The sequence below is a fragment of the Mustela nigripes genome, chromosome 7 (assembly GCF_022355385.1).
Source record: "Mustela nigripes isolate SB6536 chromosome 7, MUSNIG.SB6536, whole genome shotgun sequence".
Classification (NCBI taxonomy): Eukaryota; Metazoa; Chordata; class Mammalia; order Carnivora; family Mustelidae; genus Mustela; species Mustela nigripes.
The window spans coordinates 11,070,712-11,141,935 of record NC_081563.1 but is presented as its reverse complement, the minus strand read 5'-3'; the positions used below and the strand labels follow the sequence as shown (position 1 = coordinate 11,141,935).

At 52.8% G+C, this 71,224-nt stretch overlaps 1 long non-coding RNA gene across 1 annotated transcript; it reads right to left on the bottom strand.

Annotated features, from left to right (window-relative positions):
- Positions 1-18,681: 18,681 nt before the first annotated feature.
- On the bottom strand, positions 18,682-53,286 carry LOC132022211 (uncharacterized). The gene is made up of 3 exons (XR_009405544.1): positions 53,235-53,286; positions 52,698-52,909; positions 18,682-18,809 (listed from the first exon to the last, which is right to left on the bottom strand). It is a non-coding gene; the product is annotated as an uncharacterized LOC132022211 (long non-coding RNA).
- Between the last annotated feature and the right edge of the window lie 17,938 nt (positions 53,287-71,224).

The window sequence follows — 71,224 nt, the reverse complement described above, 5'->3', positions numbered from 1 at the left end:
ACTTCCTCTGCTCCAGTGGGGACCCTCAGTCAACCACTGACTTCCCAGTGGCACCTACCACTCTTCTCTGGTGCTTCTGATGGTACCCAGGGCAGAGTCAAACCTCTGAACAGCCCTGGACCACACAGTGTCAGAATCACAGGTCAGCTTGTGTCCACACCACAGCATGACAGAGAACCAAGACAACGGACCACATGTGTATGCACACCCTCCCTGGAACACGTCTGTGCTCAGTACAGGCACCCCGGGTAGAGAGGAAAATACGGTGGGCTCCTGACCTCACCTGGTCCCAACTGGATAGTTATGGTGGAAACAGAAACAGATCATTTGACCCCTCTAGGACAGGGGTGAGCAAGCTTTCTCTATAAAGGAACAGGTAAAATATGTTTCAGCTTTGTGGGCCATAATGTCCCCGCAGGACCTACTTACCTCTGCCACCGTAGTATGAAAACAGCCATAGGTAATACAGGTAAAGAAGTGAGCATGGCTATGTACCAATAAAACTTTATTTATAAAAACAGGCCATGGGCCACATTTGGCCCTGGGGCAGTAGTTTGCAGCCTCCTGACCCAGGGCATGGGTTATAGAAGAAGTAATTTGGAGACCCCAGGAAGGAGGGATTGGTTACCCCTCGGGGGGTGATGAGGTGCTGGACAGCCTTCCAGGAGGGAACGACAGGCTGTTCAATAGGCAGAAACTGAGGAAAGAAGGAGGGAGAGGAAGGGCTCCCAAGCCCAGGAAATAACCCGAGGAAGGGATGGTCAGCATGAAATCACAGGTGTGTTCAGAGCACATGGAACAATCTAGTTCATGCGGTGCCTTGGTGCTGCGTACCGGGAAGGAGAACTCGGGCTGGCAACTCCAGGGCCTCTGATTGGAAAGACCTCAGGGGCCAGGAGAAGGAGTTTGCGGTTTACTCAACAGCAACGGGGAGCCACGGTGGGTGCGCAGGAAAGTGTCTGCAAAGAGGTGTTGACATGATTACGGCTCCGCCTCTGATCGGCTGAACACATCTGGCGACAGTGCCATCCAGCAGTCCCCTCTCCGCAGGCAGCGTGGCAGAGTGCCTTCCGGATTGGTGAAGTCATTGTCATCGTCATCGTCATCGTCATCGTCATAGTCCCTCTCTGGCTCTCTGTCATGCAGATGTCCCCACCGTGTGGCCCAGGTGGGAGGGTAGTGGAGGGAAGAGTCAGGCGCGCCTTGTGAGTGCTCCATGGGGACACAAATCCCTGTGACCCGCAAGTCCTTGCACCCCTCCTGATGAGTCTTTTCTGTGTCGGGATGGATTGAGCACCTACTGTTTGCTAACGGAGCACCACAAGAAGAAAGCCTTACGCCGGGCTCTGACGCCAACAGTCCCATCAGACATTATTGTCCTCTGCATTTTTAGACAAGGACTTTGATAGAGGGGACATTCTGGTTTAGTAGGTGCCTGCTGGGCTCAAGCTTCTCTGTCCTAGACACGGAGGTCTGGTGTTGTGGGACAAGGCCCTGTTTTTCCGACCTACATATTTATCCTGGTTTCTCACTCACTCTTCAGGTTGGAGAAGACCTGAACTCTGGAGCTGAGCTTCCCCACCTGTAAACTGGGACTACTGGGCCCACCTCGCAGGATCTCCCCGAGAACCAGAGGATGGGTGCCGATGCCTGGCATGGCGCCTGGCGTGTAGCGGGTGTGCCGTAAACGGACCCTGGAGAAAGAAATGCAGGGCGACCTCAGATCGCAGACTCCGCGGTAGCAACTATGCAAACTTCTCGCACTTCCTTCCCGGAAGCCTCTGCTCGGGGGGAGATCTTTGGCTGACCCCGGGACCAGGGCAGAAGGCCTCACTTCCATGTGGTTACAATTGGCCCTTTGAGGGGCCAACCCCCCGGGGGGACGGAGCCGGCCTCCCCCCCACCTCCACATCAAGTGGTCCGATTAGAGCCAGCCACCGGAGTGAGGCATCCGGGGGCAGAGGCCGGGCAGTGATGGATAACCCCATCCAGGGACGCGCACACAGGGCTATTTTGGGGCCTCCTGCCTGGGAGGCGGCCTCCTCGGGGCATGGGGGCCGCTGACCCGGAAACAAATTAAAGGCACATCTGTTGGGAGGCCATTTCCAGCAGTGGCTCCAAGGAGCTGCCTGCATTCCGGGAACAAGGGGGCTGTGTGTTTGGTGAGCCAGGCGCGTACCGTCCATGCCGAGAAGCGGGGGCCGGAGCCTCTGGCCAGGAAGGAGCAGCCGTGGGGGATGTGAGGCCTGAACAGAAAGGAAGGGCCATTTCTGGGCCAAGTAAGACTTGCTCCTCTAAAAAGGGAGTTGTTTCATTCTTGAGTGACTAAGGACACAAGATATCAGGATATTCGGTGTTGAGGGTATCCTAATACTCCGACAAGTACCACATGAGCACTTTCTGCTTGAAGGAGCCTGAGGAAGAGCTCTCTCCTTCAGCCCTCAACTGACAGTCGAAGCCCTTCCTAGGATCCCGTGTGGACCACCTTGGCTCATGGCCAGGAATTCATTGACCTCCAAACTGGGCTACCGAGCACCTCAACATGCTTGCTTGTTAATAGTAAGATAATATTTTTTCTCTGGGACCCCCATCCATGGCCTCAGTCTGCCTCTGAGGTATGTGCTTAGTAAGTGTTCTATGGATGGAGGGATGCAGGACACTGGATAGATGAAGGATGGACGGACGGACGGGTGGACGGACAGGTGGTTGGAGGAAGAAGGTTGTATAGAGAAAGGTTGGGTAGATGGATGGATGGATAATAGAGACTAGATTGAATGAACAGCCTGTGCCAGACACAAAAAATAAGAAAGAGACGATAAAAAGAGGCCTCGGGCACAGCCCCTGGTTTCAAGACTCAGCATTCTGTCCACATGAAAAGAAATCTAACAGGAGCATCCCTCTGCCAAATCATCCCCGTGCATTCTTGAAGGCTCAGTACAAATACTTGCTCTGCAGAAGCTTCCGTAACCGACCTGTTTCCGCCCTCTTCCTGGGGGAAACGAAATGGCAGACGTAATCAGAGAGAGAAGAGTCACAAGTTCTGGGACCTTGGGTCCAATCACTGCATTTGGGAGAAACAGGGCAGCCAGCTAGAATTTCTCCAAAAAGGAATTCAAGGAAAATGTTTTCCTGTTTTGTTGTCTGCCTATGGAATTTGAAAACCTCGCGGAGTGTGAAGGTCTCCATTGACTATGTGCATCGGTCCATTCCTTGAACAAATACATTCTACACGCACTCTGGGCCAGGCTTTGTGTGAGGAGCTGGGAAATCAGCGTAAATCACCAGACTCCTGCCTTCAAGGACCCACAGTCCGCGGGTAGGGGCAAGGCCGTGTGATGGTGGCCACACTCCACACTGCCCCGAAACCACGGTATTTGAATGCGAATCCTGGCTCTCCCGCCACCTAGCTGTGTGGTCTTCTACAACGGTACAGCCGGAAAGGCAGAGATTTCCTGGGGCTGCCCATTCTTGAGCAGACGTACGTGGCGCAGACTCAGGGACAACAACCTTACGACGGAGGTGGCATCTCAGACGGACCGCACTGACTCAGCCGTTCCTCTCACGTATGGGCACCATGTTAGGCCTGCGTGCACCCGAACTCATCATCCCCTAGGAGACAGGTGTGGTGCTATGCTCACTTCACACACGAAACAGACTCAGCAAGGCCCAGTAACCTGCCCGAAGTCACACAGCAGGGCCGGGCTGCATGTCTCCGCCACCATGCTGCCGGGGATCTGAAATAGGTTACTCCCCATTTCTGTGCTCGGCTCTGCTCTGTGGGGGATCAGGACAGTCCCTGTCTCCGGGGAGGATATCATGAGTGAGCGCACACCATGAGCTCAGAACAGCGCCAGGCTCGCTGGAAGGGCGGGGAGAGCCGGCCGGTGGCTTTCGGCTGAGGCTCCAAGGCCCTACTCTGACCATGCTGCTTGGTGGCCTCAGAGCGCTGTGGCCTCCCGCAGCGTCCCCTCCGAGGAACCGGTTCTGTGCTTGGGGACTGATGAGCCTTCCACTTCGGTGGTAGCGGCCGGGGAGGGGGGCGGTGTCTGTGCTTTGAGGGCGGCATGTGGTTTGAGTTTGAAACTTTACTTCCTCGAAGTCTAATGAGCCTCTGAAAGTGATTAAGCAGAAGACAGAAAGGTTAAGCCAACGCCTTTTTATCGGAAGAAGTAATATCGAGGCTAATGTCCCCAAATCCGTTTCCCACAGCTCCTGCCATCTCTCCCAAGAAGGGGCTGTTTCCTGGTGGGGTGGAAATTCGAGCCCAAGTCCCCACACAACCAGGCCAGATGAGGGGCTGGCTGACAGCCCCCGGACCACCACGTACAGTGGGCTCCTTCTTTTCCATTCTCAGGGAGCCGGGCTGGGAGCTGAGAGCCCTGGGTCAGGCATTGAGCAGGCCCCTTCTCCCCCCGGCTGTCCTCAAGGACCAAGGCTCCCCCGCTGCCCATGTTCTGCCTCTTGGCTGGGGGGACCCTTGTCCACATGGACTTCGGACTTCAACATTTATCCCTTAGAGGGGCCCCCTCCCGCTTTTGGTACAGAGATCCCCCATTCCTGGAATCCCAAAATAAAAGTTTCCTGGCACCAGGCAGGGATTGCTGAAGGAAGCTTCTGCTCAGACACCAGAAAGTGGGTTCCCACCCTGCCCAGACAGGAGCCCCAGGGTAGGCGGACAGGGCAGAGAGACGCCTCGGCTGCCGCCAGGGGGTGTGACGGCTGGGGGATTTGTCGATCACAGGGCAGCAGAACTGTCCCTGCAGGCAGGTGAACAGCACTCCATGCCTGGGCGGGACAGAAAGGGTCAGCCACCTCCACTTTTCCCCTGGACCCCGCCACTTCCCCAATCTGGGGGTGCTATGTGAGGTCTCCCTCCAAAATGCTTCCTTCTTCCGAAGCTTCCCTGTAACTTCACAGTCTCTGCTCCCCTTGGCCTATGTTCCCACGGTGGTGCCCTCGGCCCGTCGTGAGTCTGTCTTCCGGGGAGGCTGAGAAAGCGTTCCCCAAATTTCCTGAGGGGCAGGACTCCGAGAGCGCTCCTTTTTTCACTTGTTCTTCGAATCTTATTGTCTTAGATCTGACCGGAGCCTTCCAGATCATAGAACCATCCCTTCAGTGTGCAGATAAAGCCCAGAGGTCCCTCAGGGGACCGGCCCGAGGTCACACAGTGAGTCAGTCACAGTAAGCCCCGAAAGCCTGCCTGAGAGCTGGTGACTGTGCTCACGACCTGAGTTGGCAAAAAAGGCCGCAGATATGTTGGAACTTGAAGTGGGGAGTGCTTATGAGCAACAGGTGCCTTGTGTGTTGTGTGTTGTCTCGTGGGTGTTGTGTCTGTCGTAGCTGGGTTTGGTGTGTATGTGTGTCCGTGGTGTGTAGGGACACTCGCTTGCTACTGAGTAGGGCAAGATTTCACATGGGGGATTTCACATGGACCAACGAAGCTGTTGGGACCATCAAGCAGTTACCTTTTCTGAGCAGAACATGCTTTCTTAGGGGGGCTCCAGACCCCTCCCCCCACCCAGGAAGCGTGTTCACGGACAGACTATGTGATGGGAACACACCGGGGGGTGGGTGTACACGATACAGCGGAGATGCAAGGTAGGGGGGACATGGTTAAGTCCCCGACAGGGAGGCCAGTGGTCAAGATGTTGTCCCTACAGAACGTGGTTTGAGCGGAGTCTTGAAGGATTAGAATAGACAAGGTTCTCAGAGGAATAGAACCATGTGAGATATAGATGCAGAGAGAGAGAGAGAAATTTATTATAGGAATTAACTCATGCAGTTATGGAGGCCAGAAGGTCCCATGATCGGCCCCCCATAGCCTGGAGAACAGAAAGGTTGCTGATGTGATTCACTCTGGGTTGGAAGGTCTGAGAACCAGGAGCCCCAGCATCTGAGGGCAGGAAAAGATGATGTTCCGCGTCAAACAGAGCAAATGCTGTTGAGGGTGGGGCCTGGAAGGCAAGTTTTCCTGCAGCTGAAGCTCAAAAGGAACTTCTCGTAGCTCCAGCACCCAGGCAGCCCTCAGATGTCCTGGAACACAGCTATGCCAAGTCCTTCATCAACTCACATGCACCCAATGCCAGGCACGGGGACCTCACTACTCTTTAGAACAAACATTCCCAGCTTTTAAGTTCAGATGTATTTCTGAATACTGCATTGGGAATCTTGGGACAATGCCTGTGCATTTTGTGGGAAATAGCACCACCATCATCTTCAGGGCAGAGGGCTTCTTTCTGAGCATGGGACACGAAGTTAGCCCTTGTGATTGTCTAGAGATGGTGAGAGCTAGTCACAGATGACGAGGGAGGAAACTGGGGGTCTGGCCCCACCCCTTCCTTACCGGCCTGGTGCCTGTGACTTCATCGCCGCAGGCTTCAATCTGCTTATCTGAAAAAAATGAGGTTAATCTATGCCCATTTTATACGACTGTGGGGAAGAGCAAATCGACTCTGCGGTGCACTGTGAGAAGTCAGTGGCACTCTTTCAGCGCAAGGAATTATCGCTAATAACGTGATGATTATCATTATTAGTTTGGGTGGTAGTGAGAGTCATAATAATTCATCTGTAGAAAGTTTCTAAAGCCTAGGAGCAACTTAGAGCACAAAGCGGAGGTAAACAAACATTCAGCCTGCTGTAGGGGGGTGGGGGAGATGATAACCTAGGCTTGGGGAGACTGTTCTGCCAAGCTGCCTTCCTCAAGGGATAAACCTCTCTTCCTTGGAGGAGTGAGCTCCCCATCCACAGGTGGCATCCAAGCTGCCCTGGTTAGCCCTGTGTCTCGGAAAACGTAGAGGGCATTCCTGTCCCAGGGAGAGGCTGTTTGGCTGGGTGAAGTAGGAACCAGGGATCTCTCAGAATACGTCCCCCAGAGGGTGACTCAGACCGTAATCCCCTTGCTCCCGTTCCTACTCGCCACTCTCCCCACCCTGAGCAGACCTTAGCAGGAGTGGATGAGCTGTCACAAGATCCATAAAATCCTGTTCCGGGTCTCCGTGGGGTTCCCTGCCCCCACAGCTCAGCCCCGCTCTCCCGCAGGGTGTGAAGACAGGGGGTCCCGAGCTCTGCTTGCATTCCTCTGCGGAGCTTGAGAAAGCCGCCCCCTGCCCACCCCCCCCCCGCCCGCGGGGGGGGCGGGGGGGGCCAGCCCCCCCCCCCCCAGACCAGGAGATGGGAAAGAGGACTGGGCGACCTCCCGCGGCCGTTATCTGCCCCATCTGTAAACAGCGCCCGGCCCTCCCCAGGCTGCCTCTGCCTCACACTCGGGGTGACAGGGTGTTTGGACATTCGGAGACCCTCACCCAGCCGCCTTTGTTCTCCAGGCTTAATGAAGGGACTGCTAAAACCTCACTGGCTAGATAAGATGACAGGGCAGTCTTTTAGGGTTATGGATGGTACACAGAGGTGAGAGGACGAATTCCTGTGGGCAGAGGGGTCCCAGGGCACTGCCTTTTGTCCAGAGGGGAGCCCATCCGAGCTGGTACGAGTTTGGTCCTCAGCCTCGAAACAAACACTTGCAGAAAGCTCGGAGGGGGATCCAGGAGACAGGCCTTTGAGGGGAGCGAAAAGCCTTGTGCCCCTGGGCAGAGCTCAACCCACCCGGGGGGCGGCTGTGTCCACCTCCGGCCCCCCTGCAGACGGGCTCCCCCCGACCCCTCCCTACTCCTGAGAAGAACCCCATCGCCTTCCGTGCACGGGAGCTTGCAAAGCGTTCCTACTTATTTTTACTTGCTCGTCACAAACCCTTGGGAGTTAGGAGGTGCAGGGGGGCCTCTGGGTGACGTTATCTGGTTTGAACTTGGGCTCCACCCTACACCTTCCCAAAGACGGAGAGTCTCACGTGGTTGTGGCGCCACGCATTAGTCTATTGGGAAATGCTTGTGAGCGGCTGCCTCCGGTGCGAGCTCTCATTTATTTCTCTGTGGGAGGGCCGCTCAGGAGGGACCGTGTGCCCTGCTGCCCCCAGCCCCGGCGAGCGCGCGGAGCCTGAGACAGGCCATCCGCGTGTTTGTTAGCAGGACACACAGTTCGGGGGGGCGGACTCCAGGGCTCTTGGGCTCCGCCAGGGAGGTAAGGGGGAGCTGGTTCGGTGCCCACACATCGGTTCAAGGGTCCCTTGCTCTGGCTTTGAGGGGTCTGCCTCTCACACTCCCTGGGGGGCATCTCTGGCTGTGGATGGAAAGCCCGTTCTCACTCAGCCGCCGGGCGCTGGGCCCACCCTCGGCTTCCACGTGCCAGGCAGACCAGGCCCCACCGGGGGGGGTCCGAACTGGCACCAGCTCAAAACACAGCCTCCTCCCTGCCCCACCCCCGATACACTCACACTCACACACACACACACGCACGTTCCCAGAGGGCTCTGCTGTGGCTGGTCTAGAGAACAGGGACAGCTTCCTGGGACCCGCACAGTCCCGACACCACACAGGCATCTCCTCGCTTAGGAGGTTTCCAGAGCAGCCTCGGAAGACCAAAGGGGAAGGAGAACCCATCACAACATCAGTGCTGGAGGTGATGGCCCACTGAGGGACAGACGGTACCGTTGCTATTTTATTTTCTTCAACACTGAGTGATCTCTTTCTGGCACTTTCCATTTCGACAGAAATGGGAAAGTTCTCTTGCAGTAAAGTGAGTGGACAGTCGGTCATTGCAAGACAAACAATTGCTTGTGGAAACTGCTTTCCCCCCCTTTTGAGACCCCTCGAATGGCTTGCCTTTGGGCCTCGGCCAGCACCGGCCTTGCTGAACGTGCCCACCCCCGGGGGACCCAGGAGGGGAGGGGCGGGGGACCGTCCGCCTGGCTGCCCAACCCCAGGCCCACGGGCGGAGGCCGACAAAGGCCTCTGGGGCAGAGTCTGCGGGTAGGGTCAGCCTGATGCATTATGTAACGAAATAGACTGTGACAGAGAACAATAAACACTGCGCCTGGCAGAGCGGCGTGCTCTCTGGCCACGGCCCTGTTGGCGGAGAAATGCGGCTTCACCCACTTTCTTCCTCCCACTGACGCAGCTGCGGGAGGTGACACTCCTACTCAGGGAAGGTCCCCTCCTGACCTCCATCCACTTGGCTTTATTTAGGAAGAGCCTCTGCCTTGCTGTCCTTGCGCTCCTCACGGCCGCCCCAAATCCACAGGCACACTGAGACCACAGCCACCCTTTCTCCACCACCCTCAATGGCTCCGTGTTGCCCTAGGATGAACACCGATGGTCTCCTGGTTGGGAACCCAAGGCTTGGCCCAGTTCCCGCATCACTTTCTTCCCCTCAGCAGCCAATGTGACGCCCACCCTCCTGGATTCTTCCTCCTCCACAGATCTAGCTCATCTTTCAATTTCTTTTTTTTTTTTTAATATTTTATTTATTCATTTGATAGAGAGAGATCACAAGCAGACAGAGAGGCAGGCAGAGAGAGAGGAAGGGAAGCAGGCCCCCTGCTGAGCAGAGAGCCCGATGTGGGACTCGATCCCAGGACCCTGAGATCATGACCTGAGCCAAAGGCAGTGGCTTAACCCACTGAGCCACCCAGGTGCCCCTCATCTTTCAATTTCCAACAAAAACTCCCCACGGCACTCACCCCCTCTGTACACTTATTTCTTCCTCCAAAGCATACTCCTTACGCCTTCACTTTGTAGTTGGCTTTGATGTGTTTGTCTTCCCTTGTCATTGTTGGCGGCTTGAGCCAGAGGAGTGTGACTTGCTCATCGTCGTGCACCCGTCCCTGCTCTGGGAGAGCTCAGATCAAGACGGGAGAGGGGTGGAGGGCAGACATTTAAACAGATGCAGGCAGCCAAGTTTTCAAGGTGCCGTGGCAGAAGAGCGAGCGCATAGTGTATTTGTTCAAACGTCAAGGTCATGGCAGCTGTTGGGCAAAAGCGAAGAGGGGGAAACGTGTATGTAAGGGACCACAGTGGTTAGTTGAGTATCGCTGGCATATTCCTGGGGGACAGGACCAGCTTTGTGGGCCATGTTCACGATCGGTCCTTGTCCTCTAGGTGATGAGAGTCCTGAAAGACTTTTCTCGTTATAAATCATAATAAACTACCTTCATATCCGTGAATACCACAAACCCTCACTTATCGGAGTTTAACTTTCCATTCATCTAAGAGAGCCAAAAGAGCACCAGTCGAAAGAATAATGAACAACAAAGGAAAAAGAAAAGCCTGGGGAACTCGGGGCACACTCTAATTGGCCACTTTGCTGACCAGAAGATGCACCCCCAGCAGATGTCCAGCCCTTGGCTCTAAAGGAAACAAGCCAACAGGACAAGGGGCAGGAGAGAGGAGAGACGGCCGCCGAGAGAGATGACAGAGGGCAGAAGGTGGGGGAAGTGCTGGGGGAGACTGATCAATAACTTCAAACAAAAGGAAATCAAGTTGACAGACTGATAACAGGCAAGGTGTATTTCTTATCCTTTGCTTCATTCCAAAAGACACTTGTCAAGGTAGGGAGAAAAAAAATTTAAAGAGCAGATGTTAAGAGAAAGAGTTAATGAAGTTGAGGTATCCCAACTTGGCATGAAATAGGTGTGGCGACACCAGAGCTGTTGACAAACACCGGGGAAGCCGACATGTCACAGGTAACTCATTCTGCTTTCTGCCTGCCCAAACGCAAATATAGAGAAGAACGACTTAGGTGGGGGAATCAATGGTGAAGTCAGTTCAGCGTCTGAATCTTGGTGAAGGCTCAGGTCATGATCTCAAGGTCGTGGGATCGAGCCCCACGTCGGGCTCCACACTCATCGATGAGTCTGCTTGAGATTCTTTCTCCCTCTCCCTCTGCCCTCCCCTCACTCTCTCTCTCTCTGTCTCTGTCTCTTTCTCTCTGAAATAAACAAATAAAATCATTAAAAAAGAGAAAGAGAGAGAGAATCAATAGGTAGGAAGAAAACTGTATATTTCAGGTCACTTCCCAAATCGCAGACTAGACCAATCTTTGGAAGATGTCTCCATCCCCTAACCAAAAAGCCACCATCATTTGGTAACACACTGATTTACTTGCCAATTATTTCAAAAATGTCTAGCCATCCTGCCTGAAGGAAAATGCTATGTCCATGTCCCAAGTCTTCCAACCCATACACACAAGTGCCTGGAATAGAGCCAGACAGATAGTGGACGACAGTAAGAATAGGCTGGTAATAAAACATAGTACATACATACAATTGGATACTCTTTGGCCCTAAAAAGGACCGAAATTCTGACACAGACTAACATGGGTAAACTATAATTTATATATTGATAATCCCTATAAGAGTCAAAGTCATAGAGACAGAAAGTTAGTGTTGCTGTTACTATGGACGGGGAATGGGTAGTAACATCCTGTTGCTGGGGAGGGAGTTTCAGTCCAGGGCAATGAACTAGGTCTGCAGCGGATGATGGTGACAGCCAGATAACCGTGCGAATGTTGTACTTCACACCGCTGCATTGTACGCTTAGAAATAGTTGAAATTGAGGCACCTGGGTGGCTTAGTCTGTTGGGCGTCTGCCCTCGGCACAGATCGTGGTCCCAGAGTCCCGGGATCGAGTCCCACATCGGGCTCCACACTTGTCAGGGAGTCTGCTTCTTCCTCCGACCTGCCCCAATCTTGTGCTTTCTCTCTCTCAAGGAAATAAATAAAATCTTTTTAAAAATCATTGAAACGGTACGTTTTATGTTATATAAATTTTACCAGGGGGGAAAGAGGTGCCGGGAGATCAACAGGGTTCAGTGAGAGGAGCCTGCACACACACAGCTTTGTCCTCCTGTTCCGCGCGGCTGACCCAGTTTTCTGGCTGGAGAGTCGACCCAAGGGTAACCGGGCCGTCCCCTTCCCCTCGACCATTTACGTGGGTCAGAACTTAAATAGCCGGCCAGCAGGTCGGGCGGTACCATGGGCTGACAGGAGCACCCGGGCCCTCACCGTGTCCCAAGGGGAGAGGGCCGGGTGCCTCGGGCTGGCCAACAGAACGGGACAAATGACACGGTCTGCAATGTCAGCACATGCCCAGGGAGTGTGGACATGCTCCCCTCTGAAGCTGCACGGGGAAGCCGCCCCATCTCCTCAGCGGGACAGACTGTCGTGTGAGCCCGGGGGGGGGGGGGGGTCCCAGTTTCTAGCGTTCGTGCCAGGCTTTCACTTCCTCGGAGAGTGGACTGTGCCCGTGGAAGGGACACGGTGCACGCGTAGGAACCCCCCCGGCGCCTACCACCCGGGTGTCGCTGCCGGAGCAGAGCCGGCCACACGCTGACCCCCTCCTCTCCCCGTGCAGTAGAGACTCGCACCCTCCTCGCCCGACATTCCGTCTTCCCCCTCCTTTCTTGCTGGTAGCGCGGCCCGTCCCCCTCCACCGTGTCTGCGGTCGGGCCCTGCCCCACCATGGCTTGTCTGGCGGGGACAGTCACTCTGTGACTCAGAGTCCCGGAGCCTTCTTCATCACTTCCTTCCTGGAACCCCCACAGCGGTCCCCGAGGTCGGCGGTGTGGGGTCACGTTTCCTTCGACGGCTGAGGACCCTCAGGCTGGCGAGGACTTGCCCTGACACGCAGCACGAGCCAGTCAGGCCTTCTCTCCAGTCTTCCCCAGCACCCCTCCCAGGTTTGTATGCAGCTGCCTCAGTTTCCCCTCTGGACCCTTGCTTGATTAGCCAGTCCGTTCAGACTCTTAGGCCCGTGAGAGGCAGAGCACTTCCTTTCAGCCCCCAGAGTCTTCCTGCAGAGAAGTGTCGTCCCCTTGGAAGCTCTCGGGCCTCCCGCCCCCGGGCTGCTTCTCTTCACGTTGCCGATCCGTGCGCCCCCTCCTCACACTCAGGCAGTGCGCCCGAGGCCCTGGACTCGGCCGCCGGGGAGGGCCACGGAAGCCAGCTTACGAGGCCTTGTGACCAGCACTTGCCTGTGGAAGCCCACAGGAGCCGCGGGGGTGCTGGAGCCCAGCCAGCCTCGCTCTCAAGGAGAGGGATCCCTCTCCCTTCGTGGGGGGATCCAAGGCCACCAGAGGGACGGGGTCTTCCCGGCCTGCGGTTAGAAGCCAGCCCTGACTCACTCCTGTCAGTGGCCCACCTGACTGGGACAAACAGGCCGGGGAGGGGTTGGGGGGAGAGGCCATGAGACAAAAATGCCTTCGCAGGGACTGGCAAGGGGAAGGGTGTGCAGTCCTGGCCCTGAGGAGAGTCTGCTGGGCCAGTGGGAGATCCAGGTCCCAGCCCTGATGCCGTCACTGTCGTGCGAGGTGACTCAGAGACACCGCTGTACTTCGTGAGCTTCGAGCTCCCGGCCATCCTGTCCTCCTACTGAAGAAAGTAAGGCAGGGGGAGCTCTTCAGGGACAGAGGAAGTGCTCACCACTCAGACCTGAAGGATGGCTGTCACAACCACATTCTTCGTCCAGCCCAGGTGTCCTTCCTCACCTGAACTGCCACCATTTGAGGTACAGAAGGGACCCAGAAGGAACCGACTCTACTGGGGTGACTAGAGGGGCCCATCGTGAGCAGGGCCCCCACAGGACGTTCCTGAATGAGGAGGACGTGCTGGGGGCTGGGGGCGCCCAGAGACTGGACACCTAGCCCTGTCCCGGGCTTCAGTGGGGCCTGTCAGGGCCCAAAGGTGGATGAGGAGGGAGCATCTTGGGGCAAGAACCAGGCCCAAGGACCGGGCAGGATTTGTCCCTGTGAGGGAAGTTGGGGAAAGCTTCCGGGTCCTCCTCAGGAATGCTTTGCTCAGTTGGCCCTGGAGGAATCACATCCTCACTAGCACTGCCCTGATTTCTCTCCTTTACCTCTGGAAAGGCAAAGGCCAGCGCAGTGGCCCGGGGTGCTCCGGAAGGAGTGGGGCTTGGCCTTCTCGGCATTTCTGCAAAGCAAAGATCTTGCTGCTCTGAGTGTTTAGCTCTGAGGCCGTGTCTTCCCTTGCGAGGTCGGGCGCCCACGAGGGACATGAGGGTTTCAGGCATGGATGGACCCAGGCACGTCGAGGAAAACCACATTCAGAATCACATTTCCAAAGCCAGAGGAAATTGGTCCAGAAGAATCGGTGTGGGGATCTGAGAGAGGAAAATAGAAGGGCTCAGAAGTGAGCAGGAGGGGCGCCTGGGTGGCTCAGTGGGTTAAGCCGCTGCCTTCGGCTCAGGTCATGATCTCAGGGTCCTGGGATCGAGTCCCGCGTTGGGCTCTCTGCTCAGCAGGGAGCCTGCTTCCCTCTCTCTCTCTCTCTCTGCCTGCCTCTCCATCTACTTGTGATTTCTCTCTGTCAAATAAATGAACAAAATCTTTAAAAAAAAAAAAAAAAGAAGAAGAAGAAGTGAGCAGGAGGCAGGGTGGCCGGCGAGGACGTCCTCGCAGAAAACTCTGTAGCAGAACCAAACCACCCCCTTGGTGACTCCCACCGGAGGGCAGCTACGGCCAGCAAGGAGGGACCTCAGGCAGGGGCCAGGCTGAGCACAGAGAGGCCCGAGTGGGGCTGGCGCTGGGCAGAGGCACGTGCACCTTATTTCCACCCTCCTGGCTAGAGTTGTCTTGTGTGCAAAGCAAGAGGTTGAATTCCACCGTCTCACAAGACTTTCCCGGTCCTGGTTTCTTTGTTTCTGTGATTGCAGAATTCTGAAAGGCCTGGAGTGGACAGCTCATCCGGTCCCTGAGTCCGGCCCCAGCTCACCGCTCCCTGCCTGTCTCACGTCACACGCGCCCTTTAAACCCCTGAGCCTCAGTCTTCTGGGCTGTAAAATGGGATCGTCACAGTAGCCACCCTAGCAGGAGTGGCGTGAGGATTCAGTGGGAAAGTGCTTTTCAAGGCCCTGCACAGTCACTACCTGACCCACAGGAGGGCCTGGAGAGAGGGGAGCTCCCTCTCTGTCCCGCTTCTCTGTTTCTCCTAGCTCAGTCATTCCCCCAGGAGGGCGAGCTCTGTTAAGGGGGAATCGGGGTCAGGGGGCGGACGGGGGCGAAGCAACTCAACTTCTCCAAGTCCTCCAGCTGCCCTTGGCACAACGGAGGAGACGAGACAGGCCTGGAGGGAAGGTGGTGGGAGGCCCTGGCTCCAGGCTGATGGGGACGGACGGGGACGCGGCCCGCCACCTCGCAGCGAACGCTTTGCTGAGTCCCGCGGCCAGGGTTCCAGGCCGTGGTTGCTGTGCCCGCCACTGAGTCCCCGACGGCGGCCTGCTGAAGAAGATCCTTGCAGACCACGAGTCCCAAGGAGTGACCCGAACCTTTCCTGCTGCCTGGGGCCCCTTGAATGCCAAAGAGCGAAATGGACGAGAGAGACCGTTTCCGGACAATATCCTATTAACACTCATTACCCATAAAACGGGTAGGTTTCAAATAGCCAGATAATTGAGGCCATTGGGTGGAAGGGGGCTGAAATTACCTGATTAATTGCCTCACTTCTGGGCCTTACGTGTTTAGACACGGCCTAGGAGAAGCTGTTGGCGCTTTGAAGTCTCGCTCCACTTTCCCTGTCCCTCTGTTTCCAGTCTCGGCATCCCAGCCTTGCTTCCTGCTTTGTCCGTGAGCTTGCACACCTCATCAGTCAGCCCGGGGCAGACATAAACTTTTATTTTCCATTCTCATTTTAAAAAGCAACCCCATCTGGCCCTTTCCCGGCTTTTATCTACACCCGCGGACCACAGGTTCATTCACGTATTTGTTCATTCAGGAAAAAAAAATGGATTGAATGTCTCCTCCCCGCCAAGTTCTGATCTAGGCCCCAGGGGCTACAGCAGCAAAAAAATAAAGTTAAAAAGAAAGAAAGAGAGAGAGAGAGAAAAAACAAAAGCAAAACCAGGAATAGAATGGGGCCACCCAGTTCAAATCCAGGCTCATCTCCGGAGGGTGTGGGCAAGTGATTGAACCCCTTCCAGCCTCTGTTTTCTTCCTTGTAAAACCAGGGCGATGACAGTACCTGCCCCTGGGGCTTATTTAGAGAATAAAAGGGCACATTATCTAAAATTAAAAACAAAATGAAATTCCCTGCTCATATGGAGCTTACACTCTAGAGGAGCGAGGGGGACAAACAAACAGGCGTGCGTGCGCTGTTCCAGATGCTGATAAAAGCTCTGGACCCAGAGGAAGGCCAGGTGAGAGGGGCGCTGGGTCCCATCTGGCGGTCAGAGGAGGCCCGAGCTCAGGGGCGGCTGCAGCCTGCGTGGGCTCCCGAGGTGGGGGGGGGGGGGGGGGCTGGGGAGTGGGAGGGACTAGCGCTGCAAGTCCCACTCCCAGAGAACCCCTCAGTGTGGGGGAAATCAAGCACTGGTCGCTCCTCCAGAACAGGAACCGCAGAGCCCTGAGTGGGGGCACAGGAGGCCGGCACGGATGCAGCCGGAAGAGCAGAGAGGACGTGCGGCCTGGCGGGCAGAGCCCCGACAGTGTCAGCCCCGTGGGCTTTGCCCCTCCCAGGCCTTTCCCTTCCCTAAACCCCCAAGAGCCAACCCTGAAATGTATCAGCTGTCAGGGTGTGTTTTCAATGAGAAAAGAATGGAGAGGCTTTTTTTTTTTTTTTTTTTTAAAGCAAACCCCTACAATAAGAGCTGGTGTCCTAGATGATGCGTCAGCATAACCCCAGGAGGCAGGCACAGAACCCAGCCTTGTTTTACAGGGAAGGAAACTGAGGCTGGGGCGTGTTCAGTCGCTTGTCCGCTCTCCTGGCCCCAAGCCTGGGCTGGACCTTCCCGGGACCCCAGCGTGCTCCGGGGTGTCGGGCAGGGAATGTCTCTGTCACTCTCTCCACGTGCTGGAGAAGCAGGCAGGACAGGGAGTGACCTCCCAGGGTACAGGTGAGGAAACAGAGGCAGAGCTGGGAGCGGCTGGTGTACAACGCGGTAGTCTGTTTGGATCGGGACATTCGAACTGAGGCCTTCGGAGGCCCATTCCTGGCTTGCTGGTTCCATGGCGTAACTAGTAATGCCCAAGGTGTCCCCTCCTCACCCTCCCCTTCCCAAGACTGCCACTCCCCGTGGCCGGGGGGCAAGGGGTCTGCTGCACGGGGACAGACCGCTGAGGGCACTTGCCTGGACAGCTTTCCCCTCACCCCACCCACGTCCCTGCTGCTCCTTTCCCAAGGGGGAAGAGAATTATTTGTTTTTCCTGTTGCCCTGATTTATGGGCCACTTTGTTCTTTATCTATTTGCACAAACTCAGTAAAGTGACCCTCTCCTTCCCAGAGGCCAGAGATTCTGTCAACACCTCGGGGTCACAGGTCAGTCGACCTGCCCAGGGTGCAAGGGGTTGCCGGAGGTCACCTGGGGATGGAGGGTAGATACGAATTTTGCTCAGCCGGAGCGGCTCCATGGTGGGGCTCCTGATGGGGAGAGGGAGGAGTGATCTCGTACAGAGCTCCTACGATGCATCGGGTCCTGAGTCCTTCTGGATCCTTCTGGATCCTTCTGGATCCTTCTACCCATAGTCTTGACAGGCAGATGATCCTTGTCTCCATGTCACAGACATGGGAACTGAGGTCTGGAGTTGCAGGGATGGGTCATCGAACATGACACCTAGCGGGACTCACATCAAGGTCTCCTGACTGCCAGCCTCACCGTCTTCCCATCACACTTGTCCAGCGAGACACAGGGACCAGGAGGGCTCCACTGACCAGGACAGATTTATGCCTCTTCTAGCTGGGGGCTCAGGTCAGAAGAGGCAGCCCAGCTCGCCATCTTCCTCCTCCTCTCTGTCAGGGACCCCAGTCTTGTCCTCCCCCAACGCCTCTCCATGAGTCCCAGGACTTCTCCATTCCAAGGTCACTGTGCTGTGTCCACGCAAACGCCAAAGGGGGACAAAGTTAAGCCACACTGTGGGCAGACGTCACCAAAGACATTCGCAGGCATGTCGGAACCTCTGTCGAGCCTCCAGCCTCGAGCCCCAGCAAGGTTCCTAAAGGCTCAGCGAGGAGCCCCATCTGGAGGGCTCTGACAGTGGCAGGTGCCCCCCCGCCCGGTCCAGCCATGTGACTTGTCAGAGCCTTCATCCTCCACAGTGACATCTGCGGTCAACAGCGTGGACCTCACAGGGATGCGGACCCAGGTCCCAGGGAGCGACACACACGAGTGCTCTGTGAACTGTGAGCTATTTACTTCCCCTCCTTTCGCAGAAGCCGGGACAGAGGCTCAGAGAAAAAATTAGAGTTTAGACAGGGCAGCCAAATGGACCCAAAGTGGTATTGCCTGAGATGTGGCTTCACCAAACTGCCCCGAGACCACAGCTCTAACTCTCCCTCTGGAAAGGTAGCACCAAATGGATTCACCAAACACTCTCAGGAAGTTTCGGGAATCTTCCAAAGACCTGCCAGAGCCAACCAAAGCTAACCTAATGTAATCCAGGCTCTTCCAACTCATCCCAAGTCAGCCGCTCAGAATTCTATGCAGGCCGGCCACCTGAACTCCTTGAAGCCTAGAATAACCAAAGAAACTCAGGGCAATAAACACAGTTCGATTAAATTTGACCCATACCAGTCCAATATTTCCATCTCAACAAATTCCATCAGATTCCAGTTAGTACCCGAACAACCCAGTCCAACATAACCCAACCCATCCATTCAGCTTATCTCAGAACAATCACCCTCGCCCGTGTTAATCCAATTCCGTCTAATTCATACTGATAACTGCAGCAAATGCTTCCCAGCCCCAAACAGTACAGTCCAACCTATCATGAGCAAATGTCTCCACACATATCTTTTTTAAAAAAGATTTTATTTATTTGAGAAAGAGAGAATAAACAGAGTGGGGGAGGGGCAGGGGGAGAGGAGAAGCAGACTTCCCGCTGAGCAGGGAGCCCGACATGGGGCTTGATCCCAGGACCCTAAGATCATGGCCTGAGCCAAGGGTAGACACTTCATCAGCTGAGTCATCCAGATGCCCCTAAAAACAATTTTTAAAACACGAGAAATCAAATCTGAGGAAAACCACTTTGTGACGTTTCCAACCATTTGGGTTCCAATAATTCCTTCAAGGTAGGTCTTTTTTTGGTCTCTACAGCACGCTATTCCCATTCCAGCATCTCCCTGGGAACCTCTCCTTCCTCCTACTCGTATCGACCCATCAGTGTCAATGCTTAGACAACGCTTGCCTCTGACAAGGATGACCTCCCCGGAGATGGGAGCACGCGGTTTCTCTCTCCATTCTCTTCCCTCACGTTTCCTGAGACCCTTCCTGGCTGAGGTGAAAGCTTCGACTATGGTGTCCTTCACTGTTAGTGTGAATGGGGCCTTGCCCAGTCACACCGTGAGCTTCTGGAACCACGGATCAGAGCGACAGTAAATTCCGCATCCACTATTTGGCGATACATGTACTTTCAATGATCGTTTCGACCCCACACATTTTTGTTGTTGTTCTACCTGTTGTCTTTGTCTGGAGAACCTCACCGTTTCAAAGGATGAAGTTCACGTGGGCTGCTCTTGCCTTATTCTTGCTGGCTTCCGATTCTTACTCCGCAGCTACATGCAGTTCTCAAAACCTGTCACTCACAACCTTAATGTCCTTGGATGGTTCCCCATTTGCCTTGACATAGACCAGACTCCTCAATAAGGCTTCTACCTCTATCAACTGCCTTGCAGTTTCCCGGGTAATGACTCTTTCCCCACAGATGTAAATTCTATGATGGCAACAACCATGTCAGACTTTTTCCTTGACATCTGTGTTCATGATCCCTATTGAATGAATGACTGAGCTACTGTGCATGGCCTCTGACCTAATTATGAAGTCTCCAAGTCATTCATTCACTCATTATTTCTCTTAGTGTCTTAGCAAGAATTCCTCAAATACACTCCACACACCAGACTCTGCTCTGAGCTCCAAGTTTTCCCTCCTCACCCGCACTCAGGTCTACGTGCTTCCGCACAAGGATTTTCCAGTTTACCGACGCGCTCCATCGTGGGGAAGGACTGACCTCGCCCCCGGCCCTGTGAAGACACAGAGGGGGGATGCAGGGCTGAGCAGCTCAGACGGGGTGTGTAGGTCGGTGGGGGTCAGGGAGGGCTTCACAGAAAGAAAAACACTGGAAGGTCTCAGGGAATGAGGGGCATTTTGTTAGGCTGCTGAGGGAACGAGAACATTCTAGGCAAAGGGAGAGACTCCTCTGAAGGTCTGGGCCGTGACCCAGGAGGGCACTAAGAGAGGGCAGGACGCAGGAGAAACGGCAGCACGTGGTGAGGGACAGAGCCGAGATTCAAGCCCAGGTTTTCCCAAACCAAAGAAAGATCTCTTTTTCCCTCCACACCGATTTTCAGGGAAGCTTTCAGAAACCCCATATCTTGGTCTGGGGAGAACTCTCACTTTACTGAGGTTTCTTCTAAATAGGCCAAGTAAATATCTGAAGCAATTATTCAGGTAATTAATGTTAGAAACACTCCCACAAAGTTTTTTTCCTTCTCCATTATTAGCATATTTGAGGTGTAAAGTGGTGGGTTTTTCACTTAAATTATCTGGTTAATTGTCTTGCAGGTGTAGACACATTCTCAGAGGGAAAAGACTGCCAGAGCTGTGGGCCCAGACCCCAGCCCCGGGCGCCTTGGCACAGAGAGACCTTTGCGAGTGAACCACCTTGTAGAAATCACAGTTATTACTATTTGAGAACATGAGAAGCCGGAAAGTTGGCCTGTGCGCGATGCAGAAAGGGTGCCCCACCTACGCCCCACCACCCCCAGACCAGGAACTGCCTGTATGGGCAGAGGCACTAATAAGCTCCCTCATCATTATTTCAAAACTGACCTGGTAGGAAATTTGGCCCCTGGAAAGACTGCCAGGGGTTCTGAAATTAATATATTTAGAGAATGTTTAAACATCAGAGATGAAGAGCTCTTAAAATCATCTAAGCAAACCACAACCCGCCTCCTTTTATAGAAGGGAACACCAAGGCCAGAGAAGGGCAGTCACTCGCCCCGGGTCACACCAGCTGGCCTGTCCCCACCCCATCGCTGTGTGCAGTCTGACTTTGTCCTCCAGTGGAGGAGAACCTGCCACTTTCCCCTCCTCTGTGCCCTCTCGGTGACTTGTCCCAGCCAGACTTGGGGACTGGGAGCATCCGGCAGGGGACAGACACATGGGCTCTCATTCTACGTGGTTGGCCACACCTGTCCTCACTTTCCTTCCACCGTCTTCAAGAAACCAGGCATTTCATCTTCACGGAGGTTGGTGCTACTATTCCCATTTTACAGATAAGACAGACTGAGGTTCGTGAAGTCAGGTGACCTTGAAAATCCCCCAGGGGTCGTAATGGATTGGCAAGTCTGATGGATTTGTAAGGCCGTGTTACTCGTTTTCCCAATGAGACTCCACGCCCCCACCCCCCATATATCTGATGACCACAAGCTGGTGGGCAACACAACAAAATAAAGGAAAAGAGACTACGGGGCCAGGGATAAGGGCATGTGACTTTGGGAAAGCTTCTTCCTGTCTCTAGATCTCAGTCTTGCTGCCTTTAGAATGATGCTATTGGAGGAGACACTTACAAACCACGGCATGAGAGATAAACACATGAGCCACTCCCCAGGGCCCTGCCGCAGCCCTCATGGAGGGAGAAGTGCCCTCCACTTCCCCTCCGTTGGCTCCTTCCCTGGTTCACTGCTGACATGGGTTTTCATTAGGGACCTATTATGTACCCTGTGCTCTGAAGCTTTCACACCTGCCAGCGCTATCATTCCTCACGTTGTTATTATCCCATTTGTGGGGAGAGAAAATTGAGGCTTAGCACAGTTAAGTGACTTGCCCAGGGCTGGGCACATAGGCTGCGGCAGAACTGGGACTGGTGTTTGGGTCACGTGACTCCAAATTCTGTGCTCTTCCCCCAGGACCGGGTGTTTCTCCCGACTCCCAGCCTGAAGCTGCCACAGGGGTTTCTTGATGGCGCGGGCAGGTGCACGGGCTAAGGTGAACTGCGTTGGGGGCCGCGGGAACAGACACACATTTGCCAGGATGCGTTTCCACCCCAAGGTCCAAGGTCGAGGGCCAAAACCTTCCCGCTGCCTTCAGGGGACCTCAGTAAACGGACCACGGACCAGGCTGCCAGTGAAGTCCAGCCAGGGTGCCCTGCCCTTTGCTGTTTGAACTTAGAGTCAGCTGAGGCCCCATCATGCCAAAAATGCCACCAGCTGTGGTCTGGGAGAAATGCCCTCCATGTCCCCGTGGAGACCGACCGACGCACCAGGAGCCGCTGGCTGCGCGCCCCGCTGAAAGAACAGGCATTCTTGAATTCCGCCGCCCGCACACCGTGCTCCCACACTGTGCTCCCACACAGCCCTCCCGCGAGAAGCCCGGACAAGAGGCGAATTCACGTCGGGCACAATAGACACACAGAACGCTCGGCCGCCCCGCGTCTCCGATCTGATGCTCGGTCCCTGCACCCCGCCTCCCCAGCCCAGATCGAGTGTCAGACAGGCCAGGCTGGTTCGGAGTCGAGCCCTGTTGCCTGCTGCGCCCTCTGGTCTCCACAAACTGCAAAGAGGCTGGAGTTGGAATCCGAATTCCAGGGTAGGAAGCCGGCCAGCTTGCCTTCATGAGCTCCGTAAGCTTGGGCACTTCCTTGGTCCTCGCTGGGCCTCTGTTTCTCCCCCTGTAAGCTCTGTCCTCTAAGTGCTGCTGAGGCGCTGGAGGGCCCGTGGGGGTCGATCTGGGCTTAGAGCTCGGGTGCTGAGCTTCTCCACACAACACGCTTCTGCTCCGGAAGCCCCGGCGGTCAGGCCTCGCACACAGCGTGTGCCCCGTAACCATGTTAAATGAATGTTTGCCATTCTCTTTGGCCCCCAGAATCGGAACCCCCCCCTCCACATATTAACTGCGCACCAGTGCTGATGGAAGGCAGAGAACCCACCCCCACGACAGGATCTGAAAACGACCAGCCCCGACCGCCAGCTCAGAGCATGTGCTCCTGGCCTGGTGACGGCCAGCAGCAACTGCCTAGATGGGACTCAGGGTCGGGGAGGCAGGAGGCGGGGACACTGTCTGGCGGGGGTGGGGGGGGGTCCGGGGAGAAGCAGTGGGTGCAGCCGAAGGAGCTCCTGAATAGCAGTGGCCGCTTGGCAGGCGGCTGTGGCTGTGACTGTGACCAGGACAGTCCCTAGGGCCAGCCCCATCCGCAAGGAGCAATAGTGCCGGGCACGTCAGCGGAGGCATCTGTGTCCACGCATTCGCTTCTGCCACTGGATCCCTGCCCCAGACCTCAGTCTCCAGCCCTCCTGGACTCTCTGACCTTTTCAGTGAACTCCCTCTGTGTTCACATCGGCGGGGATGTTTGGGGGCTGGCACTTAAGAACCCTGACGGCTAACCATGCCACCTGTGTTCCAAGTTGTCAAAAGCCCTGGGTTCTGGTCTTATCCTTGTCCTGACCCTCTGTGTGACCTTGAGATTAGAGCTAACCTCAGAGCCTTCGCTGCCTTCTCGGTAAAATGCAGACTGTAGGGGCGCCTGGGTGGCTCAGTGGGTTAAGCCCTCTGCCTTCTGCTCAGGTCATGATCTCAGGGTCCTGGGATCGAGCCCTGCATCGGGCTCTCTGCTCCACGGGGAGCCTGCCTCCTCCTCTCTCTCTCTCTCTCTCTGCCTGCCTCTCTGCCTACTTGTTGTGATCTCTGTCAAATAAATCAATAAAAATCTTAAAAAAAAAAAAAAAAAACATGCAAACTGTAATGTGACCCCATGGGAGGGCTCGAGAGTACAGGAGGCCACGTAAGGGACAGCCAGGGGCCTGAACACGCCACAGGAAGAATTCTTCTCCCATGAAGAGGATTTGAAGCATGGATTGGCGCCATCCGCGTGAGCAGAAGCCAGCAGCTCTGCAAGCTCCAGAGGGTGCATCTCAGTGCAAGGTCCGGGCCTAATCCCCAGCAAAGGATGAGAACCACTGCGGATCGGAAATGACTTGCCCAAAGCCTATGTTTGCTCCCAGGTACGGACCCGACCCCCAGTGCCTCCCCTTGCACCTGACCGAGCCGCCCTCTCTTGGAAACTCGACCTCTCTGTATTCTTTCCGCAGACCAAGGGACTTCAGTGGGAGTTGTCTGCTAATTGTTTTTGTGATATTCCAGAAATATTACAACCTTGGTGCTTATTTTGCACAATTTCTTCACTCCATACAAATGTCTGTTCTAAGAAAAAAAAAATTGAAGAAAAAAAGAAAAGAAAACCACTTTAGTGGGGAAGAAACAATTGCTGCCTGTAGATAATTAGGGGCTATTCTGGTGCCAAAGCAGGGAACACGCTGAGGAAGTTCACAAAGACAATTCCACGAACAAAGAAATGATTGGTCTCACTTTCTCCTGAAGTACAAATAATTTGCAATTTTTTCCCCCATCCTCACTAGAAAGTGAAATCAGCCAGCCTAAGGTGACCTCAGGCCTTGGAAAAGGCTGACTCACAGGGCGGGGAAGAGCCCTTGGACACCCTCCAGCCCACACCCTCGCTGTGCAGGAGAGGAAACTGAGGCCTCCCCAGGGTAAGGGCCTTGCCTGAAGCCCACACATCAGGCAGGGGCAAAGTCTCGAGAAGCCCACAGTCCAGGGCATGACAACCCAAGGAAGGCTCCCATGTTGCCAGCCCACCATCAGAACCCATTTAGCGGCAAATACAGTGGGCCACCATGTGCTCCCTGCCCTTACCCATGACATTCCTGCTGCCTAGTGTGGCCTAACCAACTCCTTGACAGTCCAAGTCAAATGTCACCTCCTCTGGGAAGCCCTCCCTCCCTGTCCAGTTAAAAAGAACTATGTTTTCCTTCCTGAGCTCCCATTCCACAGACCCTGTTCTCTCTCTAAATGTTCCAGACCCATCACAATGGAGTATACATTTCCGGGTACTCCTCTTCCTCTCCTGATAGGATCTTCCTCTCCTATGAGTTGTTTGAAGGCAAGACCATGTCCCACTGTAGCCCTAGGACCTGAAAGCATTCTTGGCAAAGAGTAGGCTCTCGGTATTTGTTTCATGAACAAACGAGACTGGTTTGGCAAACTTGCAGAGTCTCCTTTGATTTTAAAATCCGTGAGTCCAAATGAACCTTTGGCATATCTACTGTCCCATTTTCCTGCTGTCTTAAGGACGTGAGTGAACAGGGGACCGATTCCTTTGCACCTCTCTGGACTAAAACAGCAGATTGGTCTTTAATTCTATGCAGGCTTTAATTCTACACTGGGCTGGCCCTCCTTGGGTCATGAGTCTTCTGGAGATTTGTGGGCAAGTGAATTTCCCTACATCGAGTTATATTCCAAACACACTTGAAGAACGACCTCTGTAAGAGAATCCCACCAGAATTCCTCTGAAAGGCAAATGTCTCAGTCTTCGCAAAGCATAGTAGGGCACCTGGGCCCTAGACCCAAACTGGAAGTCCCTATACCCGACGTGCTCTCCTCTCCTTCTGGGGTAGGGGAGATGTTTTCTTGGAGGCAACACGGGAAAGGGATGGAGCCTCAGGACGGATCAGGTGGGACATGGCCCATCTGCACTAGCTCGGTGGTCTTGAGAGATCACCTGATCTCTCTGAGCTCCACCTCCCTCCTCTCTGAGATCCGTAACTTCAGGGAGAAGAGAATGAGATATTTCACAGAACAATAATGGCACGGACTAAGCCCTCCATACACAGTAGCTCTGCAAACATTGTCAAAATATAAATCGTGCTGCAATCATAAGCTGTTCGAGTCAGGGGTCTGTATCGGAGGTCCTTTGGTGACAGCAGAGAAATAATAAATATATAATAATAAAAGGGAGACCTCAATCCCAAAGAGATGAATGTGAGTTAGAGCATACTCTAAGAAGGGAGGGTTGGTGCTTTAAGAGGCAGACTTGAAAACTAAACTGTTAGTGAAACTGTTTTCTGAAACCTACAAATGAGCTGCTTCATCCTCATACCATAGGTGAGGCCATCAGCAGCGGGGTCTCCTCCCCTCTCCCCCCACCCCTGCAAGTCAGGTGGCAGCCACTTCAGGGTATAGACAGCGGGGGACACACTTCCCTCCTTTTTTAAATCATGGAAGCTGAATGATCGTATCCAGTCCTCTCAGACATTTTTACTGATTCTCCAAAATGAGGAAGCAGGAGAATTCAAAGTGCGCCCAGAATCAGATAAAAGCATCGCTCGGATTGAAATCTCTGCTTGGAGGTCTTGGATTTGCGGGCACTTGAATGTGGCCAGTGTCTCAGTCCGATCCAACCACGGTAACAAAAATGCCACAGCCTGGGGAGCAGATACGCCACCGAAATGGGTTTCTTATAGTCCTGGGCGCTGGACGTGGGAGATCGCGCTGGCGGCATGGCCGGGTGAAGGGCTTTTCCAGGCGACAGAGGCCCACCTCTTGCTCCGTCGTCCCGTGAAGGGACAAGAGTGCTCTCTGGGTCTTCCTCAGGAGGGCACTAATCCCATTCCTGAGGGCTCCACCCTCGTGACCTAAGCACCTCCCAAAGGCCTCGCCTCCTGATGCCATCACCCTGGGGGTTAGAGTTCAGACCGTGACAATCAGTGGAAAAAAGAAATTTTAGGTTATTTGCACTTTATTTTGTTCTTTACTATGTACTTTGTGTAAAACGTTAGGCTAACACCTGACACCATTCAAGTCCTCAGGAAACATTAAGCTGTTGTGTTATGAATGTTCACACTGAGTTTCAATGTGCGCCGCTGCTGAACTCATGCTAAAAAAGCAGAATGTCACTACGGATCGCAGATAAGCTCTTAAGAGCTTGTGGGGCTCTCACCTCGTGGTGGGCACAGGCATGCTCTTGCTTCATCCTTAAAATAACTGTTACACAGATGAGGAAACAAAGACCCAGCAGGACTCGGTGACCTGAGCGAGGCGCCACCCTTGGGCCAAGCATCTGACATTATTAGCCTTCGCCGCCCTCCCCGACCACCCCCGCAAAGCACTGCCCCCCCCACATGGTCATCGGACGGGAAACGTAAGGGTCAGGGACATTCAGTAACAGCCCCGCAGTCCCACACCCGGCGAGTGGTACCGTTGGAGTGAACGGGAGAACCAGAGGACACGTCGGGATTCCAGGGTGCCCTCGTGTGTGAGTTGCCGTGGGCTGCCATGACCGCGTACCACAGAGCGAGCAGCTGAGGCAACAGAGCTTTCTTCTCTCACAGTTCTGGAAGAAGTCCAAAGTGAAGGCGTTGCCAGGGTTGGGTTTTCTGAGGCCTCTCTCCTAAGCCTATCGACGGCCGCCTTCTCTCTCTAGCCTCACACGGCCTTTTCTTCGTGGATGCAGCCTTGCTATGTCCTCCTCTGTTATGAGGACTCCAGAGAACCTGGATTCAGGCCCCCATGCTCACGAACTAATTTTATTTATTTATTTGTTTATTTTTTAAATATTTAATTTATTTATTTGTCAGAGAAAGAGCAAGGGCACAGGCAGGGGGAGCAGCAGGCAGAGGGAGAAGCAGACTCCCCACTCGCTGAGCCGGAAGCCCGATGTGGGACTCGATCCCAGGACCCTGGGATCATGACCTGGGCAGAAGGCAGACACTTAATGGACTGAGCCACCCAGGCACCTCCTTCACTACCTAATCTTAATTTCATCACCTCTGTAAGGACCTTAGCTCCAGATACAGTCACATGCTGAGATGCTGGGGGTTAGGACTTTAACAGAGCCCAGATTAAAGGGCACAGTTCAGCCCATAACATCTCTGACTTCACAATGAAGGTGACTGAGCCCAGAATCGAAGTCGAGTTGGGAACAGAGTGCGTTGGGAACAGAGTCCAGCCTTCTGGAGCATCATTTGGTGCTCTTTCCACCACGGGAAAACCAGTGAGTTCCGTTCCCCGACCTCACCACGCTCTCCTGGCTGACCTAGGAACCACCACATTCCTAGATGCTTTGCATGAATTCCCTCCCTAATCCTCAGGACACCACATCATCATGGCGCTGCCTCTGTGGATAGCTTCAGAAAAGACTGTCCAAAAAGCACCCATCTTGTTCTTCATGTAGAACCAAAGAAGCATCTCACCTTAATGGGAATTCGGCCCTGGGTCATCAGAATAATGCAATTTTTCAATTCAGCAAATACTTATGAATGCCTCCCACATGCAGGAGCTGGTCTAGGGGCTGAGGGCATATCAGTGAAAAAAGCAGACCAAATCCTCACTCTGTGAGACACTTTCTGGAGAGAGACACCAAACACATAGCTCTCTTCTACAATAGGTGTTAAGAAGACAACACAGGGAGAGGTGATAGGGAATGATGGACAGACGCTATTTTATATAAGGTGTTCAAAGAGACTTTTCAGATAAAAGATATGCTTGAGCTGAGACTGACATGAGAGAACAGGCCAGGCAAATATATGAGAAAAACAACATTTCAGGCACATGCTAAGGTCCTGAGGCAGGGACACACATGGAGTCTAACGACAGCAGATAGGCAGGGTGGCTGGAGGAGTGAGCTGGGGGAAGAATCGAAGAAGATGAGCTCAGAATGCTAACAGGGCTATGACAATGGAAAGCTTGGCAGGCCATTATAAGCCCTCAGCTTCCATTTTGAGGAGACAGAAGAGGAGCAGAGTTTGAGTCAGAAAGTGACATGATCATCTGACTTATTCTGTTTGTATTTCTTTTACTAGTGGTGAGGTCGAGACTCTGTCCATAGGTTTAAAGCCATTAATATCCTCTTTTCTGTAAATAGTCCAAACGTTGCCCATTTTCTTTAAGGCGAAGCATAATCAAATTCACACAGCATCCAATTAACTATTTTAAAGTGAACAATTCCGTGGCATTTAGTACATTCACAACGTTGTACAACCACCACCTCTAGCTAGTTCCCAAACATTTTTGTGATCCTAAAATAAAAGCCCACACCCATTAAAAAGTTGTTCTCCATTCCCCCAGCCTTCCCCCACCGCATCCACCAGCCCCTGGCAACCACGGATCTGCTTCTACGGACTCAAGTCTATTCTGGATAGCTCGCATCAGAGGACTCACACAATACGCGACCATTTGCGTCTGGCTTCTCTCACGAAGCATGTCTTTGAGTTTCGTCCAAGCGGTAGGATGTGTCATTCCTTTTTAAGGCTGAAGGGTGTGTACCTACCCCATTTTGTTCATCTGGTCACCCACTGATCAATGTTCAGGTCGTTTCCACGTTTAGGCTATCCTGAGTGCTGCTGCTACGAACATTCAGGTCTGAGTGTTTGTCTGAGTGCCTAGTTCCCATTCTTTAGGGCAGACACCAGGGAGCAACACTACCAGGTCATCTGGGGACTCCATGTTGAATTTCTGGAAGTACCAGCACGCCATTTCCCACAGCCGCTGCTCCGTGTGCCCTCGTCACCAGCAGGCCAGCAGGACTCTGGTTCCTCCAAATCCTCACTGACACTTGTTTTCACTTTAAAAAAGTGATTATAGCCATCCTCGTGGAATCTGGAAGGGCATCTTGCTGGGGCTTGGGTTTTCATCTCCCTAATGGTTAATGACGCCAAGCATCTTTGCATGAGTTTTTTGCCATTTGTACATCTTCTTCAGAGCAAGAGGTTATGTTCTTGATATCTCACTGGCTATTGTGTGGCTAACAGACTGGGGAGGTATGAATAGGGCAGGGTCCGGGGCACCTGCAGTCATCCAGGGGAACCTGATGAGGGGCCCAGGCAGGGCGTAACCCTGAAGGGGTGACAAGGGGCCACGTCCCACTTTCTAATTTGGTTGGGAATGAGGGCCTCACCTCACTGGGTTATCACCTTTTCCATCAGTGAGTGGCCGAAGACGTCCCACTGTGGGGACCCCCTCCCCCACCCAGAGGGATTTCCCTCCTGCCCTCTTCTGCTGAAAATCACATATCGGGCAGAGGTAGGTGCTGAGAGTAAGAAGGAAATCTGAAAAAAGAAAAGATTCTAAACTCTCAGCAACAATGAGGCCCTACAAGTGGCTTTGGCAAGAAGCAAAAAGGAAGGGATGTCTCGGTGGCTTTCTGGAGTTTTTTTTGTTTTTTGTTTTTTTTCAAAATGATGTGATGCCTAGATTATCTAGATGAATAATTGGTCCCTTGTCTTCAGCATTTGGCAGCTCCCAAAACACTTTCACACTGATTATCTCAGCAGACTGGTTCTCTCTAGTCTACTGATGGACAAACTGAGGCCCCACGATTTGAGCCAGAAGCAAAGCTCTTTCCCCAAAATCTCGGAGAAAGGCCTTCACAAAGAAAGTGCAACTCACATAGAACAAATATTCAACCACAGTGACTAGGGCACCCCTATCTCCTTACATAAATGATACTGTGACTTAACCACAAAAATGATGGCTACCATCTTGTGAGCTGCTTTCCTCTTGATTGCCTTCATGTCATCATTTCATTGGACTTTCCCAATAACATTACAAAATGTGTGTGATTAGCATTCCCATTTTGCAAATAAGTCAGCAGCGCTCCCAGAAAGATGACTCAAGGTGCCAGGGCAGTGTGGGAACAGGATTCAAGCCTAGGTGACTGAATCGAGGTAGGTACCACACTGGCCACTCCAGATCTTGGGATCTAGCCCAACCTCCATGGGGTCTTGTGCCTACCGGATACTAACCCAGTGATCTCAGCCAAGCCACTTAGCCTCCTTGATGTTTGGTTTTCTCATCTACAAGGTGGGAATAAATATAACTTCCTTCCTGAGCTATCGTAGAAATTTAATAACTTAGCCAAGGACCTACTGTAGTACCTGGCAGAGAGCAAGCACTCAACAGCAGCTCTTAAGCTGAGTTGAATTAGCCCTTCGAGCTGGAACAGGGGAAGGCAAGGAATGTGGAGAAAGTGTCAAGGCATGCAGTGGGAGGGGGACGGGTCGAGGAGAGCTGTGCCACCCTGACCTTCAGAGGAGGGGATGTCACCTTACATGGGCATCAAGGGCGAAGACCACCCATCATGTGCGCTTCTAGGTGAAGGAAGGCAGCTTGGAGCCTTCGTGACTGCAGGTACCCGCACCCCCCAGCCTCTACCACTTCCTCCCGGACCACACATCACTCTCCCAAACCCCTGCCCGAGCTCCTCCTGCCCATCAGACAACACCTGCCACCTTGGGGTGAGGGAAGGCACAGCCACTGTGTCCTCCTGCCCTTGAGGCTTTAAGGAACCCTCCACCACTGCCCAGGGATGAAGGATAACAAGCTGGCCACGTGTGCAACCCGAGATATCTGTGTACCTTGGGCAGTGAGGTGGCCTCTCAGTGCCTCATAGGCTACCTCTCTTCGGCTTAATTACCTCCCGCTCTAGACCTCTTTCTTTACACATAAAGTGGAGGAACCCAATAAACAAGTAGCACAAAGGAGGGAATATCAGCCTGACTTTGGGTCACGCTTACCACCACTCGGGAAATGCCGGCTCGTTGTACATTTCAGCGAACATGTGTTGAATAATGAATGAGTCACGGGAGCCTTGTTCAAAGAAGAGAGAACACCATGGCTGACTCAGGATAAAGGGGTAGGAGATGCTCAGGCAGAGGGGTCACCTTGTGCCAGGTGACCTAACAAATCAGCGGAAATGAGATCACGGAGGTCTGCAAGGGACGACCTTTGACATCCTGCCATCCCTGACTGCCAACCACAACCACAAAATGTCGCGGCCCCATTGTAACCAGGCGGCTGTTGATAGCTGCTTGTTTTTTATCTTCCTTGGAACCCAGACAGGATTTGCAAGGGGCCGGGATCACCGTGCCAGTGCGTGCACCTGCCTCTGGCTTGGCGTGTGATTGTTTCTGGAGCCCTTGTCCAATGGCCGGGAAGTGCTTATTTCACACTTGGCTGGAAGGGACAAAAGAACTTAGGGGCCAAAACAGAAGTCGGATTGTTATATTGTTCTAAATAAGAATGTGTTGAGTGGTTGCCAAAGACTCAAAAAGGACGAGAATGGATGCAGTGTGTTTTGCTGCTGGAGAGCCCAAATATTAGTTTTGGAAGGTGTCCTGTAGACACACCCTCCACCTCATGTCAAGAGATAAAATGTCTCTGTTAATGTGCTCTTGGCATTGAGAGATGGAGGGATGGAAAGACCTTTAGGCCATGAGCACCAAGTCAGAGTGGTGGAGGCGGGGCTGGGAGCCGGGGGACCCAGGGCCGAGCCCTACCCACACCTCCCTCTCCCAGGCCACGTGACTCGGAGCACCGCACGTCCCCGCTGTCGCTGGCGGGTTCTCAGCACTAACCGACGAGGAGACCCCAGAAGTGTACCCAGCACAGCCCCCATGGCAGCAACCTGGTCAGGCTGACCCACCCCCGGGGGGCAGGGGCATGGGTCATGTGGACCTGAGCTGGGACAAAAGGATACACACCTCAACGAGAGGCGAGAAGCAGACGGTGACACCCTACAACAGTGAGGCACACGGTGTCCGAAACAGTTCTTCCCCTCCGCAGACCCAACTTCTGCAGCCGGCAGTCCCCGCCAAGGACAGCCAGCGGGGTATCCTGGCTGAGGTCCTCGAAAGCACTGGGAGGCGATCAAGGTGGGGACTCTGAACTCAGTTTTTCCCAGCAGAAAACTGAGGCTCCAAGAAGCCACATCGACCCCACTCCTTGTCCCGGGGTCCTCTACCCCTGTCCTGCCTACCTCCTCGGGAGGCCAAGCCCACCTCCCAAAGCTTACCTTCTCTGAGCTTTGTCTGCTGCCTTGCTGGGGGCTTCAGGTGGTGCAGATGAAGAGACCTGAGAGGCCCATCACTCAATGCTTACAGGCCTTGTTGGAGGGACCCGTGAACTCCAGCCCAGCTTAAAGATGCTGGGGCTCAGGGCACGGTCTCCGTTCTCCTTCCCAGCTCTCAGGTGTGTATAGGGCTTGAGGGAAGGAGATAGAAAAGGGACCTTCACTATCCTGGAGCTTTTAAACTATGCTCCGCTCAGTCCTGGCCACAGCCCTGGGGGGAGTAGGGGTCGGGGAGTAGATGCTTTCGTCCCCATTTTACAGACAGAGACAGAGGTTTAGAAAGAGGTGCGTTTTGCACTCACTCACCCCAAGTGCAAAGTGATGTTCATGTATCCAGTGTTGGAGACAGGAACATCAAAAACCAAACTGCACCCATCCCATATTAATTCCTCTCCCCCCCCCCCCACCATGGACTTTGGTTTTCAGAGCAGAGACCGCACAGAAACTTCCAACTTACTCCCTGTCCCTGCACACGCTCCTGCTCCTTTCAGAGGCTCAGGAAAACCCTCCCTGCGGCCACGGGCTGTCCTCGGGCGAGGGAGGCAAGTCATCTGTTCCACCAAAGTCCTCCAGATAACTGACATTTTCCGTTCCAGGCGATTAGCTTTTATATTTTTAGCCTCTTGTATTGGCAGTATAAGGTGGTTTATAAGCGTTCTTCACTTCTTTAACGAAGGACAGGCAACGAGAGCCAGCCGGGTGGCTCAGTCAGTTAAGCACCGGCCTTCGGCTCAGGTCATGATCCCGGGATCCCAGGATCCTGCGATCGAGTCCTGCATTGGGCTCCCTGCTCAATGGGGAGCCTGCTTCTCCCTCTGCCACTCCCCCTTCTCTCTCTCTAATAAATAAATAAAATCTTTTTTTTTATAAAGTACATACAGCATTGGTGACTCTCAACAGACTTGGACACACTGATGTCCTCTGAAAACACCCAAGATTTCGGGACCTGCTGCCCCTCACTGACCGGCCCCACAGTTCTTCCCAGGACTGACCTGGCTGCCTTCCCTGACCCCGGCCCCCAACCATGGCTTCTCAGCTCCTTCTCTTACTGTGTCCTCAGTGGCTTCGAAACCATTACTACTCACACTCACAAGAAATTACATTTCCCAGAAGAAACCAGACACTCAATCTGATTCGGTAATTTACATTCCACACAGAGTCCTCGGCCGTCGAACCCTGACAGGCCGCCCGAGGCCAGCACTGATCTGCTACACCGAAGACCACCGGTATTTTGCGAAAGTTATTTTTGTTGTTACTCTGGTGCGTTTTCTGCTTGTTTCCAGGACGACGGTCTGCCCCAGAGTGGAGAGGTCCCGCAGCCTGACCATCAGATGAGCACAGGGCAGACTGCCATTCGGGCTAGACTGAAATGTCTGACAAGGAGCGTGTTGGGCTCGTCCTGGACACAAGAGGGAGAGGAACCTCAGCCTCGGAGCAGAGAGGCAGGGCTGGGTGTGACCAACAGGAAAGCCAACATAAACACAGAATGCTTCAAGACAGATGCATTGAGGAGGAAACCAAGGACCAGGAGCCCAAGAGAGACACCTGTTAAGTTTCTGGAATTGTCTCTGCTGGGCTCCTTCTCATAAGGAGTATTGCTACCAGCCCCGCATGTTGCCGCAGAAATGCATGCCAAGTTATGGAAGCGTCCTGGACAGGCTGATGGCAGATAGATCAGCAACTTGGGACCCCTTCAAATTGACAGTCTCTAAATATATGCCCAATATTTGCGGCACCCGGGAGGCTCAGTTGGTTAAACATCTGACTTTGGCTCAGAACATGATCCCAGGTCCTGGGATCGAGACCTGCGTGGGGCTCTGTGCTCGGAGAGTCTGCTTCTCCCTCTGCCCCTCTCCCTGCTCGTGTGCACTCCCTCTCTTTCTCTCAAATAAATAAACAAAATCTTTAAAGTAAATAAATACTCCAACATTTTCATAAAGAGGAAGGAGCTGAGCGACACATACAGGGAGGGCAGGGACACCAGCCCAGCGGCCACTTCTCAGGCTCTCTTCCATTGAGCCAAATAGCTCAGCTCTGGCCTTGACTGGCACACACCGTTCAGCAAAACCGAAGTCCTGCCATTCACAGAGCTACGCTCCTGATGCGGCAATTCGCCCAGCATCCCTCTTAAAGACCTCACCTCCCCACCTTCGTCCCAGCTGGCTTACCCCTTTGTTCTGCCCCTCTCTGAAAGAAGTCCTGGTAAATCTCTCCATTTGATTCTACTTCCTGCATTTCTGAGCCCCGCACCGGTGGATCGGCACCCCAAGCGGCTCATCGACTGTCCCTCCCTTCATCCAGCTGCGGATGCAGTAGCCAAGTACAGAAGACTGGTGATCTCTTCAAGGTAACAAGTCAATACCACACAAACACACACACGGAGCTCTTTCTAGAATATATTCCCAAATGTTTGAAATAAAAGAGCTCCCTAAAAGTTTTAAAATCCAATTTCCGGTTAAACAGCAGAAGGCAGGGAATCTCCAAAAGGTCAAGAAACTGATCAAGGTCACCCAGGAAATAGCAAGCAGGGAGCTGTGCTTCGGTCTGCCTCTGTTGTAAGCCAACCACTGTCCCACAGCGTCGCTGGTGTGGCTTCTGACATAGGGGGCATGTCAGAGCTGCTGCGCATCAGCCTTCCCCGTGCCTAGTCATGCTTGGGGAGTGAATGAGTCGGGAAGTGACCCAGGAAGTTCTAGGTCTCGGAAAAAAAAAAAAAAGAAAGAAACGTCTGGCTAAGAAAAGCAGGACGGGGACACCAGGGCATGGCTAAGGTGGAACCCATTCAATCCCTCCGCCCTCCAGTCCTTCCTAGACCTTCCTGGATGTGGGGTCCCACTGGGGTTTGCGGGCCCTGTCCACGCGGCCCCAGCTCTGAGACAACAGGAGGCCGGAGACAGGCAGGGCCTACACTCGTGTGCACACCCAAGAGGAAAAGCTGTAAAGAAGTGTGTTTTCGTTGAACACAGGAAAGAGTGTAATAAGCATTAGTCAATGGAATGAGGAAGAAACAATGAGGGCTCCATCCTCCGAGGCAGGGGAGCAGGAGAACATAGTGGAAGGGGTACAGAAAGGAAGTCGAGTCAGAGAACATCCAAGGTCTCCTCCTGTGCCGAGATTCCACAGCTCTTGGAGGAGGGGGCAGGTGGCACTGGTACCCGAGCTTCCCTGGTTGCCATGGTGACTTGGCCCAGGGAACTCAGCCTTGCAGGGAGGGAGAAAACAACCTATTCCGAGCATCGTTGTCCCGGAGCTACACGGGGCTCCTTTCCACGCACGGCCTTACTGAGTTGGTACCATAACACTATGAAATGGGTGCTTTGGGCCCCTCTCTTCCCATGGAGAATGTGAGGTTAAAAGACTTCAAGAAGGCCGCCCTCATATCTGAAACCAGTGGGGCTCAGAGTCGGGATTCGAACCCAGACAACCCAAGTCTACGCTCGGTGCTTCACAATCAGGCTTGACCGCTGCGTGGTGGCTCAGCGTCAGGCTCCATCGGTGTCCAAGAGCCCCACTGAAAGTCATAAATGGGGGAATTGGAAACCGATTGTTGTTGACGACAGGAACTGATTAATCCTGGACTAATTTTAGATTTCCTCACCATCGCTCATCTGAATACAGAACAGCTCCTAAGGGTGATGTTGGCAAATGCTTTGTTTTTGTTTGATTCCACCAGAGAAAAGGACAGCCAAGGAGATGAGGTCATGGGTATATCACCACCCACTCGCCATTCTGCTCCTTTGAAGGGTTTCAGGAAACCCTGATAGGGACAGCGCCAAGAGTCTCCATGAGTTTTTCCAGCTAGCACTCAAGGGTTGAAGGAAAATCGAGCCAGCCGGCCTGGGCTCCCTGATGTCTCTAAAGAGTGCTGAGTCCAGCTGTGCTCTCCAGGAGCAGCGGCGGGCACAGCGCCAGGGTAGGCGAGGGACAGCAGGGAGCGGTCCCTCTGGGACTATCACAAACATGCCTGCGCACGTGTGCAGCCCGCAGCGTGCCTAGCGCACACTTCCCATGTTGTATATATTGCGATGGATGTGTGAAAATAATCGTGGCAAACGTGATCTAGAATGTTGAGATTTTTTAAAATTATTATTATTTTTAAGTAGGCTCCATATGTGGAACTCAACTTGGGGCTTGAACTCACAATCCTAGGCTCAAGACCTGAGCTCAGATCAAGAGTTGGATGCTGAACCAACTGAACCACCCACATCCCCCTCAAATATTGAGACTTTAAAAGCAACGTCCAGGTTGGTTGTTTTTATGCAAATCATTGTGTCACCACAAAATAATAGTTGTGGTCGTTGCATGTCTGCTCTGCAGACATACTATACATCTTCCGTCTGTTCTGAGATTTGACAGGAAGTTAGCAGGGCGGGGGCAGGGGGGCTCCTCTGCTTCCAATTGACAAAAGCAAAGCCTTGCCGCACCCAGGTGCCTCTGAATCCTCATAGGATTTGTGTTACCTTGACTGGGTCCTCCCCTCCCTCAGCCTCACTTTCTTCATTGATAAAAAGGGGAGACATACTGCCTGGGGGCCCTCATGGGGCGGGGAGCAACGCGTGCGGATCTCCCGGCACAGGGAGTGCTCAGCCAAAGGCAGAGGAGATGTCTAAGGTCTCCAACCCTGCAAGTCCTTCTCTCCTCTAATTTCCAGGAGCTTTTTAAATGAGAAGTATTAAAAGCCACACAAAGGAAATCACATTTAGATACTGAGCAAAGTGCCTTATAGAAAAGAACAACCACAGAAGAAACCGGTGCCATCTCAGAAACTCCAGGACCTGGGGCCACCCGGTCTGAGGTGACCCTGCACCAGACAGGAGCAGGAGGAGAGGGAGGAGGCAAGCTCACCCTGAAAACCCACTCCCGCCTTAACCCACCGCGAGAGCTCACGGCTATTACCCACCCTGTTTTCCAGTCGAGGAGGTGAGGTTGGAGGAACACGTGGGGGAACTGTGCCTCTACCTGAGCTTGACCTTCCCCCCTCGGCCAGGCAGCCTTAGGAGTAGGGTTTAGATGGAGATTTCAAGGGCTCCCTCCTTCCAGAATTTTCCACAGGCTTTGCTGGAGGAAGAGAGCAAGCTAGCTAGCACCGAGCTCTCCCCTCTGCCTGTGAGTAGTCTGGGTGAGTTCCCTTAGAGGTCTGAGGGCATCAGCACCAGTACAGTCTACAGAGACCATCAGGTCCAGCCTTCTCATTTCTAGAGTTAGGGAAACTGAGGCCCAGGGCGAGAGGCATCTGAGAAAGAACATTTGATCCGAAACCAAAAAATCCAGAGTCCTCGTATTGCCCTGGGGCCGGAGAGCCCTCAGCCACCAGATGGAGGGGGTGAAGGAGAGAGAGGATGCCGTGAGAAGCTCCGAGACTCAGCATCCTTCCCGGGCTCACCTGTAAAGCATGTGGGGGGATTCGGGAAGCTCCAGTGCCCTTCCTTCCGGCCTTGTTAGGCCAAGATCTTCCTTACCACCAGCCCCCGCCCCCAAACCAGAAAGAGCTAACGCCACCTCTCAGCAGCACAGGTGCCCCGTCCTCATTCTTCCCGGGCCTTTGATTGATTAGAGGAAAGATAACATTCCAGGGGGCTGGTGTGGGGAGGCCCAGGAGGTCCAGATCAAGGCACCCCGCCGGCCCCCCACCCCCACCGGGTCTGGGGCTGGTCTCTCAGCTGTCTGTCCATCATGGCTCCAGGCACTCCTGCCCCCATCCCCCGGAATGCTAGGAATCCCCTCCCAAACTCAAGGCTCCCCTCTCTCCAGAACCTCCCCCTCCCCCACCCCCCAGGCATCCATCAGCTCCGGCCTTTCAGGAATGCGCTCTGTCCTGGCACCACCAGGGCCAGGAGCCCTCGGCTAATCCTAGGCACATTCATCACTCGTGTGTGGCTCAGGGGGGACCCCGCAGCAGGCCGGGCGAGGCTCCTGCCCTGACCTGCCTGTTTGGGGCAGGACGAACGGGTGGATGGAAGGACAGTCACGGTCCGCAGGGGCGGGAAGGGGCCCGAGCAGGACACCAGACACAGAAGACCGAGCAAGAGAGCCGTTCTGGGCATCTTGGCAAAGCCTCTATATATCCAGAAATCCGGACGTTCAGGAAGCTCGGCTTGTTTGATGGGGAGGAGGGTGAGGAGGGCCGATGGTTTTTGCTGTTGTTGGTGAATAGATACAGTGGGCCAAGGGGACAGTTCCATGGCGACACCGAGAGCTCGCGTCAGAGAACAGCGAAGGCGGCTTTCGCTCCTGCCACCACATCCCCGCAGCTGCCCACGAGGGGGCCGGAGTCCCGGGTCCCGCCCTGCGAAGCCCTGCATTTCAGGGTTCCTGGCCTCCCATAGGCCTTGCCCAGTGCCTCCCGCCCTGCTCCACGGGGCAGACGCTCGAGCTGTCAGTGCCCTCCTCCCTCCGACTTCCCCCAGCCCCTTGCCTCGACACTCTTTCTAATGACCCGCCATCATCCCAGTAGCTGCGTGTCTTCTAGGCTGCACGAACACCCTGTGATGAGAAGAACAACACAAAACTTATGAACAACGTGATGGCCCCAAACCTGCCATTTTCTAGCCCCCGTGTGACCCTAGCTGTGTACTGAAACTAAGATTCTAATTCCCCACCTTTTTTTTTTTTAAAATAGGGATAAGTAGGACCAAAGACCTGCCAGCAACAACCTCCAAAACCTGTATCCCAATCATCCCATTCGGAAAGAAGCTTAGACACCAGCAGAAACTACCAAGTGTTTGCTACTCCTGAACCCGGAGCCTGCGCAAGGGTTGGGTCCTCATCCAGGACCTAAGTCCTGGAACGTCTCACGTCTTTATGCCTCTGGACATCCTGAAGCTAGAGCCTAGAGAGACCTGCACTGTTCAGTCTTCACCCAGGACATCTTTGCTTTAATTAATAAATTTAACAAACATTACTGAGTATCTCTATATGTTGGACATTGTGCTGGGGGTTTAGGACACAGCAACAAATCAGCTTCTTTTCTCAAGGAGGCAGATTTGTGCACAGGCAGAGTGTGAACAGTGGAAAAATCCTAGGAAGGGTGAGCAGTGCGCCCTGGATGGGGAAAGGCGTGCAACCAGGATGGATGCAGGAGGGAGGTATGCAAAGAGGGCATCCTGGAGGAAGGTCCATCTAGGGGAACACGCTGGCACAAATAAGAGTTAGCCAGGCAAATGGAAGCCAATGAGAGGGAACACAGAGCCCCAGCAAACCCTCCACCACTCAAGACACATGGGGCAGAGCACTAAGCCCCCAATGGGCTGCATTTCCAGGGATCCCTTCCAGCCGTCTAGCCTAAGGAAGCCCTGTGGCTGGGAGACAGCTCCCAGTGCAAACCATCCAAACCCACAGAGCTCTCTCTCTGGGCTGGCCCAGCCTCCCGAGGAATGCAGGAAGGGTGGAGGGCACACAGCCTTCAGCTGGGGTAATTTTAGACACATTGTCATGCCTGCCTTGGGCCACCTCTCAGCCAGGTCCTGCCTGAGCTGGGAAGGGCTCCTGGTCTCGAGACCTTGAGAGGATGTGGGTTTTGGAAGGAGGCCAGGCCAGCAGGATGGGAGGCCAGGCCCAGTCAGGGCCCTTCCTCAGTGGGAGCCGGACGCGGGCAGGGGCTTTGCCACGTAAGGCCCTACTCTGTGCAGACCCTGATGCATCCCTGGCCAATGCCATGAACGAGCACTGTGGTAGCCCCACTGACTGATAACGTGCCCCTAAAAGGAAAACAAAGCAGATAAAAGGCCATTTGTTAGGTTGTGGAAGGATCCTGATGCTGAGAAATAGGGGGACAGGCAACACAACCGGAGAGGCGGGCATGACTTGGAGCAAAGGCATGGCACCCAGAGCACCTGCTGGCTTCCAGGCTTTTCCAGGCACTGGTTGCATGAGCTTGGACAAGTCAGCAACCCGTCTTTGCCTTAGTTTCTTCATCTATAACATGAGCTCAATAGAAGGTGGGGGGGAGTAGAATCTCTCCCCTAGGGTGTGAAAAAAATGAGTTGGTCCATGCAAAAGGATTATCAGAATGTCACAGGATCGAGTAAGTGCTCCATTAATGTTAGCCATGATCAATTTCTTATTAAAGAGTCGCATATATGAATCCAGATCCCCAGCTCTGGTCTCGGTTCTAATCCCTTCCTCTCTCCGGGCCTGCATTCCACTCTCCTCTAAAATGAAAGGTTTTGAATAAAATCAGAGCTTCCTCTCCAGGCACAGGGAGAAAAGGCACGCCCTTTAAGGTAGAAGGTGATTTCTCACACTACAAAGTTCTAGGCTATACAGTCGTCCTCTAGTGACTCTGATATGCCCCCTCAAGGCACAGGCACCTGCAAGGAGTCATTGCACATGGACACAGAGAAAGGCAAAAATGCTGGGGAACCTCCGATCTGGGAGAGCCCATGGGTGGGAGCATTTGGAGAAAAGAAGATCAGACAGGCATTATGGAAAACAGCATGGCGGTTCCTCAAAAATTTAAAAATAGAACCACATATGATCCAGCTATGATACTGCAGTACCCACCCAAAGAACCAAAATCACGATCTCACTGCACTCCCGTACTCAATGCAGCATTATTCAGTAAAGCCAAAACATGGAAATAAGCTCAGTGTCCATCAACAGATGCACGGATGAAGAAAACCGGTAGGTGCGTGCGCGCAAACGACAGCGTATTATTCGGTCATAAAAAGAAGGAAATCCTGCCATTGCCAACGGCAGGGATGAACCCAGAGGTCATTAACTGAGATAAGCCAGACAGAGATAGACAAATACCGTATGGTATCACTTAGATGTGGAATCTTTAAAAACTGAGCTGATTTCATAAAAACCGAGAGTAGAATGGTGGTTGCCAGGGGCTGGAGGGTAGAGGTGGGGGACTAGAGAGAAATTGGTCAAAGGGCCCAAACTTGCAGTTACAAGAGTAAGTTATGAGGGTCTAGCAGAGAGTACGAGAACTAGAGTTGACAATGCAGAATCGTATACTCAGAATTTTAGATCTAACCATTCTCACCACACACAGAACAGAGCCAACTGTATAAGGTGATAAACATGTCATTATATTCTTTTTTTTTTTAATATTTATTTATTTAAGAGAGAAAGAAGGGGGCAGGCAGAGGAGGAGTGAAAGAGAGTCTCATGCAGATTCCACACTGAACTCAGAGCCCAATGTAAGGCTCAGTCCCAGGACCCTGAGATCATGACCTGAGCCAAAATCAAGAGTCGGATGCTTAACCAACAGAGCCAACCAGGTGCCCCATGTTAGTTATCTTGATAATGGCAATAATTTGTTGATATACACGTATGCATCACAGCATCAAGTTGTACACTTTAAATATACACAAATAGATTTGTCAACTATTCTTCAATAAAGCTGGAAAAAATACACATCCGTGTCCCTATCCTAGGAGGAAAAAAAAGGGCAGGAGAGAAGAGACCTGAGTTCTAGAATGTTCTGTGACTGCTTTGTAGAGTGGATCTAGACAAGCTCCTTTGCAAAGCTTCCGTGTTCTCATCCTTGAGTGGAGGGATGAACCCCACTCTCACAGCGAGATGATCATAGGAGAACGCACCCGGCAGAGCATTGCACGAGAGAGAGCTCCCCCTGACTCCAGGCCTTTGTAGAGACTGTCTGTCCCTCCATCTTTTTCATCTTTATGAACCTGAAACAGTCTTGCAGTTCGCTCAGGTGTCCTCTCCCCTGGGGTTCCTCTCCTGACCCTTGACCCTTGCAGTGGAAAGTCCCCCTTGAAGGTGGGGACCCTTCTGTGAACACATAGACTCTTCTTACAGGTGGGAGGAACCCCCTTTCTGGACGCAGGCTCTTAACTTGTTCTTTCCAAACTCTGACTTATGGTTAAGGCATTCAGAAAGCAAAAGGAGATGTTTCATTACTAGGATATGGCTCTCCTGAGAGACATGTGCTCAGTCAATCAACAGCAGGCACAAAGATAGTTGAGATCAAGAGGCAAGTGGGCTCCAGTTCGGAACAATGACGAGTACACAAAGTCTGCTCTGTCTCTCCCACTGAACAACTAAGAAACCTGGACAGAATGTATAAAAACATCACACGAGGAGACGCCAAAACTCCTCTCAGTAATAATAGATAGAACCAATAAACAGAAAATCAGCAAGAATGTTGAAAAACTGAACCAGACATCAGCTAGGTGGGTCTAAATGACATTTATAGAGCACTTCACCCAACAGCAGAATACACATTCCTTTCAAGTGTACATGGGACGTCTACCAAGATATAATTTACTCTGGGTCATTAAACAAGAACCTTAACAAATTTAAGAGAACTAAACTTTTGCTGGTATATTCTCTGATCATAATGAAACTAATTAGAAGTCAGTAACAAAGATAACTAGAAAATCTCCAAGTACTTGGAAATTGGACAGTATGTTCCAAATAATCCATGGTCAATGAGGAAGCATCAAGGGAGATTAGAAAATCTTTTGAGGGGCGCCTGGGTGGCTCAGTGGGTTAAAGCCTCTGCCTTCAGCTCAGGTCGTGATCTCAGGGTCCTGGTATTGAGCCACATTGGGCTTTCTGCTCAGTGGGGAGCCTGCTTCCCCCCACCCCCGCCCTCTCTGCATACTTCTGCCTACTTGTGATCTCTGTCTGTCAAATAAATAAATAAAATCTTTTAAAAAAAAAAGAAAAGAAAATCTTTTGAACTGAACATAAAAGGCAACATGTCAAAATCTGTACTAAGCAGCTAAAGCAGTACTTAGAGGAAAACTTAAAGCATTAAAATGTTTGCATGACAGAAAAAGAAAAATCTCAAGTCACAGATCTAAAATCCCACCTTAGGAAACAAGAAAAAAGAAGAGCAAAATAAGCCCAACACAAGCAGGAAAAAGAATATAATAAAGAATAAAAGTCAAAAGACCCAATGGAATTGAAACATAAAGTAATAAGAAAATCTGTTAAAATGAGCTGGGTGTTGAAAAGATCAACAAAATCCATAAGCCTCTACAAAGACTGATAAAGCTAATGAAAGAGAAAGCACAAATTATCAAAATCAGGAATAAAAGAGGGGAAAACACTGGGAGAGCTCAGACATGTGAAAGATAATAAACAAAGAGTACAAATAACTCTAGACACATAAATCTACCACTGGGGGCAGGCATCTGGGTGGCTCAGTCCGTTAAGCACCTGCCTTCAGCTCAGGTTATGATCCCGAGGTCCTGGGATTGAGCCCCACATGGAGCTCCCTGCTCAGCGGGGAGTCTGCTTCTCCCTCTCCATCTGCCTCTCCCCAAGCTCATGCTCTCTCTCTCTCTCTCTCAAATAAATAAATAAAATCTTTTAAAAAATATAATCTATCATGTTAACATTTGAATGAAGAAACACCCCATGATTATATCAACTGATGAAGAAAAAGAATTGGACAAAATGTAAGACCCATTCATTTAAAAACACCTAGCACACTAGAAATAGAAGGAAGTTTCCTCAGTCTGTAAAAGGACATCCACCAAAAGGTAAATGCTATTTGAACCCTAAAGGACAGGGACCGCAGCAGGCTGGAGCTGTGGAAGACACCCAGGGCTGGGGGGACACGCTGAGGGTTAAGGAAATTAAAACAGGTTGGAGAGCTCAGGAAACAGGAGGCCCCATGATGTCAGCTAGAGAGAATGCCCATGGAAGACGTGCTCTGCTGGGTCCCAGAGACCCTCAGAGAGGACATGCCTCCTAGAGCCAGGGGCTTCAGTGTCATCCAGTCCTTGGGACCATCTATAGAGGACGGTGCGACTAGGAGGAGTTATGACCTCCAATCTACAGCCACGGAAGCTGTGGCTCAGCATGGTCATCTTGGACGCTAGCTAAAGTGCCCTCACTGTACATGGCAGAGCTGGGATTTGGGGTTGGGTCCCACCGCTAAGGGCATGCTCATTTCCTCTACAAATTGGTTACCAGATGGGCTACATACAGAATTCTCCAGAGGCATTTTTAGAAATGTAGTGTCCAGAGTCTCATTCTAGACCTTCTAAAAGAGAGTCTCCAGAAATGGGATCTAGAAAGCTACAGTTTCTAAATCTCCAGGCGGAATTCTGAGGTGCCTGGCAGTTTTATAAAGACCCGTAGGAATCACTGTCCTTGGGGCCACTTCCCTCTTGGCCAATTCGTACCTATACCCCAGGATCAAAGCCCGGAACTGCTTTGTTGCTAGTCGTGGATTAAAGATCACACCAGCTTTGCCATGCAGGCCATCGTCTGGGGTTGGGAGAACACATCCAGCATTTATTAGCTATGCAAGTCATTTCATTCTCTAAGTCTTGGTTACTAGATCTGTCAAAAAGCCAAGTAGTATTACTCTTGTGTAGGCATAAGCATCAAATATGATATAGATGCAAAAATCCTTCGCATCACACATTTATCAAGTGGCCCCCTGCCCTGGGCATTGTGGGAGCACTGGCCTACGATGATGATCAGGACACAGTCTCTGTCTTCAGGCCCTTGGTGAGTGGACATTAGACCTCCTCAGAATGATCCAGAAACCCAGGCTCCTTCCAGCCTAGAACTCACTTTCAGCACCGAGCCCCTGGGGGTGTCAGCTTAGGGATAGAGCCTTTAGGACTTCTGTCGCATTTGTTTGATCTTGTTGTGATGACCGAGACTGGCAGGATCACTGACATTCCTTTGGCTGGAAGTCTGTCCTGTGGCACTGGCTCGCTGCAAGAGAGGCATGAAATGTCTGGTCGTGTGCGTAGAGAGAAGAGGGAGCCGCGGCCGCCAGGCCCTGGGAGACAAGATGAGACTCGGGAGAGATGCCATTCGGAAATTCTCTGCATCACCCTTGCACACGCTTCAAATGTCCTGGCGCTCATTTATATATTTTGTTCTTAAGGGGATTGGTATCATGAAATCAAGCCCAATGACATTGCAAAAAGAGGACCAGATTTGGACTTTCCTACAGCAGGAAGAGGAAATACATTTCTCCCAGGCAAGAAAGTTTTCTCTGATCAGCTGGGTGCTTCTCTGAGGGGAGACTTCCCCAGCACCCCAGGCCGTGCGGTTCCTGGGGCAGCCGAAGACATACCCGGGAAGTACCGGGAGCAGATGGCCCCCTGCACCCCCGCCTCCCATCCATCCCTCCCTCCATCTTCACTCACAGCTTGGTCCCAGATGGGTCCCAGGGAACCAAGTCTGAGAAGGGGCACTACGGATCCCCTGAGAGAGAGGAAATCTCTGCCCTCTGTCTCCTCCCTGGAAGGGCTACTGTTGTCATCGCTGATGGGACCCGAGGCAGCCACAGACCGGGAATATGGGACTGAGCTGAGCCACGCCGGTCAACAAAGATAAAGCGGTTATGAGGCTGGACTTCTGAGGCCCTTGAATCTGAATTTGCTCCCCAGCTCTCTCACTTCCTAGCTGGAAATTGTGAACAATTAATTAAACTCTGTAAGTCTCAGTTTTTTAATCCACAAAATGGGTCTCATGTAAGGTTCAAATAAGAAGCTATGTGAAGGCACCGGGGCCTTTAGTACCATTCCTACTGTGGCCTTTTCCTTGCAAACGCTGTGTGTGTTCCTGTGTTCCTTTCTTCCTGTAGTCACTCCCTCGCTTACTGCTTTCTCCGCAGAACTCCTAAGCACTGACCTTGGGCGAGGCCGTATGAGGAATGGTGGGGCCTCCCTCCCAACATAACAGGGGAGCACACGCCTGAATCAATCATTACAACACGGAGCAGTAAGTCTCATAGGGGCAGGGGAGTAAGGTCTCTGCCTAGGGAGGCAGAAGAAGAAGGTCTTGGTCATCTTTAAGCGTGACTAGCTCATGGGGTAGGCAAGCTGTTAGCAGGGCATTCCTGGGCAAAAGAAGATCCAGGGCAAACATATGGAAGCATTAAAATTGCATATGGCATTTTCGAGAAACAGGAAATGTCCCCTTGTGGTGGGGACTGAGGCAGGAGATGAGGTGTTCTGAGACTACAGGGGGCCAGATTACCAGGGACCACATGCTCCATGGAAGGGACTTAGAACCCAAACTGAAGACACGAGCACCACTGAAGGGCGTGAGGCAGGGACGTCTCAGTAAGTTCTTCCTGCAGCCAGAGTGGACACTAGTGCCTACAAGACAAGCCTGGAGACAGAGGACTCTTCAGGGGTCCGTCATTTCAAGGATGGCAGCTGGGGAATGCTGTGGCCCTGGGGATGAAGGGGCATTGAGGGGAACCACATTTCAAGCCAGAGCTATTTTGCCTTCAGCGGCCCCAAAAGTTTCAGCATCACCTTCCCCGGGATAATAACCAGCAACCATGGGATGCTACTCAGAGGTCATCTGTCACCTGATTCAGGTCCCATGATCTCCCTTGACTAAGGCCACTGGTGAACATGCACTTGGAATCCAACAATGCCATGTGAATTCCACACCTTACATGTGATTTCATGAATTTCATGAATTTCACACCTTACACTCAGTTTTCTCCAGGAAGATCATGAAGCAATACTTAAAACCAAGACGTTAAGATCTCAGACTATACATCATCCTTGATCATGGGCACTGACCATTCCTTTTCTCCCACCGAGATGACCCAGCGAGCAGAGGCGTGGATGTCAAACCCAGCCCCCATCAACTCTCTGCTCTCACAAGCTCCAGGACCGTAGATCCCCTGACCTCAGTCTCTGATTTTAAAAAAGCGGGGGTTAGAGTATCTACTCCATGGTTCCATTTAGTCCCACCTAGCCCATGGCCTGATGTGTAACAAATGTTCAGAAATTTTTGTAGCACTGTAACAATGGGCTCTCCCGGCCAGAAAGGACTTTTCTCCATGTGACTTGACTGGGGACCATCAGAGGGCAAATAAATTGCTCCTTAGGGAAGATGGACACATGCAAGCAACCAACTTCTTCTGTGTCCATGTGCAAGGAGCCCTGTGGGTCAGAGGGCTCTTCCAAGCTCTGAGACAGAGCATACGGGACAAGCCCCATTGAGGGACTAGCCCTTTACGGGACAACACCTGCTAAGGGACAAGTCCCCGAAGGCACCAGACCCCGATAGAGCTGCCTCCTGCCTTCCTGGAGAAGTTTCGATCCAACACCCGCCTTCTGGGGAGCAATTTCCCTCCTCCTTCTGGGAAACGAAAAAGCAGCCAGATGCATGCTTCAAAAATAAACCCTGCAAGAGAGAGAAGACTATCATGTGTTTGCTCCCAAGCTGGTCTGAAATATTTGAAATGCGGAGAGACTCAAACTGTCAGGAATCAGCAGAGCTCTTAGGTTTGTTTCAACATTTGGGGTGAGAAACAAAGGGATCTGAATCTCCTCTCTAAAGCTTCCACACAGCATCTGGGATTACCCTAACAATAGGCATGTTTCTCCATCAAAAGAGAAAGTCAGATCAGGCTCCGCAGACAGTAACAGTTTCACTGATTGGACACACCCGCGACCAGCCGAAATCACACAGACAAGGCTGCTGGGCCGTTTAAACGGTTAAGAAGACAGAATCTGCCCTGTGGTCAAATGAAAAGAGATTTTTAAAAACACATCTAACTTAGAGGTTTAGATCAAACACTCCAGAGCCCGACCGCCCAAGTCTGGGGCTCTCGCCCCACCGCTTCCGTGTGACCTTGGGCAAGTGGCTTACCCTCACTAGACCTCTGCAGGCTTCGACAAAATTCACTGAGCAAATATTTGTAAAGCATACTGTCTGGTTTAGAGCAAGGGCTTGTAGGTGCTTGGGAAATAATAAGCAGCACTGAAATTAAAGGTGGATAAAGGCCAGCCTTTTCGAGGTTTTGTCTTGCTGTCACTGGGTCCTTTACATATCCGTCTTAGCAGATCATGAGTATAGATTAACCCTAGGGATCGCTCAAGGTTCTGATGAAGGCCCCCAGCCCCACCCCTGTGAAGGGAGTCTCTAGCTCAACCTTCATTCCTCAGGGGCCTTACTCCTCAACACACAGAGCAGGAGGAGGACTCCTCTTTTCCAATGGAGATTTGTCAAGTTCCTCACTGAGAGGTTCTGATCAAGCAGGTTTTACAATCGGACAAGCCCAGGAACCTCGAGCAGCACACGGGATTCCTTCCCCGTTAGTAGGAATAACAGGGGTTGACTGGCTGCTTTCTTTCGGGCCAGGATTCTAGCTGTTCCTTCTCTCACCCAAGTGTCCAATACCAAAACAGAAGGGAATTTCCTGCACAAAACCTCCCTTAGGAGAGGCAGGACAGTGGGTCCTGGGGAAATCAAGAGAAGCCCATCCTGGGAATTTTATCCTGCCCGGAGCTCCATTCCGATAAAACCTCCTACCGCCACGGCAGCACCTGGCAGAGGCTTCAAATCGTCCCAAATGGTTTAGGCAGGAAAGAATCGCCCAAAGATATTGACGAGCTCGGGTAAGAAGCTTTTCGAGTTTGGGGTTTTTTGGTTTTTTGTTTTTGTTTTTGTTTTTGTTTTTGTTTTTGAGAGAGAGCAAGTGCAAGCTGGAGGGGAGGGGCAGAAGGGCAGGGAGAGAGAATCCCACGCAGACTCCACGTAGAGGGCAGAGCCTGCTTCCGGGTTCCATCTCAGGACCCTGAGATCACCACCGGCCCCAAATCCTAGAGTCAGAGGCTCAGCCAACTGAACCACCCAGGCACCCAGCTTTTTGGATTTTAAATGTATTTTTAAAGACTTTCTCAAAAGGAAGATGCAAATCAGGGTCAGAGCTGGTTGGAAAAGATCGAGATCTTTGGGGGTTTTGGCAGAGGCCGGACTTCAGAGACGTAACTGGGCTGTTTGGAGACATGTGACCTAGCCACGCCCCTGTCTTTAGTCCCCTGACCAGGACAGTTTCCCGTCTGTAAAATGGAGACCACGATAACGCCCATCTCACAACGACACGCGTACAGTGGCTGGAGAGGCTGGAAGATGAAAATCACATGGGGCATGAGGTCCCGGTCACACAGATGACACGCGGAACCAGGCCACGTGGACAAGCCGGCCCCTCAAAGGGACAGACAGAGCCCGTGTCCCTCCTGCTCAGTCCCTGCAGCTGTGTCCCACACCTGCACCATGTGGAGGAGGTGACCTAGTCCCCGGGGACAGCTGAGCTGGACTTCCTCTCCAGAAACCAGAAACACTGGGCAGCTGGCAGGGGTCCCAAGCCGTGTGGGACCTGGCAGAGTGGTTCATTTATGCCAATTACACGGACACCCTGCCTCATGAGCTTAAGGCTCATATGTTGTTTTCTTTTTTTTAATTTAAAGAGGAGGAAGCAGGCTCCCCGCTGAGCAGAGAGCCTGATGTGGGGCTCGATCCCAGGACCCTGGGAATGTGACCTGAGCTGAAGGCAGAGGCTTTAACCCACTGAGCCACCCAGGTGCCCCTCATGTGTTGTTTTCTTTCTGCCCTTTTGGGAAAGCTGAGATGAACTCAATCCAGTCTCTTCATTCATTCATTCATTCATTCCCCAACTGAGCACCTGATACATAACAGGTACCCCAAGGGTATAAAGGAATAAATACCAGCCTGGCTCAGGATTCCAGGGGATCCCAGTCTAGTGGAAAGAGCCAAGCAGGAACACGCGACCCGGGATAGTCCAGTCGAAGTGGACGGGTTTGCAAAGGAGGCGAAGGCATGCGTTCAGGAAGAGGCACTAAACTGGGCTGACAGCACAGAAAAGTGGAGGCAAGAGGCTCCCGGCAGAGGAAGTAAGCTGATCAAACACAGGACAATGAGCGGTGATGGGTCGGGGAGTGCGGGGGGGGGGGGGGGGGCAGGGGTGACAGGGACGGGAATACAAAGCTCGAGAGCTGGAGGAAAGTGCCCCAAAGTTAGGGACCTGCTTGAGATCAAGGACCTGCTAAGCAGTGCTGCAGGGGGGGAGGGGGGAAGCCCCCCCCCCCCCCAGCTCTACCACGGAAGGGCCGGCTTCCCACACTGGCTTCTGCAAATGCTGAAGCACTGGACTGGGCCGATTGTCATTTCCGCAGGCAGCTCTCTCCTCGTCCTCTGCCCCCACCTGCGCCTGGCTGAGAGCCGCCCGGCTTCGCACTCGCCCGCTCTGCACCCCTGGGCTCAGGCCCAGCGCCGCGTGCCCCTGGTCAAGTCACGTTCCTCTGTGACTGTGACGCTGAGTTTTCACATCGTGAAATAGAAACTGTAGCCCACACTATCCTGGGAAAGTCAAGTGCAAGAGAGAAGCCCATTACGAACCGTAGGGGGCCGTCGGGCTGTGAGGAGCTAGAGTAGAGGTCGTGGTTCTCTCTAACCCACGCTGCAAGGTCCAGCACCCGAAACGAGAGACAGCTCTGTCCTCAGGGGACACAGGCCGACCACCCAGGGACCACAGGGCTGCATGGTAAGTGCCCGGACAGAGGGTCCCCAGAGCCGGTCTCAGGCCGTGGGATGCTACAGGAGTCTTGGAAAAGGAGGCACTTACTAAGCTGGGCTCCGAGCGCCCCCAGGAGTCGGGCCCTGAGGAACTGGGGCAGGGTGGCCCAGGCAGAGGACCGTCCCAGCAGGTGGCAGAAGGCTGGTGACACAACCCAAGGAAAACCTGAAGGAAGCAGTCTGCCCGGGAAGAGTCCTCGGGACGTCAGTTTACCAGGCTGGGGAGCTGGGGTTCCTGCCTCCGAGGAAGCACGGGATACCTGACAGCCCCCCTTCAGCCCGCAGGTGCCCCCACGCTTGCCGCGCGGTACTACCCCCCAGGACACCTTCGAGGAGCACTGGGCTGGGACGTCCTTCTGGCCAGCACCTCTTCCTCCCAGGCACGGCTGAGGTGTTTGATAGACGTTGACAGATGAAGAGCGCCGGGAAGGCTTGTGAGCAGTTCCGCCCTTGGGGGGTGGTCACCCACGTGGACGGGAATCAACCAAGCTCAGCTCGGACCCCAAGCAACGTCCGCACAGGCTTTCAGCTCCGTGCACCTGTCTCATCGCACTCCGATTGCATTTCTCTCCTCTCCCCAGGCCCGCCCCTCTCCGAAGCAGCCCAGAGCCCGGATTCCTGTGGACACCCTGCCATCCCCACAGGTCAGCCCCTGACCCTCATCCCAGCTGTAGACCTGCTGTGAAACCACAGTCACCAGCACTTGTCACCAGGCTGGCCGAGTGACCTGGCTCTGTTCCCAGCCAGCACAGCTGGGGAAGAATGAGTCAGCAGGGTCCCGTGTCCGCGACTTGGGGTGGAGCGTGACCCAGAGGCCACAAGAAATAAACGACTTGAGGATGATTCCAGCAGGGAACTCCCTAAAACCTCCAAGTCTCAGGGAGGGGAAAATCTTGAAGGTCTTCTTGCTCACACCCTTGTCAAGGGCTGCAGGACCTCAGACCCTGGGGCCACACTGTATTGTATAACCTTGAGCAAGCTAGCGACTCTCTGTGCCTCGAGGTTCCCGTCTAGAAAATGGGAGTAACCACAGTACCGACCTGAAAGCACTGTAGGGAGAATCAAATGAGTTCATTAATGTCCACATCAATGAAGTGGACATGGCACATGGTAACACCTGGGGAATGTTAGCTGTTGTCACTGTCACCAGTACTGAGAGCATTTCTGGCTCTACCGGAACAACCATCCATACACGAGGCTCTAAGGTGTCTGTCCCCGGGGCTTGCACAAAACTCGAGTACTCCTTCCAGCCCGACAGATAAGAGAGATCTCTCTTCCGGCTCTCTCTCCTCAACTCCGAGGTGAAGCCCCTCGCTTCCTTCTAAAGATCTCCAAAGGCAATGTCTCCGTGTCTCTTTACTGCCCTGGTCTCTGTCTTGTCATGACTTATTACTTTGTCCACCCTCCCCTGAAAAAAAGGGTTCCAAGGATGTCACTGTGGTGTCCGCTGCAACTGTCACCGGGCCCCAGTCCATCCGTTGGTCACAGTCCCTCTGACCCAGCCCCACGTCCCTTTCCTGTCCTCCAAGGGGTAGCACAGGAAGGACACCATCCTTCTGCAGACAGGGTCGGCAGGCCCCTTGTGGACCCAAGAGCCAAACGCTGAGTTCACCCAGGGTGATCGGAGCTATGAGGTCCAAGAACCGATCAGAAAGCTTCAGAGACCAGAGGCAGGTCTGGAAGAACAGAGAGAAAACAGAAGACCTGGGTCCTCCTCCTACTTTGACACTGACTCTAGAGTGTGACCTTGGGTAAGAGACACCCCCTCTGAACTTCCCTCCTTATCTGCTGGGCTTGATAGCTGAGGCTCTGTCTCCCACAGACACTGTCACCCCTCAAATGACTGTTGCCCAGAGCCCTCCATGCATTCTGCTCACCTCAAGGGTTAGGACACACGCAGGTCCCTCTCCCCATCACTGGGGGTGAGAGCACTGCGGAGCTGCATTAGAAACCGCGCCCAGGTGATTCTCTGATGCAGTCAAGGCTAAGGAGCACACATCTGGCAAAGGAAGAATAATTCGGACTGCTTTACGCCTTCTCCGGCTGCTGCTTCACCTTCTGCGACATAAATCTTGTCTCTCCAGCGAGTCTGCAAGTCCCAGGAAGGAAGAAGCCAGGTTTTATGACTCTCTGTCCCTCTAGTGCTCTAAACCCAGAGCCTGACATTTAGGAAGAGCTTGACAAATATTGCTTCACCCTTAATTGATGGACACCATTCAGATTTTCTTATTCAACCCCACGGCTCTATAGCACTGAATGAAGTCTAAGAATTCAGTGACTTCTATTCCAAGGAGGGGAAGGAGGCCTTTCCCCTATTCAAGAGCCCATGGTTAGGACCATGATAGATCCAGGAGGTCTCACGAGTGGGACTAGATTCCCTCCTCCCAGCCCCGCCCAGAGGGAAGTTAGCTTACCCGACCTACATGGCCATCCATCCATCTCTCACCCAGGCCCACGGTCAGCTCCCTAGACAGCTGCCAGGATGACTGTTAACGCCAGACATTTGATTTTCCCCCATGTGATTCTGCTCATGACGTCAACTACAGAAGCCTCATTCCCCTTTGGCTTGGTCTTCCTTTTGTTCTCTATTCAGACTGGCCGGGGAGCCCTTCCTCAGGGTGTGACCTTCTCCCAGGTGGAGGACCATGGCCAAGTCTCAAGGAGGAAGAACACCAGAGGGCAATGCACATCTTGGGATGGTACAGTTCTAAAACAATAGTGGGTATATTAATATTTTCAAAATATATGGCTTTTGGAAAAGGTCATGACAATACACCTTATTTACATAGGAGGTCTCAAGTGTAGAAACTAAATGTGAGCCTGTTGGTTTCCTGTGAACACATCAAGCTTGCCCCTACCTCAGGGCCTTTGCACTTGCTGCCCTCATCGCCCAAGATGCTTTCTCCTCCTACAGCCACATGGCTTATACCCTTACATCCTTTTAGGTTTCTATTCCAATATCGCCTTGGTAGAGAGAGTTCCCATGTCCATACTACACAATAGCAGTCCCCTTCTAGCTCTAAGATGGTCCCTAACCCTCTCGTCCTGCCTTGTTTTCCCCATCTGACATGCCATCAGTGTGTTTATTATTCATTTTCTCCTCTTTTTGTCAGTTTGTTACCTTCCAAGGCACCCAGTGCCAAGCACAGAGCTCGGCTAATCACAGGCACTCGACACAGAGCTAGCAGATGAGTTCCTTAGTAAGGAACTATTTGGGGAACTAGGACACCGGACTAAGTCATTCCAGTGTTTAATCTCAAGTACTTCGATCTGCTCAGTGCTGGGCCCTTGCTCAATCACTCAGGCTTTCTTTCCAGGAAATGTGAGCATTTCTCCTGTCTTCCTGACGCTATAAGCATGAGGGGATTAAATAAAGTAAAATGTATAAGAAAGCCTTTGTACATGTAAAGCAGGCTGATGTGAGAAATGGCGCTGTCACAATGATTAGATATTTTTAATACCTGACTCAAGGAGAACTGAGAATCCAGGCCAAGGACCCTGAGATTAGGAAGGCCCGGAGAGGGACACCGGCTCATCCAGGGCCACCAAGCTTGGCCTGGCAGCTCCTCCTTGATGCTCCCTAGAGGCTCCATTCTGTCACCGTTGGTAGGGGTCCCAGGTTGCTTGCGGGGTGTATGACAGCACACCAGCGTTGCCAGAAGCGTCCTCCTTTGAGGGAGTAGTTTCCACCATGGGGAGCTGCAATCGCATCCAGCCAACCCCCCACAGACCCCCTCCGCCTGCAGGTCAGCACCCAGGACAAGCTCAGGACATAGATCGCTCTCAAATCCCCATTATTCCAAGAGGCAGACCACGTACCAGACAGAGCCTCATCCAGTTTCCACCTCTCATGAAGAATGACACAAGGGCTGCCGCCACCCTGGGACCTTCCTCACAGCATCTTGTCCTTGTCGTGGAGGCGCTCACCTACCGCCACGGAAAATCCCAGCTCCTGGGTCAGCCTCGTGTCGATTTTCGCTTTGTCTTCCACCACCCCGTGCTTAGCGTCCCGCAGCCACCGTGCTCCCCTTGGACCCTGGACGGGATGGAATCGTGACCTCCTCCCCCCCCCCCCCCGCCCCGCAGAGTCCCATCTTTCCCAGAACCTCCGAATGGGACCTGACCAAGAAATAGGGTCGTTGTGGGGTATAATTAGTCACATGACCATGAGCTCAGATGGGAACAGGGCAGGCTCTAAATCCTCTATGACTCGCGTCCTTGTAAGAAGAGGTGAAGACAGGACACAGTTAGAGGGAAGAAGCCCAGGTGACAACGAAGAAAGGGATTGGAGTGAGCAGTCCACGAGCCAAGGAATGCCACCAACTGGAAACATGGCCCTCCTCTGGGCTTCCCGGACCTCAGGCTGCCTGTGTCCCAGCCTCCTCTCTCACAGCTCCCTCCTGTGTCTTCCCAGACTCCCTCCTCCCTGCCATTGGGGCTGGACTTTGTCCCTCACGATTCATAGGCTGAAACCCTCACGTAGCTCAGCATGTGACCACAGGGGACACAGGGGCTTTACAGAGGTGGCTAAGCTCACACAAGGCTGTTGGGGTGTGTCCTGATCCAGTCCTATCGGTGTCCTGGTAAGAAGAGATGTGGACACAAACACGTGTGGCCATGGCAAGAAGATGGCCATCGCCAGTGAAGGAGAGAGGCCTCAGCAGATGTCGACCTTGACCTCACCAACACCTTAACCTCAGACTTCCAGCCCCCGGAGCCGTGAGAAATACGTTTCTGTTTTAAACCACCCAACCTGCCATATTTGCTAACAGCAGCCCCAGCCCGCTAATATATTTCCCGCCTTGGCCATGCCCTCCCGGCCCCCCACCACCAAGCTCTCAGCGCCACCAGCGCTGAGACCACTGCTGTCCCACCTGCCCCGTCACAGTGACCCCTGATTCCCATGGCGCCAGAGCTCGAGGGCTTCCTAGGAGCCTGTGGACTTGGTTCAGAGCCAAGCAAGCAGCGGACCCTCTGGGTAGCCTTGAGAAATGCACTTCTCCCTCTCAGGGCCTCTTTCGTCCTCCAAATTGGGCAAAGCATATTCTGGTGAGGGTTACGTGTCATTCAGACCGGACACAAGTTTGTTAAAAGGTGAGAGTCCCGGCGGAGAGTCACCTGGGCAGCCACAGGGGGATGAAAGCCAGGAATTACCCAGTGCACTTGAACCAGTGAACAACACAGAGATGCAAGTTTTGGACCAACAGATGTGCTAGTTCAAGAACTGGAACCAGAAATCAAGATTCGAAACATTCCAGACCACATTCTAGGTTACTTCCCTTCAGATTCAGATGTCGTGAAATTTCCACCACCGGGTGACCTTGGAGGGACATGTGAGATGCGATCCGTGGTGCGCCCCGTCGTACTGTGCAGAGAAAAGCAAACAGAATGGACACACGCTGAGCTTCCTCCCCGGGCCAGACACAGTCACATAAGTCATCTCATTGGACTACAAACCGGGTAGTGCCAATATGATGCCCATTTACACAGGAGAAAACAAAGCTGGATGTGACTCAGGGTCCTGCCCAAGGCCACATGGTAGTCACCAGTCCATCCTGGATCAGAGCCCACGACAGTCCGGCTCACAATCCGTATTCTTCCTACAACATCATGACGTCAGGCACCTTGCTAGGCATGTCTGGTAATAAAAGCAGAGGTGCCCACCTGGGGGTGGGGGTAGAGGCCTGGCTTCCCCAGGGGACATTTGGCGATATCTGGAGACATCTCGTATTGTTGCAATTTGTGGGGGGGGAGGGGGGCTGGGTAGGCCATGAAGCAGGCGACAGTGCACAGGACACCCCCAACCAAAAGAAACGTCCATCAGTGCCAAGGTTTAGAAACTCTGTATTAAGGGGACACCTGGGTGGCTCAGTGGGTTAAGCCTCTGCCTTCAGCTCAGGTCATGATCTCAGGGTCCTGGGACCGAGCCCCGCATCGGGCTCTCTTCTCAGCGGGGAGTTTGTGTCCCCCTCTCTCTCTGCCTACCTCTCTGACTACTTGTGATGTCTGTCTGTCAAATAAATAAATAAAATCTTAAAAAAAAAAAGAAAGAAAGAAAGAAATTCTGTATTAAGGTGATGGCCATAATCACCTTACTGAAAAACCAGCGGCTGAGTCAGGCCTAGAGAGAAGACCCTGACATACACCACGCCACGGATTCCCACAGCAAACCGAGAAGGAATTGAGGATGGTGTTCAGGTTGAGGAGACTTGAGTCTCAGGCTCAGCACGTAAGCTGAGACAGAAGGACCAGGTCTCAAACCCAGCCTCGCTGAGGCTAGACCATCCTCCTTTACACACTGTGGTGCTTCCTCAAGGCAGAGAGAGGAACGAGGTGTTTCTCAGAGGGTCCCGGCTAGGGAGGGTCCCCAGAAGACCGTGCTCTCAGGAGAAAACAGCTGAGCCCTGCGGTCAAATAAGACGGGGGTTCTTTACAGAAGGTCTCCCAAGAGGCCACACTCCTAATCCCAGGGGCTGCGAGAACCTTCTCCAGCTTTGTCGGACAGCCAGTCATCCACACTGTCTTGTCCCCACTCTGCTTCCATAGTGAATGAATGGCCTTTGCCTTGGCCTTGCGCTTGACAAGGGACTTGGGATTTCTAAAAGCTGGCGTGTGGCTCTGCACACGGCCTCGGGACTCCTCGAGATCGTGAGTGATGCGAGGCTGCCTACAATAAATGGATCTTTATTTGCACCGTGGGGCTTCGTTTCCTACAGGACACCAGGTGGGGTGGTAATCTGGGAGACGGTGCAGGGCCAAAATCGTGACGTAAGTAAATCCCTCCCATCTCTTCGAACCCAGCTTTGCCCATCTGTAACGTGAGACAAGGAGATGAAATGGTCTGTCGGGTTCTCCCCTCAAGGACATTTCCCGAGTCTGTCATTCTGGAAGCTCCACAGGTTATCACTGCAAAGAAGGATCTGAGCCTGTGGGTTTGGGGAATTCTAAGTTTCTAGTTTCCAATCCAAAAATAAACAGGCGTCCAAGTTCAAAGAGCCGTGCCTCCCCCGGGGAGAGCTCGCTCGGCAGCAAGCAGCCTGTCCCAGGAGGGTCTCAAGGAGCCTAGTGTGAAGAAGCTGGAGCCACGTGAAATGATTCCCCCGAGTTTATACAACCTTGTCTGTGTGCGGGAACTGCTCCAGGCGCACCGCGGCTGAGGCGTTAGCAAACCCAAAACATTGGGCCACTTCTCCAAACCCTCTGCGCCTTGTTCTCTACCTTTGCAGAGTGAAACACAATCGCCCCCCACCCCCCGCTCCCCACTCCTTGGTCGGAGACTGTGGGTGAGCAATGCCGGGCATGACTCCCAGGCTACCCCTGGTGTCTTGGCCCGATTATTTAACAGCACCCCATCCTCGCCTCAAGAGTCCCAGATAAGCCAGATAGATTGCAAGATAAATTATGTGGACACGCGATCCAGAAGGGGTTAGTGCTACCAAGTGTGGAATCCGGAAACCAAGGCCATCAGCTGCACAGCCCCGCCAGCCTTGTTTGGCAAACCCGATATGAAAGAGAGAGAGAGAGAGAGAAATCCGAAATCAACAAAGCAGTGAACGTGTATCTGCTCTGAAATGGACAGAACCGCCTCCAGTATCCGCGGCACCGACTCCAAGGCTATGACCGACTTGTCTCACTTCTTCTATTACTCTCCCTTCCCTAACCCCGTGCAACCGTAGCGGGGTGGAAAGTGCTACCTTGATCCTATGTTAGAACAGAAAAGGAAACGGATGGGCGGTGAACACCTGGAGAGAAACCAGGACAACACTGGGTCCTGGGAACCACCAGATGTGCTTTAAGAAGTTATTTGAAATTCATTCCCTTCTGAACAGACTCCCAGCCTACAATATCGGGAAGATCCAGTAGCTGAAAGAAACCTGTATTCAAACTAAACATTTCACTAATGAACCCAAGCAAGCCAACCAGAGAGGGCTTCTCCCCCAGACACAGCATTCTACAACGATTTAGTGAGTGCTTGGACACAGAAGTGGGGGGTTGGCTGGTCTATGGGGGAAGCACCCTGAGGACAAAGGTAATCTTAAGTGACAGTTAAGTTAGGGCCCACAGGACGGATGACCCCCAGAGGCTGGGTGATGGACACCCCCGTAACAGAATTCAATAAAGCAGCTACAAATGTGAAATCTAGTTCCTCATTCTAGCCTAAGGACTCCACGAGGAGCTACAGGGCGAAGACTGAGGGGCCCCGTCTGTGCAAGGACAATGTCAGTGAATAGGTAGGAGGCCGTCTGAGTAAGCTAAGACAAGCAAGTGTTGCGCTGAGAGAGATAGCATGCCTGGAAGAAGGGAGGAGAGGGCCCCAGCCCACAGCAGGCTGGACTGTTCCGACCTGATAAGGGGACCCAAAGGTCAAGTGCCAAGCAGACCAAAGATAATCCCCCCCGCCAGAGAAGGTAGGGACATGATCCCATCTATTGTGGGGAAGCAGGAAACCCAGTGGGGCAGCGTGGGTGAGGGATACAGGGAGATGGTTTCGGCCCAGTGTGCAGGAGGATTTGAACAATCTGAACCATCCATAGCTGGCACCGTCTACCTTGATAGATGGTGAGCTCCTTGTTACTGGAGGCATGCAAGCAAGCACAAGCAGGGGAACTACAAGCTGCAAGCTGTTGGAAGCAGGAGGGTTCAAACGGTCCATGGGAAACGTCAGTTCATCTTCAGGGTCACGTCCAGCTTAGAGCCTGCCACACAGCGGGTGCTCAAACATATTTGCACCATCACTGCATGGATGAGCTAGCTAGCTACTCGGCCAGGGACCCGGACCTCCCAGGCCAGGACCTCCATGATCAGACAAACAAGCCATCGCCCCCTGTATCAGGGCGAATGGATTTTGTCTTCCCTCTTCCCCTCTTGGGGCTGCCATAAATATCATATCAAAGGAGAATTTTATGTTGTGAAGATCACATGAATGGAAGGATCTGGCTCTGAAAGAAGAGTAGAAGCCACGGTCTAAGGCCAGCTTCATTTTTTATTCTCAGCCCCGGAGTGGAAGTCTCGCGGTGAGTCTCTTGCTCTCATCGTAGCAATCCAGACAAGAAAAGGACCCCCAAAGAATTTGGCTCTGGCCTTTTCAAGGAAAAGACATGGAAGTCTTCAAAGAGAGATAAAGTAATTTGTATTTATATGAAGTCAGCAAATTCTCTTTTTTTCTCCCCAGTTCCCACAATTTAGACTGTTAAAAGAACCGTATTACAAAACAAACCACTCTAAATAAAGAGAGGAAATCAATCCCAGTTTAGACCTTGTTTAAAGAAATCATTTCAAATCCCACACAAGAAAAACATACACAGGGCCTGATAAATGCCCTGGAAGCCGACGGGACCGGGGAGGAGCGTGAGGCCGTCTGGGGCAGAAACGTAAACACACGCGTGCCGAGCGGAAAAGCGTGGCCAGCTCCCGTGGCCTCGGGTGGCCACAGGATGGGCCTGGCGGGCAGTGGGGGGGGGTGCCCAGGGGCCATGAGGGGAGGCAAGCGTGCAGGGGTGGGCAGGAGAGCCCGGAGTCCTACACCCCACTCCCGTCAACACGCCGCCTTCCCACCCCCACCCCCCGGGGAGAAGGAGGCCAGGGGACCCCTCCTGGAGACCTCCAGGGAGCTTCAGCCATCCTAGAAGAAAGACCAGACCTGCTGGCCAGGGGCGGGGGAGCCCGAGCTGGAGCGCGCTCACGAAGGCTCTGAGATCCCGGCTCAGCTCTGAGCTGCTGTGAGATTCATTGTCCTTACCAGCCAGACACAGACAGGTGAGGACCCCAGGCCGAGGCCCACGGCAGCAGGTGCATGGCAAGTACTCAGTGAAGTTCTTCCCCATCTGGCTCCATCACTGACCCCAACCCACGGCCCCACCACCACCGAAAGCCTCACAGGCCCCCAGCCCCATGGAACCTCCTGCATTCCTGAAATGTCCCAAGGCTTTGCCTTGGCATGGGCTCTTCTCTCTGCCCAGAAACCTCTCTCCTTCTTATCCTAACACACTCCTAGCCAGCTAGCCCATGTGCTCGGAGCCCGGTCTGAAGCCCCGGACCAGAAGGAGTTGTTCTCTGGATTTTTATTCCCATCGCATGGCTTTGCATGCTGGGTTGATGAGAGCCTCTTTCTCGCTGGTCTCCCCTGCTAGGCCGTGAGTTACTTGAGGGCAGGGAGGAGGCTCTGCCCCTCCGGGAATCTTCCAAGCTTAGGGAAACTGGTAGAGGAGAGGTGGGGCCCTGGAGCCAGGGAGGGCGTGCAGCCTAAAGGTCTGGTCCTGAGAGGCAAGACCGAGGAGGACATCCGGAATGTGAGCTAAAAAGGAAGCCAAGGACCAGAAACCAGGAGCCCCGGAGGCATTCCTGGCCCAACCTCAGCATCCACTCGGACCCCTCGCCAAACCAAACATCCCACACCCGAGTCTTCAGTGCATACGGCTTCCTCCCCGAAGACACTTCCCCTCTCAGTACATGTCCTCTGCCTCCTGAAAATTCCCCTTTCCTCCAAGGAACCTCCCCTGACCCTGGGTTGAGTTCATCACCCTTGGCTTGGAGTTTCCTCCAGCATCTCTCCTCTCATGGCTCCTCCGCTGTAACCCCTTGCGTGGCCCTTTGCCCCCCTGGCCACTGATCTCATCGAAGATTCTCCCAAGGACCTTCCACAGAGATTTCTGGTGCCCAGGACTTTGGGTCAGGAAACAGGTGCTCTGGGCAAGGCAAGGCTGCTCCTCCCACCGCACATCCAGCAGGTGGGTCCTCAGGCAGATGGCCCTGAGCTCGCTTCCTTGGATCCCTGTTGTCTCGATGTTGTGATGTTGTTCCCAAACACGCCAAATTTAGCAGCGACCGTCCTGTGTTCCCTCTACCACAGGAATACAAGAGAGGGATCATCTGGAGCTCGGGATGAAACGTTCAGCTGGCGACAGAAGGTGTGAAGACGCACAGTTAGATTCCCGTTAAAAAGTCCTGATAAATATCTCCGCTTCAGAATCGATTGCTCCTGTTCATGCAAATGCCCTGTGTTACTAGAAGTTTTCATTTCTCTAGCTTGCAGCCAGGATGTGGGCAAAGTGGGAGTGATGTGCTAGGAAGGAGGGTACCAAATGCCTGCACGGGGAAGGCTCCCTAACAGCTGTGGAAGGGATGAAAGGAATGAGAATGAGGAGAAAAGGATGAGAATGATTGTAGAAGCCCCTCAGGCCAAGTTAGAGACCCCCCTTCCTCGATCCCCAGGACCCCCTCCTAATAGGGTCGGTCAACCGGAACGGCTGTCCGTCCACGGGGCTGAGAACACTATGGGGACACGGTCAGCACCCGCCTGCCCCTGGCTCCCATCCGAACCCAGCATCAGACTCACAGCTGGGCCTCAGTCAGGCTTTGAATGAATGGCGTCATCAACTCCTAGATAGCACCAGGGAGAAGGGAGAATGGTGGGCAGACCACCGCCCTCATAAGCCTCCATTCTCTTGCCTGCAGAGTGAGGTGTGAGTCTGGGAAAATCTGTTCTCAGTACCTCCATGGCAGCTCTTACTTCATTGAACTGGTTCGTTTGTTTGTTTGTTTGTTTGTTTGTTTGTTTGTTTTTGCCTCTCCTGCGAGACTGTGAGCTCCTCCAGGTCAAGGACTGTAGAATTTTTTGATCCTGTACTCCCAGCACCCAGCACAGTGCTGGCATCTAAGAACATTCTGCAAATTTCCATCTGACTGCAATTTCTTGAGGCCCAGATTCCCGATTTCCATGTCCTTTAGGAAGAAAGCACGTCCAGGCCAAATCTTATCCTATCCTGTGTCACATGGGTAGGAAGCTCTCCTCGGTCAGCTGAAACTCTCTGTGGCAGCATCCGGGCCAGGCACTGTGGAGAGAGAGATGGAGAGAGAGAGAGAGAGATGAAAACAACTTGATTCCTGCCCTTAGGGAGCTCCCAACCAGGCTGAGAAAGGGAGACGGTCACGGACCCCAGGATGCCGTGGTGGTGAGCACAGATCTGGGGTAAGGAGCTTCCTCTGGGCTACTGGCCTGTGGGATGATGATATGTTCCAAGAGAAAACAGTTTTGCTTTGGAAATTCCAGGGAAAATCTATCTGTGCTTGGGAAAAAGCAAAAACAAAAACACATTTAGTGGGTTATTGGGCCTATGCCCTGGGAGGGCAGTGCCTTTACGAGCTAGAAGTTCCTACCTTGAGTCAGGGCAGGGCCCACACCCCTGGCTAGGGCTTGTCTCCTTCCTAAAAGGGCAGATTTCCCTTCCAGGCCCTGGGAAACCAGGAACGCAGCTGCCTGGGCTCCATCCATGGAGCGTAGACTCCTGGTGAATTGTGGGACCACCACCAAAAGCCCCATCCCCAGAATAAGCTCGGAGCCTAAGAGCTGCTCAGTTCCCAGGATGGCTCACGGATCCAGGAAGAAATCAGTCCCAAGGATGGAGGTTCGTTCTTGTTCCTCATTCCTGTGGCTGGCATGTGGCCCAGAACCCAGCCCAAACCTTCTGTGTCAGGTGGGGTCTTGCTGTGGGCCACAGAAACTTTGTCTGGAGCTTCGTCTAACAGACAGGTGACCGGGAGGGTGAACCCAGGGACAACACTGCTCACGAAGCAGGAGCGAAGGCACGAAACAGCCCCCCGGTGTAGGTCAGGGCTGTCTGCAGCCTTGCCCATGGGGACACCCAAGAGATCTGCAACTACTCCCATCTCTCCCCAACCCCCAAGGGGTCATTGAGACTCCAGGTCCTAGCCGATGGAGCCTAACTCACTGTTCCCTGCTGTGCCGGGGCAGGACAGGGAAAATCCTGCTCATCAGCTTCCCTAGTGGAAGGATCTTATCTGGGTTTGTCCTTCCACCAAGACCATACATTCAGGGATGGTGGATCTGGGCAGGCAGGAGGACTGAATGGCCCTCAGACGCTGCACTTCCAGGAATCCTGAGGGTCTCCTCCATTGGTGGCTGGTCCACAACAGGCCTGCAGGATTTTGCTGAATGAATCAACAAAGAAAAACAAAAATATATGGAATGGAGGTCATAGTTTTTCTCTTTTTTTAGGTTATCGTGCGTGTAAGGGGTAATCTGGGAAAAGAACAGAGGAGGGCACACAGTTTATAAAGGCTAGGAATAAGTATCCAGTTCAGCCCATCAACACACTACAGCGCCGGTGTGGCCTGTGCCCAGTGTAGACCGAAGTGCACAGAAAAGGGACTCAAACGGATGATGTCTGTTAAGTGGAAGTGGGGAAGAGTCCGATTTCATAGCCATCTGTCTGGCAAGAGCAGACAGTCTGACAGCATCAAGGACTGGGGATACTGGAGAGCCAGAGGACCTCGTCTCCACTACGGAGAGTGCGTGCAAACTTTGTTGGAGAACAATTTGACGATATCCAGTCATGGTGAAGACGGATATACTCTATGAGCCAGAAGTCAGAGCTACATGCATATAAAGAAAAAGTTTCCAGATGGATTCCACAAGACATATATAAGATATTTGGAGGGCCGCCTAGGTGGCTCAGTAGTTAAAGCCTCTGCCTTCAGCTCTGGTCATGATCTCAGGGTCCTGGGATCAAGCCCTGCATCGGGTGCTCTGCTCAGCAGGGAGCCTGCTCCCCCCTCACCCCCACTGCCTGTGTCTCTGCCTTCTTGTGATCTCTGTCTGTCAAATAAATAAATAAAATATTTTTTAAAAAAGATATTTGGAGCCATTTGGTTTTGAGAGGAAAAATCAAGGGGATGAGTGAATATAGATAGACAAACTGTAAGCTAGTCGTGTTATAGAGTCCTACAGAATGAAGGTAGTAAAGCCTGCTTTTAAGCCTGGATGAGTCTCCCAATAATTTAGACCCATATCCTGGGAGGACATTTCCTAACGAGGCAATCCGTCCCAGATATGACGGATTGTTATATAGGTAGTTATTGCCTTGTTTCTTAGGAAAACTGTGGAATATGTCTCTCTCTCAAACTTTCCATATGTTCCGAAGAGATTGTGGCCCACTCCAATGAATTGGGAAGATTCTATTCTGTTGACAAGTTAGAGACCAAAACAATCAGTAAATATCAATTCTTGCAATGGTGGGTAAGTCCTAAGCCAAGGACATGGGTTGGGCAGGCATGGTGAGAAGATTCCATGCATACCGGAAACCCCAACACGGATCCTGGGAGCCTGCATCAGGAGTCCCCAGACCTGCGTGTCCTAGCTGTCTCGTGGGGGGCAGGGGAGAAGGCAGGCATTTCAGGAACTTTCTGGCAACACCCTCATGCCTTTCAACCTAAATCCTTCTTTCCTACCCAAATCCAGCCCATTCTCCAGAGCTCACCCTTAAATTCCATCAGCCTTTAGAGGCTGGCTGCATACTTAAGTGACACATGATACACTCTGTAGGTGTCCTCAAATCCACCTTAGGTGGCTAGGACAGTGTGTGCATGAGATGCTGGGACAGCGGCCACACTCAGATAGAGACACGCTCGGGATGATTTCAAGACACGAACGACGTTCTGTAAGGTGCCTGTAGGTCTGGTTTGGGTCGGGACATTCGGCATGTGCAGCTAACACCATACACATGTTGTAGAGAAATCCCCCTGGGTTCAATCAGGATTCTGATTCCAGAAGCAATGGAGGGGGCGTGACAGGGAGCTGAACTCTGATCATATTCAAGGAGGTTGTCCCTCCCCCAGCCAAAACCTGGTACGCCCCTATATTCCCTCTTTGGAAGATGGCTCCACCTTCCATCAGGCTACCCAGTGCAAAACCGACTGGTTTTCCTAAACACCTCCTTTGCCATCAGGTGCTAAGGCCCCTGCCGGCCCTGAATTCTTCCCAGCTCACGACCGTCCCCTCCAGCGGCCATGCGTCCCCTCACACCCGCACCACTGCACACCCTGTAATGAGCTCTCCACCTTCACCCTCTCTCTCCCTGCGGCCCCCTCTCTGCGCTTCAAGGACCGCGATCCTTATCCACCAACACATCCCACAGGAGAAATTCCAAGCTCCTAAGTGTCCTCCATGATCCACCCCTGCCTCCATTCCAACATCAGCTTCCACTGACTCCTTTCTCGCCACGTTCTGTATGGAAGTGTTGGAAATTTCTAGCATTCTCCACACTGTTCTATACCCCTGCGTCTCAGCGTAGGTTGGTACCTCTGACTGGAAGACTTTTCCTCTCCTGTAGTCCTGTTGTCCCTCAAGACGGCTCGAGACCTATTTACCTGTGGCGCGTCCCTGCCTCCCACCTCTACGGAGCACAGCACCTGTCCCTCCTCGCCCGTCTGTCTCCCTCACGGTCAATGCCACTGAGTTGTTTATCTGTCTGCCTCTCCCACCGGACCACTTGTCACTGCAGAGTTTGGTCAGCGTCTATTTATGTCTTTAGCCCCACCATCTATGACAGAGTTCAGGAAGTGCTTTTAGACACATTTTCTAGAAATTTAAGAGGAAAATTGGATAGTCCTTGGCGACTCATTAATAATTTCTTCTGAATTCAGCAGGACTGGTCTTTCAGGAAGAAAAAAAAAAGTCAGTTCAAACTCAAGGACGTAGAACAGAACAGACAGGAGACCAAGAATATGGGTCAAAGTAACTGGTTTAGAAGAGTCCTGGGAAAAGAGCCTTATGAAGAATCCTTTAAGAACTGGACGACAGTATGTCAGCTTCTTTCCTAAAAAATAGACTCATGTTCATATGTACAGCATTCAAAGGCTCATTGCTATTCTTAGAATCATGGGCCCCAGGTGCAAATGCCGGGCCCAGGGTCAGAGGCAGAGTCCAGATTCTCATGGAACAGCAGGCCCCCAGCTTCTGGGCTCCTAGGAGCCTGGGGTATAACTTCCCAGGGTACAAGCTCCCAGCTGGTGAGCATCAGATCCCCAAGAGCAGTGGTCCTGGAGCAGGAGGGGAAGTCGCATTGTTCTATCCCGAGGCTCTGGTCTGATCCTCGGTTCTGCCGCCGCTCCCATAGAAGCTATAGTAAAAAAAAAAAATTCACATGGTTAGGGGTTTTTTTCCCCTGATTTTATTTGATCAATTTCTAAGGTTTGTGAGAGGGAGAGGGAAAGAATGAGCAGGAGAGGGACCGAGCGAGAGGGAGAAGCAGACTCTCTACTGAACGTGGAGCCCAACGTGGGGCTCCATCCCAGGACGCTGAGATCACGACCTGGGCTGAAGTCAGATGCTTCACTGAGTGAACCGCCCAGGCGCCTCTGATCAATTTGAAAGGCAAGCGGAACTGGCTGCGGGTGGGTCGAGAATGAGGGAGAACTCCTTCTCGCTCCCCACCTTGAACCTGGCAGGAGAGGTAAGACACAGATATAAAATCACAATCAAGTGGGGAAGGAAGTGTCAAGCTTTAAGAGAAAGGGCTAGCCGAGAGGAGCAGGGGTCTGGCCTGTCTTTTTGAGGGCATGCTGAATTTCTCCGTATAGAAAAGGAGGGAGGGAAAGAAGGCAGACAGGTCTCCATGCCACGAGGCCCAGGAGAGCAAACGCCCCGGAATAGCAAATGTCGGGTGCGCCAAAGCCCAGGATGCTAAGGACGCCGCGCCCTGCTGGTACGTGTGCTCCTCCTGGGGGGCAGGAGGTTGCTGCCTCCGGAGAAGCCTGCTGAACTTCTGAATACACATCCCCTGCCCAGCCCCCTGACTCCCAGCTCAATGGCACCCCTTTCTCCCCACTCGGAGCAGCAGTGAGGACGAGGGTAGGGCATGTCAGTCACCCAAGGGCAGGGAGCAAGTCCTGGAGGAGCCCTTGGAATCAGTTCTCTGGGCTGCCTGGGGCCCTCCCACCATGGTCTCTGCTCTTGATGAACCCCCCACCAGCTCCCAGAGGGGCCGCGGTCCTATGCTCTTGCTGGTCTGTCCCCTCACAAAGATGGGATTAGTGGTGTGAGGCAAGGGGACATCCAAGGGTCCCCACGATGCCGCTCAAGTCACCCACCCTCCAGGAATCAGTACATACCGGAGAGGCACATCTTATCAGTCATTCTCACTTTAGCGTGATGGAAGAGAGGTCCATAGAGATGAGATTTTGAGGCGTGGCCAAAAGTCTCTGGGTCCTGAATCCGCATTTACTAGCCACGAAGCCTCAGGAAAGTTACTTAGCTCCATAGGTTTTGGCAGAACCCAGACACCAACCTTTCTGAATCCTCTGTCCCTTACTGTCCAGGCCCTGGGGTTTTCTCTGCTCTTCTCGTGTCTGAGCCCCTTGCTCAGCACTGTCCAGAGCCTGTCTCTCCAGAGCCTGTCCCCATGCCATGCTCTCTGCACCCTTCAAGGCCATGCCTTGGAGGGCAAGACAGAGATCTTGACCCCTGGTTTCAGAGCTCCTGCATGCCCCCGTGCACCCCTAGTTAACCTGAGGGGTGCATTCAGCCATCGGTCTCTTGGTCAACCGAGCTTTGACACTGAGTGCGTCCCCCCTGGCCCTGTTCCCGGCTCTCTAAGGATTCCCTCCAGGGCTCGGGGGAGCTGCTCATCTAGAACTATTTATTCAGGCAACAATGATTGCCACCAACCTGTCAACCCCACCTTCTTGTACTCACAGGCTGCACACCCCCAGTGCCTCGGGCTGTCCTCCCACGTCACAGGTGAGTAAGCCAAAGTCCAGAGAGTCCCACAAGGACTCAGTGACCCAGCAAGGACCAGAAACCAGGTCTCCTGACTGCCTGTCCCGGCTGGGTCCGCTGAACCTCCCCGCCGTTTCCCTGGTCATTCCCATAGAAGCTCTCGAATTCACATGCTTGGCAAAGAAGTTTCCATGCCTTCCCAGCTTCCCTCCCAGCGGTGTTCTGAGGATGTGCTGAGGCAGCGAGTGTGACAGCTCTTAGAGGAGCAAGAGGTGCTGTAGAAACACGAGTCTCAACGACAGCCAGACCTCTGCGGGCACGTTGCTGCAGGTCACCTTTCTCCTCTCTCTCTCTCTCTAAACTGCAGAGGAGCATAAAGCAGGGCCCTTCCGGAGAGAGGCTGCTAACACCTTGAACATGAGGAAATCCTTCCACTGCAGACCAGCTCCAAGCTGAACGGAGAGAATTGCTCGGAAGGGGCTCTCATTTCCTCCTTCCTCCCCCCTCCCTCAGGCAAAGTATTCAACAGGCACTAATTTCACTTTATAAATGGAAACTGAATCACCGCATTCCAGGCTGGAAAATGATTGGAAATGAGAGTATGTCCGAGGTCAAGACCTAGCCACTTCCTCTCTGGACAGGAAGTGGACCCTCCAAATCGTCCTGCAGGGCCTCTCGCTGATAAGAGGCTGACTTTGGCCCTGGACTGGGGGAGCTCTCTGCTGTTTGCAAATCACACTTTAAAGGAGAGAGAGAAAAAAGAAAAGCCCGGATGTCCCTCTCTAAACAGGGATGTCAGCTCAGGAAGGAGGGATTGTGCAGCTGCATTTTTGCGGGGGGTTGTCGACAGCATACAAATTGTTTAAAATCTGTTGTAAACACAGGCATAGAGTTATGGTGAGTCAGGCAACGGTGCTGGGTCCTCTCTCGAGCGCTGCATCAGGCCTCCCGGAGCCACCAGGGCCCGGCTTACACAGTTGGCTATTCCATATTTGAAGATACTGGGAAAATCGGGCCTCCGAAAAACATGACTCACCAGGCCCTGAGCAGCGATCAGCAGAGATGAAAGGGACCCCACGCCTGTGGTTGGACCTGGGGAGCAATGCGGGGAAGGGGGCTGGGAATTGGAGCTACGTTTGCTGGTCTGCACCGGTCTGGGAACGCTTAAGAACAAGGACTGGTGGTCTACGTCCCAGCTCCCAGCTCTGGGTGGGACACAGGGCCCGCATCAGCAAATGCCGTGAAGCAGACCAGGAAGGTAAAGAGCATCATGCATTGGCTCCTTTGGTCTACCAACAGCCGTGGGTTCAAATGCGGACTCTTTGTGTCTTGGGTGTGGGGTCTCAGATCAAGTCACTTAACCCCATGGGATTGCCACTTCCATGCCTGTACTTCGGGCCTAATGCTGCTGTTGGGATGAAAGATCATGTCTGAATTCATTTTGGTTTGGAAAGCCAAATTTGTTTCTTCAAATAGCCATTGAGTCATTCTCAAAGATCATCAGCCCCTGTCCTCGACAAGCCTAGATCTTAATAAGAAGAGGCTGAGACAAATATGTTTGCTCGTTATGGCAGCAGAGTATACACACCATAAAGCACTTGGGGACTACAGTAAAGAATGCATAAACAGGAAAACAATCACCAAAAGCAACCCCCATTAACGTGCCAGCAGGTTTTCTCACTCATTTTTTTATAAGTGATTATGCCATTCTGTACTGGTTTCTATTGCTATGTAACAGTTTCCCACAAACCCAGGGACTTAGCGCAACACCCATTTATCATCTCACAGTTCTGTGGGGTCTGAAGTCCCAGTGGGCTCAATTGGGTTCTCTGCCTACAGTCCCTTAGGTACAAGTCAAAGGGTAAGCCAGTCTTGTGGGGTTTTTTTGTTTTTGTTTTTGTTTATAAGATTTCATTTATTTATTTGACACACAGAGAGAGAGATCACAGTAGGCAGAGCAGCAGGCAGAGAGAGAGGGGGAAGAAGGCTCCCTGCCAAGCAGAGAGCCCGATGTGGGGCCCAATCCCAGGAGCCTGAGATCATGACCTGAGCTGATGACCTGAGCTGAAGGCAGAGGCCCAACCCACTGAGCCACATGGCCGGCCCCCGTCTCGTGTTTGGGAGCTAGGATGACTGTCCTGCAGGCTCACTCAGCTGGTTTGGCCAACTTCAGTCTCTGGCAGTGGCAGGCCTGAGGTCCCTGTTTCCCTCTGGCTGTTGGCAAGGGACCTCTTCCAGCTTCTACAGCAGCTTCTCTCCAGGACTTGCCTGAAGTCTTCTCCATCTTCAAGCACAAGAGCATGTCAAATCCTTTCAGTCTGACTTCTCCTACTGACAGCCAGAGAAAACTCTTAGCTTTCCAGGTGCATGGAATTACATTAGACGCACCTGAGTAATCTCCCTTTCACCATGGAACATAAAATAATGCCTGCCATGGACAAAGGTCACTAGAGCCACTGTAAAGTTCTGCCCACCATACACTGTGTACTCAATTTGTGTCCCTTTCTCTCCCCTCACACTAGAGTGACAATGACAGCAAATTATCACACTGGCTACTTATGGCTGGATGCTGTTTGGGCCATGCCCTGCCTGATTGGCCAGTCGTTAACTATTTTGAATATAGCCCAAGCTTTTGCCCCACTAATGACTGTCTTTACACATGAAATGATTGTATAAAGTTCCATTGCATGGATGCAACATTATCTATTTACTAATTATACTAACAAATAGCCACAGTGTAGGAAGTATTGATTGTCTCAGTAGGGATGGCAGGCCACTGACACTGGGGAATAACCTGATCAGTTTTGTATTTATAGATTACTCAGTCAGAAGTGGGGATGGTCAACAGAAGGGAAACCAGCTGCATCATCAGAAACAAATTGGAGGGCC